Raw genomic sequence first — 72,089 nt, forward strand, 5'->3', positions numbered from 1 at the left:
AATGTATCAGACACCAAGACATGACCGAGTCTAGACCAGAACAAATGTATCAGACACCAGGACATGACCGAGTCTAGACCGAACCAATGTACCAGACACCAAGACATGACCGAGTCTAGACCGAACCAATGTACCAGACACCAGGACATGACCGAGTCTAGACCGAACCAATGTATCAGACACCAGGACATGACCGAGTCTAGACCCAGTACAAATGTATCAGACACCAAGACATGACTGAGTCTAGACCGAACCAATGTACCAGACACCAAGACATGACCGAGTCTAGACCGGGTACAAATGTATCAGACACCAAGACATGACCGAGTCTAGACCGAACCAATGTATCAGACACCAGGACATGACCGAGTCTAGACCGAACCAATGTATCAGACACCAGGACATGACCGAGTCTAGACCCAGTACAAATGTATCAGACATCAGGACATGACCGAGTCTAGACCGAACCAATGTACCAGACACCAGGACATGACCGAGTCTAGACTGAACCAATGTACCAGACACCAGGACATGACCGAGTCTAGACTGAACCAATGTACCAGACACCAGGACATGACCGAGTCTAGACCGAACCAATGTATCAGACACCAGGACATGACCGAGTCTAGACCCAGTACAAATGTATCAGACATCAGGACATGACCGAGTCTAGACCGAACCAATGTACCAGACACCAAGACATGACCGAGTCTAGACCGAACCAATGTATCAGACACCAGGACATGACCGAGTCTAGACCCAGTACAAATGTATCAGACATCAGGACATGACCGAGTCTAGACCGAACCAATGTATCAGACACCAGGACATGACCGAGTCTAGACCCAGTACAAATGTATCAGACACCAGGACATGACCGAGTCTAGACCGAGTACAAATGTATCAGACACCAAGACATGACCGAGTCTAGACCCAGTACAAATGTACCAGACACCAAGACATGACCGATTCTAGACCGAGTACAAATGTATCAGACACCAAGACATGACCGAGTCTAGACCGAGTACAAATGTATCAGACACCAAGACATGACCGAGTCTAGACCGAACCAATGTATCAGACACCAAGACATGACCGAGTCTAGACCGAACCAATGTATCAGACACCAAGACATGACCGAGTCTAGACCGAACCAATGTATCAGACACCAAGACATGACCGAGTCTAGACCCAGTACAAATGTACCAGACACCAGGACATGACCGAGTCTAGACCGAACCAATGTACCAGACACCAGGACATGACCGAGTCTAGACCAGAACCAATGTATCAGACACCAAGACATGACCGAGTCTAGACCGAACCAATGTATCAGACACCAGGACATGACCGAGTCTAGACCCAGTACAAATGTACCAGACACCAAGACATGACCGAGACGGTCAATATGTGGACTGGAGTACTACAACACTGCATGTCAGTGTTAGTCATTACCGTGGGAGGTACGTCTCTAGCCCACATGGTGAGAGTGTTCCAGTGGATGTCAGTGTTAGTCATTACCGTGGGAGGTACGTCTCTAGCCCACATGGTGAGAGTGTTCCAGTGGATGTCAGTGTTAGTCATTACCGTGGGAGGTACGTCTCTAGCCCACATGGTGAGAGTGTTCCAGTGGATGTCAGTGTTAGTCATTACCGTGGGAGGTACGTCTCTAGCCCACATGGTGAGAGTGTTCCAGTGGATGTCAGTGTTAGTCATTACCGTGGGAGGTACGTCTCTAGCCCACATGGTGAGAGTGTTCCAGTGGATGTCAGTGTTAGTCATTACCGTGGGAGGTACGTCTCTAGCCCACATGGTGAGAGTGTTCCAGTGGATGTCAGTGTTAGTCATTACCGTGGGAGGTACGTCTCTAGCCCACATGGTGAGAATGTTCCAGTGGATGTCAGTGTTAGTCATTACCGTGGGAGGTACGTCTCTAGCCCACATGGTGAGAGTGTTCCAGTGGATGTCAGTGTTAGTCATTACCGTGGGAGGTACGTCTCTAGCCCACATGGTGAGAGTGTTCCAGTGGATGTCAGTGTTAGTCATTACCGTGGGAGGTACGTCTCTAGCCCACATGGTGAGAGTGTTCCAGTGGATGTCAGTGTTAGTCATTACCGTGGGAGGTACGTCTCTAGCCCACATGGTGAGAGTGTTCCAGTGGATGTCAGTGTTAGTCATTACCGTGGGAGGTACGTCTCTAGCCCACATGGTGAGAGTGTTCCAGTGGATGTCAGTGTTAGTCATTACCGTGGGAGGTACGTCTCTAGCCCACATGGTGAGAGTGTTCCAGTGGATGTCAGTGTTAGTCATTACCGTGGGAGGTACGTCTCTAGCCCACATGGTGAGAGTGTTCCAGTGGATGTCAGTGTTAGTCATTACCGTGGGAGGTACGTCTCTAGCCCACATGGTGAGAGTGTTCCAGTGCATGTCAGTGTTAGTCATTACCGTGGGAGGTACGTCTCTAGCCCACATGGTGAGAGTGTTCCAGTGGATGTCAGTGTTAGTCATTACCGTGGGAGGTACGTCTCTAGCCCACATGGTGAGAGTGTTCCAGTGGATGTCGTGTAGGAAGGAGGAGCGGTGTTCTCCCAGCCCATAGATGTACTGACTGGACAGACTGCTGGACAGCTGGAGGAACTGGTCACAGTAAAACAGAGGCGCTACCGTGGTGTTGAGGCTGGGGGGGGGGGAAGACAGACGGACACAACATGAAGACAGACACACAAGCACAGACATTATGTTAAGTCAAAAGAAACTATCCCAATTTCCAGATTACTCCAACCAGACTACAGAGAGAGAGAGACAGAGAGAAACAGAGAAAGAAACAGAGAGAGAGACAGAGAGAGAAACAGAGAGAGAGAGAGAGACAGAGAGAGACAGAGAGAGAGAGACAGAGACAGAGAGAGAAACAGAGAGAGAGACAGAGAGAGACAGAGAGAGAGAGACAGAGAGAGAGAGACAGAGAGAGAGACAGAGACAGAGAGAAATAGAGAGAAACAGAGAGAGAGAGAGAGAGAGAGAGAGAGAGAGAGAGAGAGAGACAGAGAGAGAGACAGAGAGAGAGAGACAGAGAGAGACAGAGACAGAGAGAGACAGAGAGAGACAGAGAGAGAGAGACAGAGACAGAGACAGAGACAGAGAGAGACAGAGAGAGACAGAGAGAGACAGAGAGAGACAGAGAGAGACAGAGAGAGACAGAGAGAGACAGAGAGAGACAGAGAGAGACAGAGAGAGACAGAGAGAGACAGAGAGAGACAGAGAGAGACTACAGAGAGACTACAGACAGACAGAGAGTAACTCATGCGTACAGCACAGCTCCTGTGGAAGTTCTCTTAACGATGATGCCAAACGGCTCATTGGACAGCTCCACAGAGTAGGCGGGACTAGAGGCCTTCTCTGTGGCCTTGGGCACGGCGATTGGCACCGCGAACCGCGACTCAGACGGGTCGGTGATCTGAACATAACAAAAGAGAGATGAATGATATAACGGCCAAAGATCCCAGAGATCTGACACAGGGACTGAATTCATGAGTGTGAGCACTTCTGCCTATGTGTGTGTGTGTGAGCACTTCTGCCTATGTGTGTGTGCATTAATTTGTGTGTGTGTACGGTACATTCACGTGCGTCAGTATGTATGAATACATGTATTGATGTATGTGTGTGTGTGTGTGTGTGTGTGTGTGTATACAGTACATCCACGTGCGTCAGTATGTATGAATACATGCGTGTGTCCTCCCTGCCTCCTCACCCTGACTCGGAGCCTGTGGTCTGTCTCATAGAGGAGCTCCAGCTGTAGGGTCAGAATGTCTTTAGGGTAGTAGGTCTTCACCGTCTTCACCAGAGTTCCCGTCTGACCCAACTCTGTGGCGTTAACAGACACCAGGGAGTAGGAGGGGAACCCAGGAGGGTAGAAACACCAGGGAACACCATTCCTCCCCGGGGCAGAGGAGGAGGAGGAGGCAGGGATGAAGCAACAGTTCCTCGCCTCACACAACTCCCTGGTCACCACCACCCCTCTCTCTGGGTAGCAGTCAAACCTCCAGGCCTCTGGGACCACTCCACAAGCCTGGGGCTCTGGTAGGGCTCTACCCCCGTCTCCCCCACCCGTCCCTGGGGAGCCTCTGGGCGGCGGGGCCCTGTGGGGGACGCTGTTGGACGGGGCTTGGAGCCAGAAGATGGTCACCAGAAGCCAGAGGCCACAGACCAGGAGCAGCAGGGAGCCCAGGGAGATGAGGGCCGTGGTGGCAGAACAGGAGGGCCTCCGAGGCAGCAGGGGGCGCTCTGTCTCCTCTGGGTCCTTCACCTGCAATCAGAACGACAGTTACAGTTTCACTGCAATACTACTAAACAGTAGAGTAGAAGACAGTACAACACACTAGATGTAGCCTGGGTAAGAAAGTAAGCCCTGCACAAGCCTTGGCTTGCGCGAGTCAGAACGGCTCATAGGCTCCTGCCCCTATCTCCTGTTTCTGCAGCGTGAGGCAGCTTGATGTACAGTACACCCCCTAGACAGGACACAAGTCTGTTTCTGCAGCTTGATGTACAGTACACCCCCTAGACAGGACACAAGTCTGTTTCTGCAGCTTGATGTACAGTACACCCCCTAGACAGGACACAAGTCTGTTTCTGCAGCGTGAGGCAGCTTGATGTACAGTACACCCCCTAGACAGGACACAAGTCTGTTTCTGCAGCTTGATGTACAGTACACCCCCTAGACAGGACACAAGTCTGTTTCTGCAGCGTGAGGCAGCTTGATGTACAGTACACCCCCTAGACAGGACACAAGTCTGTTTCTGCAGCTTGATGTACAGTACACCCCCTAGACAGGACACAAGTCTGTTTCTGCAGCGTGAGGCAGCTTGATGTACAGTACACCCCCTAGACAGGACACAAGTCTGTTTCTGCAGCGTGAGGCAGCTTGATGTACAGTACACCCCCTAGACAGGACACAAGTCTGTTTCTGCAGCTTGATGTACAGTACACCCCCTAGACAGGACACAAGTCTGTTTCTGCAGCTTGATGTACAGTACACCCCCTAGACAGGACACAAGTCTGTTTCTGCAGCGTGATGTACAGTACACCCCCTAGACAGGACACAAGTCAGTCATCTGAGTGCCAGTCTGTTTCTGCTCTTTGCAGGGGTGCAAAGCAGTTAAGGTACTATATACATATACAGCACCAGTCAAAGGTTTGGACACAACAACTCATTCAAGAGTTTTCTTTCATTTTTACTATTTTCTACATCGTAGAATAATAGTGAAGACATCAAAACTATGAAATAACACATATGGAATCATGTAGTAAGCAACAAAAGTGTTCAACAAATCCAAATATATTTGAGATTCTTCAAAGTAGCCACCCTTTGCCTTGATGACAGCTTTGCAATCTCTTGGCATTCTCTCTGCCAGCTTCATGAGGTAGTCACCTGGAATGCATTTCAATTAACACGTGTGCCTTCTTAAAAGTACATTTGTGAAATTTCTTTCCTTCTTAATGCGTTTGAGTCAATCAGTTATGTTGTGACAAGGTAGGGGGGTATACAGAACATAGCCCTATTTGGTAAAATACCAAGTCCATATTATGGCAAAAACAGCTCAAATAAGGAAGGAGAAACAACAGTTCATCATTACTTTAAGACATGAAGGTCAGTCAATCTGGAGAATGTCAAGAACTTTGAAAGTTTCTTCAGGTGCAGTCGCAAAAACCATCACGCGCTATGATGAAACTGGCTCTCATGAGGACCGCCACAGGAAAGGAAGAACCAGAATTACCTCTGCTGCAGAGGATAAATTCATTCGATTTAACTGCACCTCAGATTGCAGCCAAATAAATGCTTCACAGAGTTCAAGTAACAGACATCTCAACATCAAATATATTTTGATTTGTTTAACACTTTTTTTGGTTACTACATGATTCCATGTGTGTTATTTCATAGTTTTGATGTCTTCACTATTATCCTACAATGTAGACAATAGTAGAAAAATAAAGAAAAACAATTGAATGAGTAGGTATGTCCAAACGTTTGACTGTTACTGTAGGTTGGGGTAAAAAGTGACTAGGTACTACATGACACTACATCACTATACATGACAGAGTCCCACTAGAGTGTTAGGTAGTTCTCACCTCCGCCATCTCCTGTACAGGAGCCTCCTCTGAAGCAGCAGCGTTGGAGAATTGGACATCCTCTGGACTCAGTCTCTTATAAGACACCATCTACACAGAGACCAGGACAAAGTAGACGGGTGAGGACACTACAGACACCCGTCACAGGTAGTAGCATGTCAAATCCATTGTTTGATTTACAGATATTGTAAAGACTTGTGTACACAAATCTCCAGTAAGGCCGACTAGCTAGTAGATTAGACTGTATCATATAGTTAGATAAGATTGCATTCATAGCTTCATAATTGGACAGTGCCGAATAGCTTTGTAGACTTCGAACCTGTAGATAGCGAAACACAGCCGTTGCTGTAAATGCCAAAGGTTAATTTAGCTGGCCACCTCGGCTGGGGATACTAGCTGAGTTCACTCAACTCCACGATATCGTATTACAGGGATTTAATAAACAAAAACTAGGCTGCGGAGGTAATAACGTTACCTAGACAACTAGCTAATAGTATCCCTCTAACTTAGCTTGCGTGCCGTTTACTAAAGTATCCACAATAAATGTGTTATTGATTTAACGTCCTCTGCCACATAGCACATGATGGCGAAGCTAGGACAAGGCATTGTGATGACAGTAACGTTAGCTTGTTAGCCCTGTAGCCAACATTAGCTTGTTTGTTTGCGTAGCTATCTAACGTTAGTTTGAATACCTGGAATAAGAGGTAAAAGCAAGCGACACCACGAAAGTTGCTTACCTCGACTGTTTGACTCGGAAGCGAGGGTGTTTCACAAATAATAATAATACACGTTCCCTCGATGTAGGTTTTCAAACTTGGCTAGCATGCCGTCGTCTCTCCTTCCATAAACAAGTTGTTGTTCTCTCAGGCTTCTGTTCTTCTTCGGTTAATTTAACGGCGGTCGGCATTCACCGTTAATGGTGTATTACCGCCACCTACTGTACTGGAGTGTGGGCCAGAGAAACGGAGAACTAAATCAAATCTGCAAGGAGGGGAAAGGAGGGGGATGAATGAGCCAATTGTAAACTGGGGATTATTAGGTGACCGTGATGGCTGTTTACCATTGAAACAAAATATTCAGTTATGTTCTGCTCAACAGGGTAGCTCTCCCTTAGGCACCAATGCATTAGCAGCTAGGTCTGGTCTGCGAAGTTCATTAACCATATATGGACCAGAAGAAGAAAATAATAGGCAGTGGGATGTCTTGCTTCCTCTTCCGTCTCTGCTGAGGTGCAGTGACCATGCAGAAAATGGCAGCCTAGCTTGTAGCGCTGTTTGAGTCAAATCAGAGACGGTTAGCGAGCTGAAACGTCATCAGTATTGGGGAATAATTCTAATGTTAAGTATGTGGCAGCATGCACATAAAATGTGTGATCCTCAATACACAACAAAGCTTTCTTAGTGTCCAACAAGCTTTCTCTGCCCTCAACCTTGTTCTGAACACCTCCAAAACAAAGCTTTCTTAGTGTCCAACAAGCTTTCTCTGCCCTCAACCTTGTTCTGAACACCTCCAAAACAAAGCTTTCTCTGCCCTCAACCTTGTTCTGAACACCTCCAAAACAAAGCTTTCTTAGTGTCCAACAAGCTTTCTCTACCCTCAACCTTGTTCTGAACACCTCCACAACAAAGCTTTCTCTGCCCTCAACCTTGTTCTGAACACCTCCAAAACAAAGCTTTCTCTGCCCTCAACCTTGTTCTGAACACCTCCACAACAAAGCTTTCTTAATGTCCAACAAGCTTTCTCTGCCCTCAACCTTGTTCTGAACACCTCCACAACAAAGCTTTCTTAGTGTCCAACAAGCTTTCTCTGCCCTCAACCTTGTTCTGAACACCTCCACAACAAAAGTAATGTGGTTTGGTAAGAAGAATTCCCCTCTCCCCACAGGTGTGATTACTACCTCTGAGGGTTTAGAGCTTGAGATAGTCACCTCATACAAGTACTTGGGAGTATGGCTAGACTTTACACTGTCTTTCTCTCACCACATATCAAAGCTGCAGGCTAAAGTTAAATCTAGACTTGGTTTCCTCTCGTAATCGCTCCTCTTTTACCCGAGCTGCCAAACTAACCCTGATTCAGATGTCCATCCTACCCATGCTAGATTACAGAGATGTAACTTATAGATCGGCAGGTAAGGGTGCTCTGGAGCGGCTAGATGTTCTTTACCATTCGGCCATAAGATTTGCCAGCAATGCTCCAGCAATGCTCCTCACTCCCCCCTTTCTGAGATACCTACTGCAGCCCTCATCCTCCACATACAACACCCGTTTTGCCAGTCTCATTCTGTTAAAGGTCCCCAAAGCACACACATCCCTGGGTCGCTCGTCTTTTTCAGTTCGCTGCAGCTAGCGACTGGAACAAGCTGCAAAAAACACTCAAACTGGACAGTTTTATCTCCATCTCTTCATTCAAAGACTCAATCATGGAAACTCTTACTGATTGTTGTGGCTGCAATGCGTGATGTATTGTTGTCTCTACCTTCTTGTCCGTTGTGCTGTTGTCGTGCCCAATAATGTTTGTACCATGTTTTGTGCTGCTACCATGTTGTGTTGCTACCATGTTGTTGTCATGTGGTGTTGCTACCATGCTATGTTGTTGTCTTAGGTCTTCTCTTTATGTAGTGTTGTGTTGTCTCTCTTGTCATGATGTGTGTTTTGTCCTATATTTTTATTTAATTTATTTTTAATCTCCGCAGGAGTCCTTTTGCCTTTTGGGTAGGCCGTCATTGTAAATAAGAATTTGTTCTTAACTGACTTGCCGAGTTAAATAAAGGTTCAATAAAGGTTCAATAAAACAATGTATAAATATATCCTATCAGATGTAATGACTTATTCAACTGTTTTCACCCACAAGTCTGGTAAAACAGGGTTTCAACTCGAGTTCGGGAAACCCTGAAGTAAAGGCCTCCTCTCTTCCATCCTCCCCGACTTTCCTCTGTACTTGGAATAGATGCTGCCCTGTTTCTCTATTCCACTACTCCTGCCATTGCTGTACCATTACTGCCCATATCAGTCCCTAAAGCCTCGGCATTGCTTATTGAAATGTCCACTTCGCCTCGGGGCTCGTTCAGCAACCACCTCGTTCCCCCCCACATGGGACTCAAGCACATCAACCACCTCATTCCCCTCCACCCCCACATGGGCTGGGACTCAAGCATGTCAACCACCTCATTCCCCTCCACATGGGCTGGGACTCAAGCACATCAACCACCTCATTCCCCTCCACCCCCCACATGGGCTGGGACTCAAGCACATCAACCACCTCATTCCCCTCCACCCCCCACATGGGCTGGGACTCAAGCACATCAACCACCTCGTTCCCCTCCACCCCCCACATGGGACTCAAGCACATCAACCACCTCGTTCCCCTCCACCCCCCACATGGGCTGGGACTCAAGCACATCAACCACCTCGTTCCCCTCCACCCCCCACATGGGCTGGGACTCAAGCACATCTCAGTTGTATACCCATTGGTCTCTCTTCCTAGAGCTGGCCGCCCAGCCAGAGTCCGGACTTGAACCCGATTGATCATCTCTGGAGAGACCTGAAAATAGCTGTGCAGCAACGCTCCCATTCCAACCTGACAGAGTTTGAGAGGATCTGCAGAGAAGAATGAGAGAAACTCCCCAAATACAGGTGTGCCAAGCTTGTAGCGTCATACCCCCAAGAAGACTCGAGGCTGTAAACGCTACCAAAGGTGAAAAAAGTACTGAGTAAAGGGTCTGAATTCTTATATAAATGTGATATTTCAGTTTTGTATTTTAATACATTTGCAAAAAAAACACAAAAAAAACTGTTTTTGCTTTGTCATTATGGGGTATTGTGATGTCATTATGGGGTATTGTGATGTCATTATGGGGAATTGTGATGTCATTATGGGGTATTGTGATGTCATTATGGGGTATTGTGATGTCATTATGGGGTATTGTGATGTCATTATGGGGTATTGTGTGCAGATTGTTGATGAATACTTTCCGAATGCGTCATTTTTTTTAAAGGTCCGGCTTTAAATGTACTCTTGAGAGTTGTAATAGTAGAATGCACAAGGTGCAATGTAGAAATTGGGTAGTTCATCATCAGTTCCTGTTGTCGTGTCAGTCATTACATACCTTAGAGAGATACTAATAACTGGTCAGTCATTACATACCTTAGAGAGATACTAATAACTGGTCAGTCATTACATACCTTAGAGAGATACTAATAACTGGTCAGTCATTACAGACCTTAGAGAGATACTAATAACTGGTCAGTCATTACATACCTTAGAGAGATACTAATAACTGGTCAGTCATTATATACCTTAGAGAGATACTAATAACTGGTCAGACATTACATACCTTAGAGAGATACTAATAACTGGTCAGTCATTACATACCTTAGAGAGATACTAATAACTGGTCAGAAAGGTCTGGGTCAACTAGACCGTGTCAGTCATTACATGCCTTAGAGAGATACTAATAACTGGTCAGAAATGTCTGGGTCAGCTAGACCGTGTCAGTCATTACATACCTTAGAGAGATACTAATAACTGGTCAGAAAGGTCTGGGTCAACTAGACCGGGTCAGTCATTACATGCCTTAGAGGGATACTAATAACTGGTCAGTCATTACATACCTTAGAGAGATACTAATAACTGGTCAGTCATTACAGACCTTAGAGAGATACTAATAACTGGTCAGTCATTACATACCTTAGAGAGATACTAATAACTGGTCAGAAAGGTCCGGGTCAACTAGACCGGGTCAGTCATTACATACCTTAGAGAGATACTAATAACTGGTCAGTCATTATATACCTTAGAGAGATACTAATAACTGGTCAGTCATTACATACCTTAGAGAGATACTAATAACTGGTCAGTCATTACATACCTTAGAGAGATACTAATAACTGGTCAGAAAGGTGCGGGTCAACTAGACCGTGTCAGTCATTACAGACCTTAGAGAGATACTAATAACTGGTCAGAAATGTCCGGGTCAACTAGCCCGTGCCAGTCATTACATACCTTAGAGAGATACTAATAACTGGTCAGAAAGGTCTGGGTCAACTAGACCGTGTCAGTCATTACATGCCTTAGAGAGATACTAATAACTGGTCAGAAAGGTGCGGGTCAACTAGACCGTGTCAGTCATTACATACCTTAGAGAGATACTAATAACTGGTCAGTCATTACAGACCTTAGAGAGATACTAATAACTGGTCAGTCATTACAGACCTTAGAGAGATACTAATAACTGGTCAGAAAGGTCCGGGTCAACTAGACCGGGTCAGTCATTACATACCTCAGAGAGATACTAATAACTGGTCAGTCATTATATACCTTAGAGAGATACTAATAACTGGTCAGTCATTACATACCTTAGAGAGATACTAATAACTGGTGAGTCATTACATACCTTAGAGAGATACTAATAACTGGTCAGTCATTACATACCTTAGAGAGATACTAATAACTGGTCAGAAAAGTCTGGGTCAACTAGACCGTGTCAGTCATTACATACCTTAGAGAGATACTAATAACTGGTCAGAAAAGTCTGGGTCAACTAGACCGTGTCAGTCATTACATACCTTAGAGAGATACTAATAACTGGTCAGTCATTACATACCTTAGAGAGATACTAATAACTGGTCAGTCATTACATACCTTAGAGAGATACTAATAACTGGTCAGTCATTACATACCTTAGAGAGATACTAATAACTGGTCAGAAAGGTCCGGGTCAACTAGACCGGGTCAGCATGGGATAGCTGGTTTCTAGCACATAGATATTGTTGTAATTTTTTTTGTCACTCCAATTAATACACTTTAGACAATACTATTATTACCAATAGACATGGTAAATGTATAGAATTGCAAGAAAATTAGCTTTAAAACAGCATCATTTTCTTTGCACCACGATGACAAAATGTGTAGAATATGCAGGAAATACACTTTAAACCTGCAAAATCGTCTCCACCAACAAGAGGCGTGTGAACGGTGTGTGTCATGAACAGTGCTTGTGCCCATAGAAATAGACCTGTATCTGAAGCTGTCTGGACAGTAGTGTGGCATGTCATACCTTTTCTGGCCAGACAGCATCAAATACATGGGCTACATATAGTTAGACAGAGGGGCGCTGTTTCGCTGGCTAGTTTCAGCAGAGAGGAAGAGGCGAAGAGAGAGGCCTCACCCGCCAAAAATCTGTCCTGAATAAGCCCAATGCGTTTCTATGTGCATAATATGCAGACCTAAACTTGTCGCCCGCGTTCCCGTATTTGGGACGACGATTCACAATGTTAGCACGGAGACATGAGCATCTCTTCGTTATTTACAGATCTCTGGTTTCAGCCATTTGCTAATTAGATAGGTAAATTGGATTCTGGCTTCCCCTAAAGTAAATGTATATTTAGTTAAAATATATATAATTATAATTACTCCTCCTGTCTAAATAAAATAATTCAAAATATATTACCAGAGAGTTTGACTCAGCCACAGAGGGTCATTACCAGAGAGCTTGACTCAGCCACAGAGGGTCATTACCAGAGAGCTTGACACAGCCACAGAGGGTCATTACCAGAGAGTTTGACTCAGCCACAGAGGGTCATTACCAGAGAGCTTGACTCAGCCACAGAGGGTCATTACCAGAGAGCTTGACTCAGCCACAGAGGGTCATTACCAGAGAGTTTGACTCAGCCACAGAGGGTCATTACCAGAGAGTTTGACTCAGCCACAGAGGGTCATTACCAGAGAGCTTGACTCAGCCACAGAGGGTCATTACCAGAGAGCTTGACTCAGCCACAGAGGGTCATTATCTTCTTCAAATAAATAGCTGTGGATTGTTTCAAATGACAAGTGTATAGGCATATGCTTATTGGGGAAGCCAGCAGTTTGGGCAGTGCACCTGGCAACAGGCCTGGCTGATTATTGACTTGTGTCTGTCAGTAAAAAGCATCTAAAATGTGTGAAGATAATGTGTCTTGAGTTTAACGTTGAGACAAGAAGAAGGGGAGGAGGGGTGTGGGGGTCTCTCTCCAGAATGGTTGTGTGGGGGTTGTGTGGGGGTCTCTCTCCAGAATGGTTGTGTGGGGGTCTCTCTCCAGAATGGTTGTGTGGGGGTCTCTCTCCAGAATGGTTGTGTGGGGGTTGTGTGGGGGTCTCTCTCCAGAATGGTTGTGTGGGGGTCTCTCTCCAGAATGGTTGTGTGGGGGTTGTGTGGGGGTCTCTCTCCAGAATGGTTGTGTGGGGGTCTCTCTCCAGAATGGTTGTGTGGGGGTCTCTCTCCAGAATGGTTGTGTGGGGGTCTCTCTCCAGAATGGTTGTGTGGGGGTTGTGTGGGGGTCTCTCTCCAGAATGGTTGTGTGGGGGTCTCTCTCCAGAATGGTTGTGTGGGGGTCTCTCTCCAGAATGGTTGTGTGGGGGTTGTGTGGGGGTCTCTCTCCAGAATGGTTGTGTGGGGGTCTCTCTCCAGAATGGTTGTGTGGGGGTTGTGTGGGGGTCTCTCTCCAGAATGGTTGTGTGGGGGTCTCTCTCCAGAATGGTTGTGTGGGGGTCTCTCTCCAGAATGGTTGTGTGGGGGTTGTGTGGGGGTCTCTCTCCAGAATGGTTGTGTGGGGGTCTCTCTCCAGAATGGTTGTGTGGGGGTCTCTCTCCAGAATGGTTGTGTGGGGGTCTCTCTCCAGAATGGTTGTGTGGGGGTTGTGTGGGGGTTTCTCTCCAGAATGGTTGTGTGGGGGTTGTGTGGGGGTCTCTCTCCAGAATGGTTGTGTGGGGGTTGTGTGGGGGTCTCTCTCCAGAATGGTTGTGTGGGGGTTGTGTGGGGGTTTCTCTCCAGAATGGTTGTGTGGGGGTTGTGTGGGGGTCTCTCTCCAGAATGGTTGTGTGGGGGTTGTGTGGGGGTCGTGTGGGGGTCTCTCTCCAGAATGGTTGTGTGGGGGTTGTGTGGGGGTCTCTCTCCAGAATGCTCTCAGCTCTCCAGACAATTCTTCCACATATATTATTTAATTGTGCAAATTGTTCACCCTTTGATTGTTTATTTTAATAAATTCCCCGTTACATATGTAACCAGTAGGCATAGTAAATGTTAATCTCTGTCTTTTGGTTACTTAGATTTCTGTATTACAGTCATTTACTCTTCTCAGAGTGGAAACTTTCTTTGCAGATTTCACAACCTGCTACACTTGTGAGAAACAACTTTCTTTATTTCATACCCATCATTTAGGAGTTTAGTCAAGGTTTGAATTGTCTGTTGTTTGGAGTGCTCCATGTGAGGTTTTTCTGTCCTGAGACCTATTTTTATATATATTTAATTAGTCAGTTAAGAACAAATTCTTATTTACAATGACAGCCTCCCCCGGCCAAACTCGGACAACGCTGGGCCAATTGTGTACTACCTGACAGGACTCCCAATCATGTGATGCAGCCTGGATTCAAACCGGGGACTGCAGTGACGCCTCAAGCACTGAGATGCAGTGCCTTAGACCACTGCGCCACTCGGGCGATACAACATTACACTTCACTAGCGACAGCTCAAGTCAAGACAGATAGAAAGGGAGGCAGACATGCAGAGTAGATGCAGAGTAGAGAGATCAATGTGACTGAAAGTACCTGAATATATCAGGACATTCTGTTGTTATCTGGGGGCTTTGGGCCTCTATGTATTTTACTCAGGTGATGATAGAAGTTATAGTCCTACTGCTGCATTGGCCTACAGAGGCCATCTAAGAGTTCCACGCGCTCATTTCTTTCGCCACCAATTGATCACGGTGTAATCTGTGTGTCCATTTGGCAAAGGCTGGTGCTCTTGCGTTAGTTGAATTTTTAACAATAATTTAGAGAAAACTTTATTATTGAAGTGGAATTGTTACACAAAAATTATCATATGTGACACTGAACAAAAATATAAACGAAACGTGTAACAATTTCAAAGAGGATCAGGAAACCAGTATCTGGTGTGACCACCATTTACCCCAATGCATCGTCAGCCTCCGCATAGAGTTGATCAGGCTGTTGATTGGTGGCCTGTGGAATGTTGTCCCACTCCTCTTAAAATGGCTGTGCGAAGTTGCTGGATATATCAGCAGGAACTGGAACACGCTGTCGTATATGTCGATCCAGAGCATTCCAAACATGCTCAATGGGTGACATGACTGGTGAGTATGCAGGCCATGGATGAACGGACATTTTCAGCTTCCAGGAATTGTGTACAGATCCTTGCGACATGGGGCCATGTATTATCATGCTGAAACATGAGGTGATGGCAGCGGATCCACATACGACTGCCTGGTACAGTTAAAACAGGGATTCATCCGTGAAGAGCTTCTTCACTTCTCCAGCGTGCCAGTGGCATCGAAGGTGAGCATTTGCCCACTGAAGTCGGTTACGACTGCAGTCAGGTCAAGACCCTGGTGAGGACGACGAGCACGCAGATGAGCTTTCCTGAGACAGTTTCTGACAGTTTGTCCAGAAGTTATTCAGTTGTGCAAACCCACAGTTTCATCAGCTGTCCAGGTGGCTGGTCTCAGACGATCCAGAAGGTGAAGAAACCGGATGTGGAGGTCCTGGGCATGCCGTGGTTACAAGTGGTCTGTGGTTCTGAATGTACTGCCAAATTCTCTAAAACAACATTATGATAGAGAAATGTTAAATTCTCTGTCAATAGCTCTGGTGGACATTCCTGCAGTCAGCATGCCAATTGCACGCTGCCTCAAAACTTGAGACATCTCTGGCATTGTGTTGTGCGAACAAACTGCACATTTTAGGGTGGCCTTTTATTTGCCCCCAGCACAAGGTGCACCTGTGTAATGACCATGCTGTTTAATCAGCTTCTTGATATGCCACACCTGTCAGGTGGATGGATTATCTTGGCAAATGAGAAATGCTCACTAACAGGAATGTAAACAAATTTGTGCTAAATAAGCGTATGGAACATTTCAGAGATCTAATTTCAGCTCATGAAAGATGGGACAAACATTTTACATTTATATTTTTGTCCAGTATAGGTAGAATTTTTTATTTATTTTACCTTTATTTAATTAGGCAAGTCAGTTAACCTCTAACACCTCCCAAACCCGGATCCGGGATCCCCCCCATCAAAAAAGCTGACTAGCATAGCCTAGCCTAAAGCCACAGGGATATCATATAATAAAATGTTCATGAAATCACAAGTCCAAGACACCAAATGAAAGATACACATCTTGTGAATCCAGCCATCATTTCTGATTTTTAAAATGTTTTACAAGGAAGACACAATATGTAAATCTATTAGCTAACCACGTTAGCAAAAGACACCACTTTTTTACTCCACCATTTTTTTACTCCATCAGTAGCTATCACAAATTCGACCAAATAAAGATATAAATAGCCACTAACCAAGAAACAACTTCATCAGATGACAGTCTGATAACATATTTATTGTATAGCATATGTTTTGTTAGAAAAATGTGCATATTTCAGGTATAAATCATAGTTTACCATTGCAGCCACCATCACAACTCTCACCAAAGTGACTAGAATAACTACAGAGACCATCGTGTATTACCTAATTACTCATCATAAAACATTTCTTAAAAATACACAGCGTACAGCAGATGAAAGACACAGATCTTGTGAATCCAGCCAATATTTCAGATTTTCTAAGTGTTTTACAGCGAAAACACAATATAGCGTTATATTAGCTTACCACAATAGCAAACATCACAACAGCATTGATTCAAGGCAAAAATAGCGATAACGTATAAACCACCAAAATATATAAATTTTTTCACTAACCTTCTCAGAATTCTTCAGATGACAGTCTGAATTACACAATGCATATAGAGTTTGTTCAAAAATGTGCATATTTAGCGGCACAAATCGTGGTTATACAATGTGATTAGTGGCCAAAACTTCAAGCAATCTGTCCGGCGCCATCTTGGAGAGGCACCTAATCTAATCGAAAACTATTCATAAACTTGACTAAAAAATACAGATTGGACAGCAAATGAAAGATAAATTAGTTCTTAATGCAATCGCTGTGTTAGATTTTTAAAATTAACGTTACTGCGCAATACAGCGTGCGCTAAAGCGAGACCGCACCATAATTCATGGCGGAATTATTATTTGACATTTGTCAACATAAGTACGAATTAACAGCATAAAGACTGCTTACTATTTGCTGAGCTTCCATCAGAATCTTGGGCAAGGTGTCCTTTCTCCAGAACAATCGTCTTTTGGTTGAAAGATGTCCTCTTGTCCTGTCGAAATAGCCGCTAATGTTAGCCACCCACTGGAGAGGTGTCCAACTCGTGAAAGCGCATCACAAAGAAATCCAGGAAAATCGCAATAAACTGATATAAACTGCTATAAGTCGGTTTAAATTAACTACCTTATGATGTCTTTAACAACTATAACGAATAAAAACATGACCGGAGATACAGAACTGCTAAAACGAACGCTTTGCAGGAGGCCATTGTGATGTCCCTGATGCGCCAAGCGCCCCGTTGAAAAGAACGGTACTTCCGTTCCACGGTCTTATATAGGGCCCCAGATTGCGCAATCCACTCCATTCAAATTCTCCCCGCTTACTGACATCTAGAGGAAGGCGTATGCAGTGCATGTAGCCCGATGGCTTACATGGGGACTTATAAACTGACCTCAGAACAGGGACCTCGATTTCTGAAATCTCACTCCCTGACAGGAAATGTGCTGCAGAATGAGTTCTGTTTCACTCAGAGAAATAATTCAAACGGTTTTAGAAACTAGAGAGTGTTTTCTATCCAATAGTAATAATAATATGCATATTGTACGAGCAAGAATTGAGTACGAGGCAGTTTAATTTGGGAACGAATTTATACAAAGTCGAAATGGCGCCCCCCTAGTGTCAAGAAATTAATTAAGAACAAATTCTTATTTTCAATGACAGCCTAGGAACAGTGGTTAACTGCCTTGTTCAGGGGTAGAACAACAGATTTTTCCCTTGTCAGCTCGGGGATTCGATCTTGCAACCTTTCTGTTACTAGTCCAACGCTCTAACCACTAGGCTACCTGTCGCCCTGATAGGATAAATGACAAGACTCCTCAAACCTGAAACTTACGAGCTGCAGCCTAGTGTCAATGTAGGTCAGCCTAGTGTGTTCTGTCTAGGTCAGCCTAGTGTGTCCTGTCTAGGTCAGCCTAGTGTGATCTGTCTAGGTCAGCCTAGTGTGTTCTGTCTAGGTCAGCCTAGTGTGATCTGTCTAGGTCAGCCTAGTGTGTTCTGTCTAGGTCAGCCTAGTGTGATCTGTCTAGGCCAGCCTAGTGTGTTCTGTCTAGGTCAGCCTAGTGTGTTCTGTCTAGGTCAGCCTAGTGTGTTCTGTCTAGGTCAGCCTAGTGTGTTCTGTCTAGGTCAGCCTAGTGTGATCTGTCTAGGTCAGCCTAGTGTGATCTGTCTAGGTCAGCCTAGTGTGTTCTGTCTAGGTCAGCCTAGTGTGTTCGGTCTAGGCCAGCCTAGTGTGTTCTGTCTAGACCAGCCTAGTGTGTTCTGTCTAGACCAGCCTAGTGTGATCTGTCTAGGTCAGCCTAGTGTGATCTGTCTAGGTCAGCCTAGTGTGATCTGTCTAGGTCAGCCTAGTGTGTTCTGTTTAGGTCAGCCTAGTGTGTTCTGTCTAGGTCAGCCTAGTGTGTTCTGTCTAGGTCAGCCTAGTGTGTTCGGTCTAGGCCAGCCTAGTGTGTTCTGTCTAGGTCAGCCTAGTGTGATCTGTCTAGGTCAGCCTAGTGTGATCTGTCTAGGTCAGCCTAGTGTGTTCTGTCTAGGTCAGCCTATTGTGTTCTGTCTAGGTCAGCCTAGTGTGTTCTGTCTAGGTCAGCCTAGTGTGATCTGTCTAGGTCAGCCTAGTGTGTTCTGTCTAGGTCAGCCTAGTGTGTTCGGTCTAGGCCAGCCTAGTGTGTTCTGTCTAGGTCAGCCTAGTGTGTTCTGTCTAGACCAGCCTAGTGTGTTCTGTCTAGACCAGCCTAGTGTGATCTGTCTAGGTCAGCCTAGTGTGTCCTGTCTAGGTCAGCCTAGTGTGTCCTGTCTAGGTCAGCCTAGTGTGTCCTGTCTAGGTCAGCCTAGTGTGATCTGTCTAGGTCAGCCTAGTGTGATCTGTCTAGGTCAGCCTAGTGTGTTCTGTCTAGGTCAGCCTAATGTGTTCTGTCTAGGTCAGCCTAGTGTGTTCTGTCTAGGTCAGCCTAGTGTGATCTGTCTAGGTCAGCCTAATGTGTCCTGTCTAGGTCAGCCTAGTGTGTCCTGTCTAGGTCAGCCTAGTGTGTTCTGTCTAGGTCAGCCTAGTGTGTTCTGTCTAGGTCAGCCTAGTGTGTTCTGTCTAGGTCAGCCTAGTGTGTTCTGTCTAGGTCAGCCTAGTGTGTCCTGTCTAGACCAGCCTAGTGTGTCCTGTCTAGGTCAGCCTAGTGTGTTCGGTCTAGGTCAGCCTAGTGTGATCTGTCTAGGTCAGCCTAGTGTGTTCGGTCTAGGTCAGCCTAGTGTGTTCTGTCTAGGCCAGCCTAGTGTGTTCGGTCTAGGTCAGCCTAGTGTGTCCTGTCTAGGCCAGCCTAGTGTGTTCTGTCTAGGTCAGCCTAGTGTGATCTGTCTAGGTCAGCCTATTGTGTCCTGTCTAGGTCAGCCTAGTGTGATCTGTCTAGATCAGCCTAGTGTGTTCTGTCTAGGTCAGCCTAGTGTGATCTGTCTAGGTCAGCCTAGTGTGTTCTGTCTAGGTCAGCCTAGTGTGATCTGTCTAGGTCAGCCTAGTGTGTTCTGTCTAGTTCAGCCTAGTGTGTTCTGTCTAGGTCAGCCTAGTGTGTTCTGTCTAGGTCATTCTAGTGTGTTCTGTCTAGGTCAGCCTAGTGTGTCCTGTCTAGGTCAGCCTAGTGTGTCCTGTCTAGGTCAGCCTAGTGTGATCTGTCTAGGTCAGCCTAGTGTGATCTGTCTAGGTCAGCCTAGTGTGATCTGTCTAGGTCAGCCTAGTGTTAATGTGTTCTGTCCAGGTCAGCCTAGTGACAATGTGTTCTGACCAGGTCAGCCTAGTATAACCAGCCTAGTGTCAATGTGTTCTGTCCAGGTCAGCCTAGTGACAATGTGTTCTGACCAGGTCAGCCTAGTATAACCAGCCTAGTGTCAATGTGTTCTGTACAGGTCAGCCTAGTATAACCAGCCTAGTGTCAATGTGTTCTATCCAGGTCAGCCTAGTATAACCAGCCTAGTGTCAATGTGTTCTATCCAGGTCAGCCTAGTATAACCAGCCTAGTGTCAATATGTTCTATCCAGGTCAGCCTAGTATAACCAGCCTAGTGTCAATGTGTTCTATCCAGGTCAGCCTAGTATAACCAGCCTAGTGTCAATATGTTCTGTCCAGGTCAGCCTAGTATAACCAGCCTAGTGTCAATGTGTTCTATCCAGGTCAGCCTAGTATAACCAGCCTAGTGTCGATATGTTCTGTCCAGGTCAGCCTAGTATAACCAGCCTAGTGTCAATGTGTTCTATCCAGGTCAGCCTAGTATAACCAGCCTAGTGTCAATATGTTCCGTCCAGGTCAGCCTAGTATAACCAGCCTAGTGTCAATGTGTTCTGTCCAGGTCAGCCTAGTATAACCAGCCTAGTGTCAATGTGTTCTATCCAGGTCAGCCTAGTATAACCAGCCTAGTGTCAATATGTTCCGTCCAGGTCAGCCTAGTATAACCAGCCTAGTGTCAATGTGTTCTGTCCAGGTCAGCCTAGTATAACCAGCCTAGTGTCAATGTGTTCTATCCAGGTCAGCCTAGTATAACCAGCCTAGTGTCAATATGTTCTGTCCAGGTCAGCCTAGTATAACCAGCCTAGTGTCAATGTGTTCTGTCCAGGTCAGCCTAGTATAACCAGCCTAGTGTCAAAGTGTTCTATCCAGGTCAGCCTAGTGTCAATGTGTTCTTTCCAGGTCAGCCTAGTATAACCAGCCTAGTGTCAATGTGTTCTGTCCAGGTCAGCCTAGTATAACCAGCCTAGTGTCAATGTGTTCTATCCAGGTCAGCCTAGTATAACCAGCCTAGTGTCAATATGTTCTGTCCAGGTCAGCCTAGTATAACCAGCCTAGTGTCAATGTGTTCTGTCCAGGTCAGCCTAGTGACAATGTGTTCTGACCAGGTCAGCCTAGTATAACCAGCCTAGTGTCAATGTGTTCTGTACAGGTCAGCCTAGTATAACCAGCCTAGTGTCAATGTGTTCTATCCAGGTCAGCCTAGTATAACCAGCCTAGTGTCAATGTGTTCTATCCAGGTCAGCCTAGTATAACCAGCCTAGTGTCAATATGTTCTATCCAGGTCAGCCTAGTATAACCAGCCTAGTGTCAATGTGTTCTATCCAGGTCAGCCTAGTATAACCAGCCTAGTGTCAATATGTTCTGTCCAGGTCAGCCTAGTATAACCAGCCTAGTGTCAATGTGTTCTATCCAGGTCAGCCTAGTATAACCAGCCTAGTGTCGATATGTTCTGTCCAGGTCAGCCTAGTATAACCAGCCTAGTGTCAATGTGTTCTATCCAGGTCAGCCTAGTATAACCAGCCTAGTGTCAATATGTTCCGTCCAGGTCAGCCTAGTATAACCAGCCTAGTGTCAATGTGTTCTGTCCAGGTCAGCCTAGTATAACCAGCCTAGTGTCAATGTGTTCTATCCAGGTCAGCCTAGTATAACCAGCCTAGTGTCAATATGTTCCGTCCAGGTCAGCCTAGTATAACCAGCCTAGTGTCAATGTGTTCTGTCCAGGTCAGCCTAGTATAACCAGCCCTAGTGTCAATGTGTTCTATCCAGGTCAGCCTAGTATAACCAGCCTAGTGTCAATATGTTCTGTCCAGGTCAGCCTAGTATAACCAGCCTAGTGTCAATGTGTTCTGTCCAGGTCAGCCTAGTATAACCAGCCTAGTGTCAAAGTGTTCTATCCAGGTCAGCCTAGTGTCAATGTGTTCTTTCCAGGTCAGCCTAGTATAACCAGCCTAGTGTCAATGTGTTCTGTCCAGGTCAGCCTAGTATAACCAGCCTAGTGTCAATGTGTTCTATCCAGGTCAGCCTAGTATAACCAGCCTAGTGTCAATATGTTCTGTCCAGGTCAGCCTAGTATAACCAGCCTAGTGTCAATGTGTTCTGTCCAGGTCAGCCTAGTGACAATGTGTTCTGACCAGGTCAGCCTAGTATAACCAGCCTAGTGTCAATGTGTTCTGTCCAGGTCAGCCTAGTATAACCAGCCTAGTGTCAATATGTTCTGTCCAGGTCAGCCTAGTATAAACAGCCTAGTGTCAATGTGTTCTATCCAGGTCAGCCTAGTATAACCAGCCTAGTGTCAATATGTTCCGTCCAGGTCAGCCTAGTATAACCAGCCTAGTGTCAATGTGTTCTGTCCAGGTCAGCCTAGTATAACCAGCCTAGTGTCAATATGTTCCGTCCAGGTCAGCCTAGTATAACCAGCCTAGTGTCAATGTGTTCTGACCAGGTCAGCCTAGTATAACCAGCCTAGTGTCAATATGTTCTGTCCAGGTCAGCCTAGTATAACCAGCCTAGTGTCAATGTGTTCTGACCAGGTTAACTTAGTGGGAACCTGAAGGCCCCCAGCCTCTCCAAGTTTGTCCCATAAAACCTCAAGCCTGCCTCATCTCCCACCGTTCCTCCTGGTACAGAACACTGTCTGAGTTCTCTACAGAGAACCTGAATCCCCACATTAATGCCCAACGCTCTACCTCCTCAATGGGCTTCCTGTACCTTCCTGGCTGTGTATGATACCCCTCTTCCATAAGGCCCCATCACCTGCAAATAGAGACCTTCCAATATCCCGCCGTACCTGAGAGTAAACATCATTAACGATGATTGAGAACAGAAGAGGACTAATCACACCCCCCTGCGGTGTACCATGATCCACTATGTAGCTGCTCGATAGAGACTTCCCCACCCCTGACCTTTATCCACTTGTTCTTCCTTCTACCTACAAAAGATCAAGCTCGATTAGCAACCCCTCCTTTCAGATCATATCATACGTCTTCTCCACATCCAACAAGACAGAGACTTTCAGATCGTACGTCTTCTCCACATCAAACAAGACAGAGACTTTCAGATCGTACGTCTTCTCCACATCCAACAAGACAGAGACTTTCAGATCATACGTCTTCTCCACATCAAACAAGACAGAGACTTTCATATCATACGTCTTCTCCACATCAAACAAGACAGAGACTTTCAGATCGTACGTCTTCTCCACATCCAACAAGACAGAGACTTTCAGATCATACGTCTTCTCCACATCAAACAAGACAGAGACTTTCATATCATACGTCTTCTCCACATCAAACAAGACAGACACAATCTTCTCCTTCTTCACCTGGGCCTTCCTGACCTCTGCTTCTAGGCAGACCACTCGGTTCCATAGCTCCCCTTCAATTCTGTGGCGATACTAACCCCTTACTCTCCAGGAAGTTGGTTAGCCTCTCTGTAATCAACCTTAAACACGATGATTAGGGCTATTGGCCTTGATGTCCTCGTTGGGTCCTCCCCTGGCTTCTGGATCGGCACCACTACTCCCTCCCTCAGTACAGACTCCATTACGTTATCCAGCGCCTCATCACTGAAATGGGCCAACATATGGCACAGCTCATCCTGCTCAGGTGAAATGGGCCAACATGACATAGCACAGCTCATCCTGCTCAGGTGAAATGGGCCAACATGACATGGCACAGCTCATCCTGCTCAGGTGAAATGGGCCAACATGACATGGCACAGCTCATCCTGCTCAGGTGAAATGGGCCAACATGACATGGCACAGCTCATCCTGCTCAGGTGAAATTGACCCGAGAGACAACTGGCTTGTCTGATGCCTCTTCTCATACCTTGAAGGTATTTCAGACGGTTGCTAGGTGACCTTGGTACTGAAGACTGGCTGTTTGTTATGATTGTGTTTTGGCTTTTCATGTATTGTTGTGTATAATGTTTATTTTAAATGCGTAGTTGAATGTGTTGATGTGTATTGTGGTGCTATTTTCCCATCTGGGAAAGAGACCTTGGTCTCAGCTTTGACTCCCTGTCAAAATAAAGGTACAACAAAATAAACCCAGCCTTGCCTATTGCCCTCTTCATCTCTGCCATAGTAGGGTGCTCTCCTCTCGTTCTCTCTCTCCTTCTGACAGAGGAGAAACGCTTTAGCCATCGTCTCTGCTTCCTCATCTGTTACTGCCATATTCTCCCACTCGTCAACACGGGATCCTATCCCTTCTGACCCCACACTTCTCACCCTTCCAATGCTCGCCTTGTGTATACGGTATGAAAGTGATCTGTCGTTTTCCAGGAAGTAGCCTTGTAGTCTATTCACTTTCGTAGGAGTTTTGAATGGTTTTCATTATAAAAAACATCATCAAATGCATCTGGGAGAAGTACATTCATCCACAAACAAGAATATAATCTGAATGCAGATTGGCTGACAGCCTTGGTATATTAAAGCAACAAGGCCCGAGGGGGTGTGGTATATGGCCAATATACTACCAAGTTTAGAATCTTTCACAAATTTGATGATAGAATTGTCAAAGCCCATTCAAAAAAAGGTTAGGTGAGGACAGGACCCCGGAAGCATGACGCAGGACGACGCCACCTGCACATGGCATTACCAGACTGATTACCTCTGTAGCGAATCAGAATGCAAGCTCACGAGACTTCTGGGATGGTTGTAACCAGGCTACATCCTCTCCACTAAAACCAGAAACCACATATGTTGAGAGGTGTTGCAATAGTGTAAATGTCATCGACAACACGTGCTGACTCTGGACAATGAAAGGACTAGCACATTCACTATCTTTACTTTTATTTCCATTGTTCACGTAACATGATTATGACATCACGTAACATGATTATGACATCACGTAACATGATTATGACATACAATCCATATCAATATTCCACAAACACCTCATTCTGAAATGATTGTCCACACACACACACTTCTTTCAGCAATATCCTACTCTGAACAATCTCGACTTTCTAAAATAACATCGTTTACTAAGATGATGAACATTGATATTAAAAGACAAGTTTTGTAAGTGTTAAGAACAGGGAAGAAGAGCTATTCTATGGACTACAAACCTACTATTTGGACTGTTGCATAATTAGCATATTATCACATGAATTAACCTTAATAAAATAGAAAGAACATGGATCACTTTATTAAAATGTTTATAGATACCACCAGCTAGTTTGCTCATGTCATTTCTTACGTTGGATTGACTGATTGTGTATTAGTATGTTGTTTATCCGCTTTATACTGTTCAGTCTGCTGTCTTTACCTTTTCATGCTTTTTTTATAGTTTAAATGTATTTGATACAAATTGGCTTAAATCTTGAAACCATTAACCTTTCACAAAAACATTGCTCACTTAAAATAAAATACAATTCTTGGAAACATGCATCAGTGTGCAGATATATTTTTTACATTATGAAGTCATCATTGTTCATCCCAGTCTAAACCGGCACCTCGTTAGGAGACCAACGGTCATCAGGCGGCACTCTCAATCATCACGATTATCCACCCTACTAGCATCCACTAACTGTAGAGGCTCCTCCTCCTCCTCCTCTTCACCCTACTAGCATCCACTAACTGTAGAGGCTCCTCCTCCTCCTCCTCCTCTTCACCCTACTAGCATCCACTAACTGTAGAGGCTCCTCCTCCTCCTCTTCTTCACCCTACTAGCATCCACTAACTGCGGAGGCAGCCTCCACTTCTTCATCATCATCAATACTCATGGAATTCTCTTCACATCTTTAGTCAGATTCTCTTCAGTGTTTGTGTTCTGATGGATCTTCTTGTGTCGTCCCAGCTTCATAGAACTGGTGAAGGTCTTACCACATTCAGCACAGCTGTACGGTCTCTCTCCTGTATGAGATCTGTTGTGTATCGTGAGTTCAGAAGCTTTTCTGAAGGTTTTCTCGCAGACAGAGCAGGAGAAAGGTCTCTCTCCCGAGTGCGTCCGTAGGTGTTCTTTCAGGCGCCCTGCTTGAGAGAAACAATTCCCACACACAAAGCAGCAGTGGGGTTTTTCTCCTGTGTGTAACTGCTGGTGTCTTTTCAAGGCTGAGGAGAAGCTGAACCGCTTGTCACAGTGGGGGCAGGGGTACGGTTTCTCTCCAGTGTGTACTTTCTGGTGGTCTTGCAGATGTCTTTTCTGAGTGAACTGCTTCTCGCACACTAAGCAACTGAAGGGCTTCTCTCCTGTGTGGATCCTCATGTGTAGCTTGAATGCGGACAACTTCTGGCAATCTCTCCTACATATGTTACAGGTATAAGGACTCTCCCCCAAGTGGACTTTGCTGTGCGTTTTGAGGTACGACGCAGTAGTGAAGCGCTTCCCACACTCAGAGCAGCAGTGTGGTTTCTCTCCCGAGTGCGTCGGGTAGTGTTCCTTCAAACGTGACAGTTGAACGAAACCTTTCCCACACACTGTGCAAGTGTGAGGTTTCTCTTCTCTGTGTAACTTCTTGTGTCTATTCAGAGCTATGGTGGAACCGAACATCTTGTCGCAGTCTGAGCAACCATAAGGTTTTTCAACTGAATGTACACTCTCGTGTCTTCGCAGATGTCCTTTGTGGTTGAACTGCTTCCCACACACAGAGCAGCTGTACCTCAGAGCTGTATTGTGGTTCACCTGGTATTGTTCAGTTTCTCCTGATGTTGACGGACTCTCCTCTTCCTCAGAACTCAGAGGATTGAGACGAGGAGGATCCAAGTCCAATCCAACTTCTTCTCCATCAGAATTGATCAGAACACCAAATTCCTCCTCCTCATCTTCCTCCTCCAGTCCTTCGTTTTTAGTATTCATCTCAGGTGTTTGGTTGTGGTTGTCACACTCAACAGGTGGTGGTAGTCCAGGTGGTAGATGGGTCTTCTGATGTTTCCATAGGTTGTGGGAACTGGTGAAGCTCTGGCCACATTCAGCGCAGCTGTAAGGTTTCTCACCTGTGTGATCTCTGTGGTGTACTTTAAGGTCTGCTGGTCTTGCAAAATTCTTCCTGCATACAGAGCAGGAGTAAGGTTTCTCTCCTGTGTGCGTCCGGAAATGTTGCTTCAAACGTGATGATTGGGTAAAACTCTTCCCACACACAGAGCAGGGGTAAGGTTTCTCTCCAGTGTGTGTCAGCAGGTGTATTTTCATGGCTCCCAAATGGGCGAACTTCATCCCACAGGTTGGGCAGTGGTAAGGTTTCTCTCCAGTGTGTGTTTTCAGATGTGCTTTCAGGTGTCCCTTCTCACGGAATTGGTTTCCACACAAAGTACAGGGGTAAGGCTTCTCTCCTGTGTGAATTCTCATGTGTTTTTGTAGCGCCGATAATTTTTGGCAGTCTTTTCCACACACTGAACAGCAGTGAGAGCTCTTAGCGGTGTGGTTCTCCTGGTGATGTTCAGGTACTCCTGATGTAGAGGGACTCTCTTCAATGTCAGAACTCTGACTGGGATTATATCCTGTGTGAAAATGTTTTGAATGGGTTAAACAAAGCAGCAGACAAGTCAAGAGAAAATTCCCAGGTTTTCCTGAAATCCTGGCTGGGGCATTCCGGATTTCCTGTTTATTCCCTCCTGATTCCGGGAATCTTCCAACCAGGATTTCTGAAAAACCTGGGCATTTTGGGAAAGTTAAATGAATTCAAACTCATCTCAACTTACCAAGAAGAGAAGGATCCCAGTCCATTTCTTCTCCATCAGAATTAATCAACCCAACAACTTCCTCCTCCTCTTCTTCCTCCTCCTCCTCTTCCTCCGCCTCTTCTTCTTCATCCTCCAGTTCTTCAGTTTTAATCTTCAGTCCAAGTGTTCGGTCCTCCTCTTTAACATTAACAGTCATCCCAGCTGTTTGAGTGGAGGCTTCACTTTGGCTCTGGTCAGAAGGCAGGGACTCTGTTGGTTTGTGCCCAGCCTGGTGAGAAAATAAACATGTATTTAGGATGGAGAAAAACAATTAAAATAGTTCAAATTGCCTTAAAATTAAATTTTTGGTCCACCAGCCACAAAAAAAATTTACCAGCTAAAATATTTATTTTCTGCTTAAATGACACCAACAAAACACAAAATAAACAGATGTATATGCTTCGTAATATTTCAAAAACAATACGTGTATTACTTAGTTCAACCACTTTTTTGAGACCCCTTTTAAGGGCGGGTGGTTACCGTGGTAACGGGACTCAAGTCATGTTTGTGCTTGTGAGATCAGTGCTACCTTCTCTTCCCTAGCAGTTGAAACTCAAAACATTGAAAAACCAACCTAGCTTTGTGAACAAAACCATGTCAACAGCCAAGAAACACAAGGACAAAGTGACACTTCAGTAGACTTTTCTTTTCAAGTAAAATTAGACCAACTTTTATACCTGTGCGCAGCGCTTCTAAAAATGAATATTTTACTCAGCTCTTCAGGTGCGCACAGCCCCCAGCAAGGCAGCGATGCAGCACGAGGTGGGAGGGGCTTTAGGAGTCGCAGTTCTTGGACTTTGTGCAATTTATTTTCCAGTTAAGAAACAAAATGGCAGAAATAGTTTGAAAACAGCTACTGCAGCATTTCCTTTGCTATAAATGTGATCATACCCGACTATAAATGTGATCATACCCGACTATAAATGTGATCATACCCGACTATAAATGTGATCATACCCGACTATAAATGTGATCATACCCGACTATAAATGTGATCATACCCGACTATAAATGTGATCATACCCGACTATAAATGTGATCATACCCGACTATAAATGTGATCATACCCGACTATAAATGTGATCATACCCGACTATAAATGTGATCATACCCGACTATAAATGTGATCATACCCGACTATAAATGTGATCATACCCGACTATAAATGTGATCATACACGACTATAAATGTGATCATACCCGACTATAAATGTGATCATACCCGACTATAAATGTGATCATACCCGACTATAAATGTGATCATACCCGACTATAAATGTGATCATACCCGACTATAAATGTGATCATACCCGACTATAAATGTGATCATACCCGACTATAAATGTGATCATACCTGACTATAAATGTGATCATACCTGACTAAACATGTGATCATACCTGACTAAACATGTGATCATACCTGACTAAACATGTGATCATACCTGACTAAACATGTGATCATACCTGACTATAAATGTGATCATACCTGACTATAAATGTGATCATACCTGACTAAACATGTGATCATACCTGACTAAACATGTGATCATACCTGACTAAACATGTGATCATACCTGACTAAACATGTGATCATACCTGACTATAAATGTGATCATACCTGACTATAAATGTGATCATACTTGACTATTTTTATTCACAAATCTTAGTGAATTGCTGGCACTGTGGAGCCCTGACCACCCGTCAACGTGGTGAAAAATCCACCCGCATTTGGCAGATTGTTTAGTCTCACTGTCTAGGGAGTCGGGCATAGTCAATGAGACTCAAAGGTGACGACTCACAGAAGACAGCATGGTGCAAACAGACTGGCTTTTATTAAGAAAAAGGCTAATTAAATCTTGGCTCTTCCAGAGCTCTACAGGGTCACACTTTAAAGTTGAGTTCACAAAATGATCAAGTCAACAGGACTAGCCACAAGCTGCAGGACAGGACTAGCCACAAGCTGCAGGACAGGACTAGCCAAACCTCAAGTGACGTGCTCTTCAGAACGCTCTTTCCCCATAGTGAGAGCTGCAGACCTTGAAGTCTATAGGGAGTCCATTAGAGGGCTGCCACACCCTCGTTAAGGGAACCACGCTGAGCTGGTATCTAGGCTTGGCCCTGCTGCACCACAGTCATGACTAAAATGCATGTACAATGGAGAATCTCCCAATGGACAATTTTTGTAAATGTTTTATTTTACCTTTATTTAACTTTTTAGGGATAGGGGGCAGCATTTTCACTTTGGATGAATAGCGTGCCCAGAGTGAACTGCCTCCTACTCTGTCCCAGATGCTAATATTCACCTATTGAAATCCCAGTGGGATATGGATCTGTTTGCACTTCCTACAGCTTCCACTAGATGTCAACAGTCTGTAGAACGTTAAATGAAGCTTCTACTGTGATGTTGAGCCGGATGGGAGCTGTTTGAGTCAGTGGTCTGGCAGAGAGCCAGGTCCTGGTCACGCGCATTCCACATGATATCGACTTGCGTTCCATTACTTCTATAGACACAAAGGAATTCTCCGGTTGGAACGTTATTGAATATTTATGATTACAACATCCTAAAGATTGATTCTATACTTAGTTTGACAAGTTTATTCGACCTGTAATGTAACTTTTTGAAGTTTTTGTCCGGACTTCGCCTGGACCTGGCGCAAGCGTTTGGATATGTGTACTAAACGTGCTAACAAAAGTAGCTTCTTGGACATAAGAAATGGACATTATCGAACAAAACAACAAATTATTGTGGAACTAGGATTCCTGGGAGTGCATTCTGATGAAGATCAAAGGTAAGGGAATATTTATGATGTAATTTCGTATTTCTGTTGACTCCAACCAACATGGCGGAGAAATTTTGTTTCTATCTGAGCGCCATCTCAGATTATTGCATGGTTTGCTTTTTCCGTAATTTAAAAAAAAAATCTGACACAGCGGTTGCATTAAGAACAAGTGTATCTTTAATTTGATGAAAGATACATGTTTTACATATAAGTTTATGATGAGCATTTATGTTATTTGACGTGGCTCTCTGCAATTTCTCAGGATATTTTGGAGGCATTTCTGAACATGGCACCAATGTAAACTAAGATTTTTGGATATAAATATGAACTTTATCGAACAAAACATATATGTATTGTGTAACATGAAGTCCTATGAGTGTCATCTGATGAAGATCATCAAAGGTTAGTTTATTTTATCTCTATTTCTGCTTTTTGTGACTCCTATCTTTGGCTGGGAAATGGCTGTGTTTTTTGGACTTAGCGGTGATCTAACATAATCATATGTGTTTTCGCTATAAAGCATTTTTTTTTTTAAATGGGACACGATGGGTAGGTTAACAAGATGTGTATCTTTCATTTGCTGTATTGGACTTGTTAATGTGTGAAAGTTACATATTTCAAAAAAATATTTTTGAACTTCCCGCGCTGCCTTTTCAGCGGAATGTTGTCGAGGGGTTCCGCTAGCGGAACGTGTGTCCTAGAAAGGTTAACTAGGCAAGTCAGTTAAGAACAAATTCTTACTTCTTAATTCTTACAAATTCTTACAACGACAGCCTACCGGGGAACAGTGGGTTAACTCCCTTGTTCAGGTATAGAACGACAGATTTTTACCTTGTCCGCTCGGGGATTCGATCCAGCAAACTTTTGGTTACTGGCCCAACGCTCTAACTACTAGACTAATGCTTAGTCCAGGGCCAGTCTTAATCTGTGTCTGGGATATGGGCCTATAGAATTAAAGGTGAAAGATTGGCCCTATATGAAGGACAAAAGTTTAGCTTTATTGAGAGGACAACTGCACCCTTGGACAAATGTTTGGTTGATAGGATAATAATTTCCACCGACCTTGACCAGTATATTCTGGAAGACAGTAGCATCTTGTGGCAGTAGAATCCCACTCCCAGTAGCCTGATTAAGGCTCACAGCACCACAGATCCCTGAAGAGTTACGCTGGTGTCTCAGTAGGTTCTCAGAGAGCGAGAACCTCATTCCACACCCGGAGCACTGGTACGGTTTCTCTCCAGTGTGAACTCTCTGGTGTTTCAGTAGCTTTGACTCGATGGTGAAACTCTTCCCACATTCGGTGCATTGGTACAGATTCTCCCCAGTGTGGATTCTCTGATGTTCCTTCAGCTTGGTTGAAGTGGAGAAGCTCTGCTCACAATGGAAACATTTGTAGAAGTTGACTCCAGTGTGTGATTGGGCATGTATCTTCAAGGACACCAGTTGAGCAAATCCCTTACTACATTCTCCACATTGGTACGGTGTTTCTCCAGTGTGGAGTCGTTCATGCTTCACCAGTGTCCCAGATAGAGCAAAGCGCTTGGGGCAGTAGGAGCAGCAGTAAGGTCTCTCGCCGGTGTGCACTCTCTCGTGGTTCTTCAGCTTGGCAGCAGTGGAGAAAGTCTTTTCACAGTGAGCGCAGAGGAAAGGTTTCTCCCCTGTGTGTGTCTGCTGGTGAGATTTCAGGTGCGCCAACTGAGAAAAACTCTTCCCGCACTCGGGGCAGCTATAAGGTTTCTCACCCGAGTGCAACAACTGGTGTCTCTTCAAGTCTCCCATGTGAGTAAACCTGCTCCCGCAGTCAGAGCAGGGGTACGGTTTCTCTCCACTGTGCACTTTCTGGTGCGTCTTGAGGTTTGCGGCTTGGGAGAAGCCCTTCCCACACACCATACACTCGTAAGGCTTCTCTCCTGTGTGTGTTCTCTGGTGTAGCATTAGTTTATAGGAGCTGGATAGTTCTTTTCCACACGTTGAACAGATGTGAGGGCCCAGAGCTTTGTTGTTCTCCTGGTGTTGGTCAGGTTCTGCTAATGTAGAGGGACTCTCCTCACTGTCAGAGCAATGGTCAGGTCTCTCTGCTGTGGTAAAGAGGTGGTATGGATAAGTAAACACCTTAAATATGTGAAGATTTGAGATTCTGCCAATAATATAGATGTTTCTTCATTTGGGTAATTGGAAATAAACAATTTATTTAAAATTCTTAAAATAATGTAAACTTGAATGTGTAGGCTAACCCATACCTTACTAAATTAACCTTTGAACTCACCAAAAGCAGGATCTTCCTCCTCTTCTTTTACTTTGACATCCAGTACTAGATTGAGACCAGCCTCCTCTACAGCTGTGGGTTCAACCTGGTCGTTTTGGTCAACACAAGCCTAGGATTAATAATCAGACAACTCATTCAATATAATATTCAACAGCAGCATTAATCTTAGTTATATTGTTGTAAGGGCCTTAACCTCTCTTGGGTATGGGGCAGTATTTTCACCTCCGGATGAAAAGCGTGCCCAAATTAAACGGCCTGTTACTCAGGCCCAGAAGCTAGGATATGCATATAATTAGTAGATTTGGATAGAAAACACTCTAAAGTTTCTAAAACTGTTAAAATAATGTCTGTGAGTATAACAGAACTGATATGGCAGGTGAAAACCAGAGGAAAATCCAACCAGGAAGTACTATTATTTTGAAAAGCTGTTTTTCAATTGAAAGCCTATCCACCATACAAAGACTTAGGACCCAGTTCACGATCTCTGTGGCTTCCTCTACATCTGGCCGGTCTTTAGGCATTGTTTCAGGCTTTTACTCTGAAAAATGAGGGAGATACAGCACTTTCAAATGAGTGGACAGTGGAAATTTCCAGACATGAGCCAAGCGCGTGATTCGGCAGCGCGCCTTTCTTGTTTCTCCTTTTCGATTGACGAAGCTTTTGTCCGGTTGAAATATTATTGATTATTTATGACAAAACAACCTGAGGATTGATTTTAAACATCGTTTGACATGTTTCTACAAACTTTTATTGTACTTTTTTGTGACTTTTCGTCTGGACTTAGTGCCTTTGGATTACTGATCTAAACGCACCAACAAAACTGAGGTTTTTGGACATAAAGAGGGACATTATCGAACAAAACAAACATTTATTGTCTAACATGGAGACCTGGGAGTGCCACCAGATGAAGATCATCAAAGGTAAGTGATTAATTTTAACGCTATTTCTGACTTTTGTGACACCTCTCCTTGGTTGTAAAATGTCTGTATGGTTTTCTGCGGGTAGGCGCTGACCTAACATAATTGCATGGTGTGCTTTTGCCGTAAAGCCTTTTTGAAATCTGACACAGCGGCTGGAATAACAAGACGTTTATCTTTAATCCTATGTATAAAACTTGTATTTTTCATTAAATGTTTATGATGAGTAATTCTGTAATTTGATGTGGCTCTGAAATTTCACCAGATGTTTGTTTGAGACAATGGTTACATAACGCGCCAATTTCAACTGAGGTTTTTGGACATACAGATTAACTTTATCGAACAAAACACACATTTATTGTGTAACATGAAGTCCTGTGAGTGCCATCTGATGAAGATCAAAGGTTAGTGATTAATTTAATCGCTATTTCTGACTTTTGTGAGCCCTCTCCTTGGCTGGAAAATGGCTGTATGGTTTTCTGTGACTAGGCGCTGACCTAACATAATCGTTTGTTGTGCTTTCGCCGTAAAGCACTTTTTGAAATCGGACACTGTGGTTGGATTTATAAGAAGTTTATCTTATCTTTAAAATGGTGTATAATACTTGTATGTTTGTGGAATTTTAATTATGGAATTTTAATTATGGGATTTCTGTTGTTTTGAATTTGGCGCCCTGCAATTTCACTTGCTGTTGTCGAGGTGGGACGCTACCAACACACTGGTGCCAGACAGGTTAATGACTGGTTTGAGGGTGCAAAATTCCAGTAACTTTCTTAAAAATTCCCAGGTTTTCCAGAAATACAGGTTGGAAGATTCCTGGAATCAGAAGAAAATAAGCAGGAAATCTGTAATCCAGCAACACGGACTTCTAGAAAAACCTTTTTAAGAAAGAAAATAAATGCAAAATTGCACTGGATGCACCATAGAAACCTACCTTATTGGTACCATCCACAGAGGTCACCTCCTGCTGCTGTGACCTACTCTGTATACCTTCATGGATACGACGACGGTGACTAGTTCTATTCGCTGACGAGGAGAAACTCTTCCCGCAGTCGGAGCACTGGAATGGTTTCTCTCCGGTGTGAACCCTCTGGTGTCTTTTAAGGAGTGACGAAGATGAGAACCTCTTCTCGCACTGAGAGCAGTGGTACGGTTTCTCTCCGGTGTGCTGGCGCATGTGTATCTTTAAGGTCCATGGCTGAGTGAATTCCTTCCCACATTCTGAGCAGCTGTACGGCTTGGCGGTACTATTCGCTTCGCTAATATGGGATTGCTCATGTCTTGTTAAAGAGCTTGGGAAAACAAAGGTCTTTTTGCAGGTGGAACACTGGTAAGGTCTCTCCCCAGTGTGCATCCTCTGGTGCATCTTGAGCTCTGCTGCAGAGTTGCAGCCCCTCTCACACTCAGAGCATGGGAAAGGTTTCTTCATGCTGAGTCTCTGCTTCTCTCCGGCGTGTGTCATCATGTGGACCTTCAAGTGCCACATACGTGAGAAACTCTTCCCACACACAGAGCAGTGGCAAGGTTTCTCTCCGGTGTGTGTCCGATGGTGTAGTTTTAACTCTCCTTGGCTGACAAACCTCTTCCAACAGTCCTTTTCCGGGCAGGTGTATGGTTTCTCTCCTGTGTGCAACCTCTCATGTGTTTTGAGGGTCCCTGTATCACTGAATCGCTTCCCGCACACAGAGCAAGGATATGGTTTCTCTCCTGTGTGTGTTCTCAGATGTCTCTGTAGTTTTGATGGGTGAGGAAACTCTTTCCCACACTCCGGGCAGCGGTAAAAAGTCTTCTTAGCAGTGTGACTCTCCTGGTGTTGTTCAGCTACTCCTGATGCCTCATCACTAGAGCTGGGGTTAGGACTCTCTCCTGTTACAACAGTAAGGATAAAACAAGTTATGGTGCGTCCCAGATGCTACCCTATTTCCTATATAGTGCACTACTTTTGACCTGGACCCTGGTCAAGGGTAGTGCACTATACAGGAACTAGGGTATCATAATCTACTGTAACGTTCTATGTTCATGTATTAAACAAATAAATAATCTCTTCGAGGGGCATTAAAGTATCGTCAGTGGGACTGAAAGTATTGTCCATCTGTAGGTAGGAGGCTGTGGGTAGGCGGCTGTGGGTAGGGGGTGTGGGTAGGGTGATGTGGGTAGGGTGGTGTGGGTAGGGTGGTGTGGGTAGGGTGATGTGGGTAGGAGGCTGTGGGTAGGGTGATGTGGGTAGGAGGCTGTGGGTAGGGGGGTGTGGGTAGGAGAATGTGGGTAGGGTGATGTGGGTAGGAGGCTGTGTGTAGGGGGGTGTGGGTAGGAGGCTGTGGGTAGGGTGGTGTGGGTAGGGTGATGTGGGTAGGAGGCTGTGTGTAGGGGGGTGTGGGTAGGAGGCTGTGGGTAGGGTGATGTGGGTAGGAGGCTGTGGGTAGGGTGGTGTGGGTAGGGTGATGTGGGTAGAAGGCTGTGGGTAGGGTGGTGTGGGTAGGGTGATGTGGGTAGGAAGCTGTGGGTAGGGTAATGTGGAGAGGAGGCTGTGGGTAGGGTGATGTGGGTAGGGTGATGTGGGTAGGAGGCTGTGTGTAGGGGGGTGTGGGTAGGAGGCTGTGGGTAGGGTGATGTGGGTAGGAGGCTGTGTGTAGGGTGGTGTGGGTAGGAGGCTGTGTGTAGGGTGATGTGGGTAGGAGGCTGTGGGTAGGGTGATGTGGGTAGGGTGATGTGGGTAGGAGGCTGTGTGTAGGGGGGTGTGGGTAGGTGGCTGTGGGTAGGGTGGTGTGGGTAGGGTGGTGTGGGTAGGAGTCTGTGGGTAGGAGGCTGTGGGTAGGGTGATGTGGGTAGGGGGCTGTAGGTAGGAGGCTGTGGGTAGGGTGATGTGGGTAGGAGGCTGTGGGTAGGGGGGTGTGGGTAGGAGGCTGTGGGTAGGAGGCTGTGGGTAGGGGGGTGTGGGTAGGAGGCTGTGTGTAGGGGGGTGTGGGTAGGAGGCTGTGTGTAGGGGGTTGTGGGTAGGAGGCTGTGGGTAGGGTGATGTGGGTAGGGTGATGTGGGTAGGAGGCTGTGGGTAGGGGAGTGTGGGTAGGAGGCTGTGGGTAGGGTGATGTGGGTAGGAGGCTGTGGGTAGGGGAGTGTGGGTAGGAGGCTGTGGGTAGGGGGGTGTGGGTAGGAGGCTGTGGGTAGGAGGTTGTTTGTAGGGGGCTGTGGGTAGGAGACAAGGAGACATGTCGATGAAAGTTGGCATCACGTTGATTTAAAATCGCCCCGGCAACAAGGAAAGCAGGTCCGGGACCAGGCTAATTAATTGCCACATGGGACAATAAAGCTGGAATCCTTAATGGTGAAACTAACACGTCCCTTTAATATTACAAGAAAGACGTTACTGTAAACGACCAACACTGTTCTTTCCCCCCTCAGACATCATTACAACACTGTTCGTTCCCCCTCAGACATCATTACAACACTGTCCTTTCCCCCTCAGACATCATTACAACACTGTTCTTTCCCCCTCAGACATCACTACAACACTGTTCTTTCCCCCTCAGACATCATTACAACACTGTTCTTTCCCCCTCAGACATCATTACAACACTGTTCTTTCCCCCTCAGACATCATTACAACACTGTTCTTTCCCCTCAGACATCATTACAACACTGTTCTTTACCCCTCAGACATCATTACAACACTGTTCTTTCCCCCTCAGACATCATTACAACACTGTTCTTTCCCCCTCAGACATCACTACAACACTGTTCTTTCCCCCTCAGACATCATTACAACACTGTTCTTTCCCCCCTCAGACATCATTACAACACTGTTCTTTCCCCCTCAGACATCATTACAACACTGTTCTTTCCCCCTCAGACATCATTACAACACTGTTCTTTCCCCCTCAGACATCATTACAACACTGTTCTTTCCCCCTCAGACATCATTACAACACTGTTCTTTCCCCCCCAGACATCATTACAACACTGTTCTTTCCCCCTCAGACATCATTACAACACTGTTCTTTCCCCCTCAGACATCATTACAACACTGTTCTTTCCTCCTCAGACATCATTACAACACTGTTCTTTCCCCCTCAGACATCATTACAACACTGTTCTTTCCCCCTCAGACATCATTACAACACTGTTCTTTCCCCCTCAGACATCATTACAACACTGTTCTTTCCCCTCTCAGACATCATTACAACACTGTTCTTTCCCCTCAGACATCATTACAACACTGTTCTTTCCCCTCAGACATCATTACAACACTGTTCTTTCCCCCCTCAGACATCATTACAACACTGTTCTTTCCTCCTCAGACATCATTACAACACTGTTCTTTCCCCTCAGACATCATTACAACACTGTTCTTTCCCCCCTCAGACATCATTACAACACTGTTCTTTCCCCCTCAGACATCATTACAACACTGTTCTTTCCCCCTCAGACATCATTACAACACTGTTCTTTCCCCCTCAGACATCATTACAACACTGTTCTTTCCTCCTCAGACATCATTACAACACTGTTCTTTCCCCCTCAGACATCATTACATGGGTGACAGAACAGCAGATACGGCAACAACAAAAAATACCCCGCTGCTCACATCTGTTTCATCTACAAAACATAAAAAATAACAAAGAGTCTGTGGCAAACAGTGGATCTGTTTCCTCTAACGAGGATTCCATCTTTAAAGACTCATCAAATTGAACTGCCCTTTTGAGAGAACCATTTTCTAGTGAACATTTTCAGTCGGCTACTTACCTGTATAATTAAAACTCCACTCCTCTAAATCTTCTTCCTCCACCTCCTCCTCCTCCTCTTTGACTACGATGTTAAATCTAGGTATTTCACTGAAGCCGTCAAGGCCTCCAGGGTAACCCTGCCCCTGTGGTGTGTAGTCCCGGTCACCGTGGTTACCGTCAGGACCTAGTGACGGTGTTGGTTGGGGTTCAGTGGAGCAGGATGGCGATGGCCCACCAAAGTCCTGGAATACAGAATCAAATCAAATTGTATTTAAAGCGCATTTTTAAAAAACGCAACACTTTGGACCAGGTCTCTCTTGGAAAAGAGATGTTATCTCAATGAGAAAAAACCTGTATGAATAAAGGTAAAATAAATAAACTTTATAGTAAAACAAACAGTCAGTGCCACTTGTCAGTTAAAAAACGACATCATTTAAGAACCACCTTCTTCTGACACATTAGCCTGCTGTGGGTTTACAAGCCTGTCTGAAAGGGATTCTACGGTGACCCTTGACCCTATTCACACACATTAGCCTGCTGTGGGTTTACAAGCCTGTCTGAAAGGGATTCTACGGTGACCCTTGACCCTATTCACACACATTAGCCTGCTGTGGGTTTACAAGCCTGTCTGAAAGGGATTCTATGGTGACCCTTGACCCTATTCACACACATTAGCCTGCTGTGGGTTTACAAGCCTGTCTGAAAGGGATTCTACGGTGACCCTTGACCCTATTCACACACATTAGCCTGCTGTGGGTTTACAAGCCTGTCTGAAATGGATTCTACGGTGACCCTTGACCCTATTCACACACATTAGCCTGCTGTGGGTTTACAAGTACAAGCCTGTCTGAAAGATATTCTACGGTGACCCTTGACCCTATTCACACACATTAGCCTGCTGTGGGTTTACAAGTACAAGCCTGTCTGAAAGATATTCTACGGCGACCCTTGACCCTATTCACACACATTAGCCTGCTGTGGGTTTACAAGTACAAGCCTGTCTGAAAGATATTTTACGGTGACCCTTGACCCTATTCACACACATTAGCCTGCTGTGGGTTTACAAGCCTGTCTGAAAGGGATTCTAAGGTGACCCTTGACCCTATTCACACACATTAGTCTGCTGTGGGTTTACAAGCCTGTCTGAAAGGGATTCTACGGTGACCCTTGACCCTATTCACACACATTAGCCTGCTGTGGGTTTACAAGTACAAGCCTGTCTGAAAGGGATTCTACGGTGACCCTTGACCCTATTCACGCACATTAGCCTGCTGTGGGTTTACAAGCCTGTCTGAAAGGGATTCTACGGTGACCCTTGACCCTATTCACACACATTAGCCTGCTGTGGGTTTACAAGCCTGTCTGAAAGGGATTCTACGGTGACCCTTGACCCTATTCACGCACATTAGCCTGCTGTGGGTTTACAAGCCTGTCTGAAAGGGATTCTACGGTGACCCTTGACCCTATTCACACACATTAGCCTGCTGTGGGTTTACAAGCCTGTCTGAAAGGGATTCTACGGTGACCCTGGACCCTATTCACACATATTAGCCTGCTGTGGGTTTACAAGTACAAGCCTGTCTGAAAGGGATTCTACGGTGACCCTTGACCCTATTCACACACATTAGCCTGCTGTGGGTTTACAAGTACAAGCCTGTCTGAAAGATATTCTACGGTGACCCTTGACCCTATTCACACACATTAGCCTGCTGTGGGTTTACAAGTACAAGCCTTGTTTTGTTTTGTGTGAAAACATGGTCGGAAGGCAGTGACGGCGCTTGGGGGATTTTTCAGCCTTCTACGAGGACCAAATCTGAAGTGTGGTCGTATTTTGGGTTTTACAAGAGTGCCGAGGGAAACGTAATCTAAGATGGTCTGCAGAACATGCAACAAGGCACATGGTTTTCTGCAACTACTGACCCCTGGACCAGTGAAAGCGGGGTGGTCAACCCTACATCAGCTTCACTATCCATTACCTCACCCCAGACTGGCAACTGGAATCAAACTGCCTGGAAACACAGTTCTTCCCAGAAGATCACTCGGCTCACAAAATCAGAGTTTTTTGAGAATATGCTGGAAGAGTGGGGGGGGGGGGGTCAACAAGAAAGACCTGGTCTGCATTACCACAGACAACGCAACCAACATGATCAAGGCTTTTGAAGAGTTCCCAGATTTGTGGCTTGGGTGCTTTGGCCATCATTTGAACCTGCCCATCTCAAAGGCTCTGCAAATTCAGAGAGTTGACACAGCAGTCAAGGCCTGCCGTCATCTGGTCCAAGGCTTCTCACGGAGCTGGTAGAAGGAGAGAACTGAGAGAAAAGCAAGCTGCCCTCAACATGCACACAGAAGGCTCTGATCCATGATGTGGTGACCCGATGGGGATCTACACACAAGATGCTTGAGTGTTTCCTCAGCCAACAGCAGTCAGTCTGTGAGACACTGGCTGGAGAAAGAGGAACAAGGCATGTGATGCCCCAAAGATGCCGACATAAGTGTCATGGAGCAACTGTGCCAGCTTCCTGAACCTCTGAGAGTGTCTCCCCTCGCAGATCACGACTTAAACCGGACAAAGTAAATATGCTGACAGTTTTACATTTCAATCTCAAGTGAACAAAGATGCCAACATACAGGATGTTAGACTAGCAGCACCTTGTTTCTTTATGAAGGAGAGAACATACATACAGGATGTTAGGCCAGCAGCACCTTGTTTCTGTATGAAGGAGAGAACATACATACAGGATGTTAGACCAGCAGCACCTTGTTTCTTTATGAAGGAGAGAACATACATACAGGATGTTAGACCAGCAGCACCTTGTTTCTTTATGAAGGAGAGAACATACATACAGGATGTTAGGCCAGCAGCACCTTGTTTCTTTATGAAGGACAGAACATACATACAGGATGTTAGGCCAGCAGCACCTTGTTTCTTTATGAAGGAGAGAACAGACATACAGGATGTTAGACCAGCAGCACCTTGTTTCTGTATGAAGGAGAGAACATACATACAGGATGTTAGACCAGCAGCACCTTGTTTCTGTATGAAGGAGAGAACATACATACAGGATGTTAGACCAGCAGCACCTTGTTTCTTTATGAAGGAGAGAACAGACATACAGGATGTTAGGCCAGCAGCACCTTGTTTCTTTATGAAGGAGAGAACAGACATACAGGATGTTAGACCAGCAGCACCTTGTTTCTTTATGAAGGAGAGAACATACATACAGGATGTTAGACTAGCAGCACCTTGTTTCTTTATGAAGGAGAGAACATACATACAGGATGTTAGACCAGCAGCACCTTGTTTCTTTATGAAGGAGAGAACATACATACAGGATGTTAGGCCAGCAGCACCTTGTTTCTTTATGAAGGAGAGAACATACATACAGGATGTTAGACCAGCAGCACCTTGTTTCTTTATGAAGGAGAGAACATACATACAGGATGTTAGGCCAGCAGCACCTTGTTTCTTTATGAAGGAGAGAACATACATACAGGATGTTAGACCAGCAGCACCTTGTTTCTGTATGAAGGAGAGAACATACATACAGGATGTTAGGCCAGCAGCACCTTGTTTCTTTATGAAGGAGAGAACATACATACAGGATGTTAGGCCAGCAGCACCTTGTTTCTTTATGAAGGAGAGAACAGACATACAGGATGTTAGACCAGCAGCACCTTGTTTCTTTATGAAGGAGAGAACATACATACAGGATGTTAGACCAGCAGCACCTTGTTTCTTTATGAAGGAGAGAACATACATACAGGATGTTAGGCCAGCAGCACCTTGTTTCTTTATGAAGGAGAGAACATACATACAGGATGTTAGACCAGCAGCACCTTGTTTCTTTATGAAGGAGAGAACATACATACAGGATGTTAGGCCAGCAGCACCTTGTTTCTTTATGAAGGAGAGAACATACATACAGGATGTTAGGCCAGCAGCACCTTGTTTCTTTATGAAGGAGAGAACAGACATACAGGATGTTAGACCAGCAGCACCTTGTTTCTTTATGAAGGAGAGAACATACATACAGGATGTTAGACCAGCAGCACCTTGTTTCTTTATGAAGGAGAGAACAGACATACAGGATGTTAGGCCAGCAGCACCTTGTTTCTTTATGAAGGAGAGAACATACATACAGGATGTTAGGCCAGCAGCACCTTGTTTCTTTATGAAGGAGAGAACGGACATACAGGATGTTAGGCCAGCAGCACCTTGTTTCTTTATGAAGGAGAGAACATACATACAGGATGTTAGGCCAGCAGCACCTTGTTTCTTTATGAAGGAGAGAACGGACATACAGGATGTTAGACCAGCAGCACCTTGTTTCTGTATGAAGGAGAGAACAGACATACAGGATGTTAGGCCAGCAGCACCTTGTTTCTTTATGAAGGAGAGAACAGACATACAGGATGTTAGGCCAGCAGCACCTTGTTTATTTATGAAGGAGAGAACGGACATACAGGATGTTAGGCCAGCAGCACCTGGTTTCTTTATGAAGGAGAGAACAGACATACAGGATGTTAGGCCAGCAGCACCTTGTTTCTTTATGAAGGAGAGAACATACATACAGGATGTTAGGCCAGCAGCACCTTGTTTCTTTATGAAGGAGAGAACATACATACAGGATGTTAGACCAGCAGCACCTTGTTTCTTTATGAAGGAGAGAACATACATACAGGATGTTAGACTAGCAGCACCTTGTTTCTTTATGAAGGAGAGAACATACATACAGGATGTTAGGCCAGCAGCACCTTGTTTCTTTATGAAGGAGAGAACATACATACAGGATGTTAGACTAGCAGCACCTTGTTTCTTTATGAAGGAGAGAACATACATACAGGATGTTAGGCCAGCAGCACCTTGTTTCTTTATGAAGGAGAGAACATACATACAGGATGTTAGACCAGCAGCACCTTGTTTCTGTATGAAGGAGAGAACATACATACAGGATGTTAGGCCAGCAGCACCTTGTTTCTTTATGAAGGAGAGAACATACATACAGGATGTTAGGCCAGCAGCACCTTGTTTCTTTATGAAGGAGAGAACAGACATACAGGATGTTAGACCAGCAGCACCTTGTTTCTTTATGAAGGAGAGAACATACATACAGGATGTTAGACCAGCAGCACCTTGTTTCTTTATGAAGGAGAGAACATACATACAGGATGTTAGGCCAGCAGCACCTTGTTTCTTTATGAAGGAGAGAACATACATACAGGATGTTAGACCAGCAGCACCTTGTTTCTTTATGAAGGAGAGAACATACATACAGGATGTTAGGCCAGCAGCACCTTGTTTCTTTATGAAGGAGAGAACATACATACAGGATGTTAGGCCAGCAGCACCTTGTTTCTTTATGAAGGAGAGAACAGACATACAGGATGTTAGACCAGCAGCACCTTGTTTCTTTATGAAGGAGAGAACATACATACAGGATGTTAGACCAGCAGCACCTTGTTTCTTTATGAAGGAGAGAACAGACATACAGGATGTTAGGCCAGCAGCACCTTGTTTCTTTATGAAGGAGAGAACATACATACAGGATGTTAGGCCAGCAGCACCTTGTTTCTTTATGAAGGAGAGAACGGACATACAGGATGTTAGGCCAGCAGCACCTTGTTTCTTTATGAAGGAGAGAACATACATACAGGATGTTAGGCCAGCAGCACCTTGTTTCTTTATGAAGGAGAGAACGGACATACAGGATGTTAGACCAGCAGCACCTTGTTTCTGTATGAAGGAGAGAACAGACATACAGGATGTTAGGCCAGCAGCACCTTGTTTCTTTATGAAGGAGAGAACAGACATACAGGATGTTAGGCCAGCAGCACCTTGTTTATTTATGAAGGAGAGAACGGACATACAGGATGTTAGGCCAGCAGCACCTGGTTTCTTTATGAAGGAGAGAACAGACATACAGGATGTTAGGCCAGCAGCACCTTGTTTCTTTATGAAGGAGAGAACATACATACAGGATGTTAGGCCAGCAGCACCTTGTTTCTTTATGAAGGAGAGAACAGACATACAGGATGTTAGACCAGCAGCACCTTGTTTCTTTATGAAGGAGAGAACATACATACAGGATGTTAGACTAGCAGCACCTTGTTTCTTTATGAAGGAGAGAACATACATACAGGATGTTAGGCCAGCAGCACCTTGTTTCTTTATGAAGGAGAGAACATACATACAGGATGTTAGACTAGCAGCACCTTGTTTCTTTATGAAGGAGAGAACATACATACAGGATGTTAGGCCAGCAGCACCTTGTTTCTTTATGAAGGAGAGAACATACATACAGGATGTTAGACCAGCAGCACCTTGTTTCTTTATGAAGGAGAGAACGGACATACAATCAGTGTTGTTCATTTGACTTGTTTACATATGGTTGTATTGTTCTTACATGCACATTGGATGTGTTTACATATGGTTGTATTGTTCTTACATGCACATTGGATTTGTTTACATATGATTGTATTGTTCTTACATGCACATTGGATTTGTTTACATATGGTTGTATTGTTCTTACATGCACATTGGATTTGTTTACATATGGTTGTATTGTTCTTACATGCACATTGGATTTGTTTACATATGGTTGTATTGTTCTTACATGCACATTGGATTTGTTTACATATGGTTGTATTGTTCTTACATGCACATTGGATGTGTTTACATATGGTTGTATTGTTCTTACATGCACATTGGATTTGTTTACATATGGTTGTATTGTTCTTACATGCACATTGGATGTGTTTACATATGGTTGTATTGTTCTTACATGCACATTGGATTTGTTTACATATGGTTGTATTGTTCTTACATGCACATTGGATTTGTTTACATTACATTTACATTTACATTACATATGGTTGTATTGTTCTTACATGCACATTGGATTTGTTTACATATGGTTGTATTGTTCTTACATGCACATTGGATTTGTTTACATATGGTTGTATTGTTCTTACATGCACATTGGATTTGTTTACATATGGTTGTATTGTTCTTACATGCACATTGGATTTGTTTACATATGGTTGTATTGTTCTTACATGCACATTGCTTTACTTGTGTTACTTTTATATGGACATTTGATTTGCTTACTTAAGGTTGCGTTCATTAAAACCTGCATTAAACTGAAATTGCAACCGTCTTTCTATGGCTTATTTGAGAAATGGCGATATTTCCGAGGGGATTTCATTTTAATATAGCCGGAAGTACACCAAACATCAGACTACGATCTCCTCGGCAAAAACGTACATTTTAAAACAGATTTCGTGAGTCATTTTAGGTTAATTTTGACTATTTTGAGTAAGTGTATACTGGCTACTGCGTCTCAAAATGGACAAACAGTACTATTGCTGCTTTTATTTCTCGTATTTCAAGCGAAGGTCTTTTAAAAAAGGGAGTATGCGAGTCGTTTGGTTCGCATTAGCCGAGCTAGGCGCTAGCCGAATCGAAGCATGCTGACGCCTTAAGCCGCCTCAATTTTTGCAGACAAGGTGATCATACCTCTCTAGGAACTGATCCGTCGTCAGTATTGTGGAATAATTCTAATGATAAATTAAGATTTGAATGGGAAAAAGCTGATCCGCTAGCAGCGCTGCCTTTCCATCCTATCAGTATCAACACATGCCTCAACGACGCACTCAGCTAGCGTTCGCTCTGCTTGGGGTTTAGGGGAAACGCACGTGACACCTCCGGCCATTAGGATCGATGCATCATTAAAAACACTCGTAAGACAGGGGTGTGGCCAAGTAGCCACGCAAAACGAGAATCGTAACGATATGGGCAATTATGATATTATATTTTTTTGCAATTATCCGTGCTTTCATGTCAATTAGTCAGGTGCGAGGTGCTACGGGCTCTAAATCAGTGGTTCTGAAACGGTTGGTTTATTTAGGAAGTGGTAATAGTAGAATGCACAAGGTGAAATGTAGAAATTGGGTTTGTTCATCATCAGTTCCTAGGCCGTCATTGTAAATAAGAATGTGTTCTTAACTGACTTGCCTAGTTAAATAAAGGTTCAATTAAAGTACATTTTTATATATTTTTTAATTCATCAGTTCCTCTTAGTCATTGCAGATCTTAGATATTTATAACTGGTCTGTAATGTCCAGATCAACTAGCCCGTGTCAGCTAACGTTTTTTAGCTTGGTTTATTTTAGCCCATAGATTTTGTTTAATGTTTGAGTCACTCAGATAACACATCAATAAACATTAGACATTGGCAAGAATGTATAGAATTGCAAGAAAATGTGCTTCAAAATTACTACATTTTCTCTGCACCCCACGACAAAATGTGTAGAACTGCAGGGAATAAGTTTTAAACCTGCAAAACAAGAGGGGTGTGAACAGTTTGTGTCATGAACAGTGCTTGGCCAATAGAAATAGACTTGGGAGAACAGAAGGGCGGGCTGTTGGTCCTGCTGCTCTGATTGGATAAAGTGAAGCGGTATTTCTCATTCCACTCAATTCCTAATTTCACCCGGTCTTTTCGTCACAATGTTTGGGTCTTGTCATTCCGATTGCTCCTGCCTCCTGTTAGCCTGCTACTATGATACATCAACAGGCGAGTAAACGTGCTATGACGCTATCAATGTGCATATCTAAGAAGCGGGGCGAGGGTAGGGAAAACTCTGACTGAGTGACAGCTAATTTACTAAGGACACAGATACACCCCCCCCCTCCGCGCGCTGCTCCTAATCTGCAGCTTTTTTGGGTCGATAAATGTGCAGGGAGATTTTGCCAACATTTTCATAGCAATATTAAAACACATCCGTTTTGCCCCCGATCACGAGTATCATCTGTTAATCAACTGTCAATTTACGGATACGATTACAAAGTATTGCCATGTCGGCTCACTCCTCTCATAAGATGACGTTCCCTGAGTGTTACACTACGAAGCAAGCTAGATCTACTCAGGCTGTTATAAAGCTAGCCAGCTTCATCCGTATTACGACGGTGGATATTGCTCGTCCGCCTGCCGCAAACTCCAGCAGGCTTGTAACTGTGCCTGCATGTTGCACGTCTTAATATAGATACAGCTACTACAGCGAATGTAGAGCTACAGGTAACTGCCAGAATAAAGGAAACACATATAAAGGTGTCTTAATGTTGATACAGCTACTACAGCGAATGTAGAGCTACAGGTAACTGCCAGAATAAAGGAAACACCAATATAAAGGTGTCTTAATATAGATACAGCTACTACAGCGAATGTAGAGCTACAGGTAACTGCCAGAATAAAGGAAACACCAATATAAGGTGTCTTAATATAGATACAGCTACTACAGCGAATGTAGAGCTACAGGTAACTGCCAGAATAAAGGAAACACCAATATAAAGGTGTCTTAATATAGATACAGCTACTACAGCGAATGTATATATGAGAAAACACCAACATGAAGTGTCTTAATAGGGCGCTGGGCCACCACGAGCCATCAGAACAGCTTCACTGCACCTTGGCGTAGATTCTACAAGTGTCTGGAACTCTATTGGAGGGATGCGACACCCTTCTTCCACAAGAAATTCCATCATTTGGTATTTTGTTGATGGTGATGGGTGGTGGGAAAACACTGTCTCAGGTGCTGCTCCAGAATCTCCCATAAGAGTTCAATTGGGTTTACATCGTGGTCACCGAGACGGCCATGGCATGTGGTTTACATCGTGGTCACTGAGACAGCCATGGCATGTGGTTTACACCGTGGTCACTGAGACGGTCATGGCATGTGGTTTACATCGTGGTGACCGAGACGGCCATGGCATGTGGTTTACACCGTGGTCACTGAGACGGTCATGGCATGTGGTTTACATCGTGGTCACTGAGACGGCCCATGGCATGTGGTTTACATCGTGGTGACAGACGGCCATGGCATGTGGTTTACATCGTGGTGACAGACAGCCATGGCATGTGGTTTACATCGTGGTCACTGAGACAGTCATGGCATGTGGTTTACATCGTGGTCACTGAGACGGCCATGGCATGTGGTTTACATCGTGGTGACAGACAGCCATGGCATGTGGTTTACATCGTGGTGACAGACGGCCATGGCATGTGGTTTACATCGTGGTCACCGAGACGGCCATGGCGTGTGGTTTACATCGTGGTGACAGACAACCATGGCATGTGGTTTACATCGTGGTGACTGAGACAGCCATGGCATGTGGTTTATATCGTGGTGACTGCGACGGCCATGGCATGTGGTTTACATCGTGGTCACTGAGACGGCCATGGCATGTGGTTTACATCGTGGTGACAGACGGCTATGGCATATGGTTTACATCGTGGTGACAGACAGCCATGGCGTGTGGTTTACATCGTGGTCACTGAGACGGCCATGGCATGTGGTTTACATCGTGGTCACTGAGACGGCCATTGCATGTGGTTTACATCGTGGTCACTGAGACGGCCATGGCATGTGGTTTACATCGTGGTGACAGACGGCCATGGCATGTGGTTTACATCATGGTCACTGAGACGGCCATGGCATGTGGTTTACATCGTGGTCACCGAGACGGCCATGGCGTGTGGTTTACATCGTGGTGACAGACAGCCATGGCATGTGGTTTACATCGTGGTCACTGAGACGGCCATGGCATGTGGTTTACATTGTGGTCACTGAGACGGCCATGGCATGTGGTTTACATCGTGGTGACCGAGACAGCCATGGCATGTGGTTTACATCGTGGTCACTGAGACAACCATGGCATGTGGTTTACATCGTGGTGACAGACGGCCATGGCATGTGGTTTACATCGTGGTCACCGAGACGGCCATGGCATGTGGTTTACATCGTGGTGACAGACGGCCATGGCATGTGGTTTACATCGTGGTCACTGAGACAGCCATGGCATGTGGTTTACATCGTGGTGACAGCCATGGCATGTGGTTTACATCGTGGTCACAGACAGCCATGGCATGTGGTTTACATCGTGGTCACAGACAGCCATGGCATGTGGTTTACATCGTGGTCACAGACGGTCATGGCATGTGGTTTACATCGTGGTGACAGACAGCCATGGCATGTGGTTTACATCGTGGTGACAGACGGCCATGGCATGTGGTTTACATCGTGGTCACTGAGACGGCCATGGCATGTGGTTTACATCGTGGTGACAGACAGCCATAGCATGTGGTTTACATCGTGGTGACAGACAGTCATGGCATGTGGTTTACATCGTGGTGACAGACGGCCATGGCATGTGGTTTACATCGTGGTGACAGACAGCCATGGCATGTGGTTTACATCGTGGTGACAGACAGCCATGGCATGTGGTTTACATCGTGGTGACAGACAGCCATGGCATGTGGTTTACAACGTGGTCACTGAGACGGCCATGGCATGTGGTTTACATTGTGGTGACAGACAGCCATGGCATGTGGTTTACATCGTGGTGACAGACAGCCATGGCATGTGGTTTACATCGTGGTCACTGAGACAGCCATGGCATGTGGTTTACATCGTGGTGACAGACAGCCATGGCATGTGGTTTACATCGTGGTGACAGACGGCCATGGCATGTGGTTTACATCGTGGTCACTGAGACGGCCATGGCATGTGGTTTATATCGTGGTCACTGAGACGGCCATGGCATGTGGTTTACATCGTGGTCACTGAGACGGCCATGGCATGTGGTTTACATCGTGGTCACTGAGACGGCCATGGCATGTGGTTTACATCGTGGTCACTGAGACGGCCATGGCATGTGGTTTACATCGTGGTCACTGAGACGGCCATGGCATGTGGTTTACATCGTTTTCATGCTCATCAAACCACTTTATTAGGATCTCTTTTAGTCCTCATTTGGACTAATCTCCAAGAGTCCTTAAACATTAAAATACAATTTATAAACCAATCCCACGTCCACATACAGCACACAGTTCCAAACAGCAGACGTAATACACTGCCATATTGACCAGATAAATACCCTCTGGACAGACAGGTTCCCTCATCTACCACAGTCCTGCACAACCTTCACATGTTATATTTAAGTGGTTCTAAAATATTGTATGAATTTATATGTTTAAAAAGGTTTCTGGTTTGCTCAGATAAATTATTCAATTTCTGAATCTAAATGTTGTTTTTCCCGTTTCTCTTTTCTGCCGGGATAAGATAAGATGGTGGACAATCTATTCGAAGTATTGATTTAATGTCTGTCTCTTATCAACTCAATACTGTTATGAATGGAGTTGGGCCGTTTTAAATGGTGTAACATTGTGAAATAAAATAAGCAATGTTTTTTTCTCTTCTCTCAATTATCTTGTTGATTGATGACCCCCCGAGAGCATTGTGAATGACAACCCGAGAGCATTGTGAATGACCCCCCGAGAGCATTGTGAATGACAACCCGAGAGCATTGTGAATGACAACCCGAGAGCATTGTGAATGACCACCCGAGAGCATTGTGAATGACCACCCCGAGAGCATTGTGAATGACCACCCGAGAGCATTGTGAATGACCACCCGAGAGCATTGTGAATGACAACCCGAGAGCATTGTGAATGACAACCCGAGGGCATTGTGAATGACCACCCGAGAGCATTGTGAATGACCCCCCGAGAGCATTGTGAATGACCCCCCGAGAGCAATGTGAATGACCACCCGAGAGCATTGTGAATGACCACCCGAGAGCATTGTGAATGACCACCCGAGAGCATTGTGAATGACAACCCGAGAGCATTGTGAATGACAACCCGAGGGCATTGTGAATGACAACCCGAGGGCATTGTGAATGACAACCCGAGGGCATTGTGAATGACAACCCGAGAGCATTGTGAATGACCACCCGAGAGCATTGTGAATGACAACCCGAGAGCATTGTGAATGACCACCCGAGAGCATTGTGAATGACAACCCGAGAGCATTGTGAATGACCACCCGAGAGCATTGTGAATGACAACCCGAGAGCATTGTGAATGACCACCCGAGAGCATTGTGAATGACCACCCGAAGAATCACACATCTCCACCTGAAAAACAATCCTTGCTGCTTTGTGCTGTCCAATCTGCAGCCTCATCAGGTCACTTGATGATGCATTTCATTCAGTAGCCACACGCGCACCGTGGATGGGGGGGACATTGTCATTGTCAGGGGTTAGCGTTAACCTTCAGAAAACTGCCTTTTAAAAATGCAGACCTAAAACAATAGGTGTTTTAAACCATTTAACCTGTGTTTTAAAGGCAGCAGTGTTTTTTTTGCTTCAATAGAGTGATCAGGTGCAACTACAGTTTTTAATCACACAAAATAAATGAATGCAAAACATCCTGCAGAAAGTAGAGTCATTTATAGCAGATGACAACAGAAGTGCTATTTGGCTTGCAGCCACATTCAGTAAAATAGCTTTCATTAGAAAGAGCAATGTATTTCTTGTAAAGATGATGCACGGCCACAGAAAGAATGAAGCCAGCTACATGTCCTAACGTTTTGCTTGAAGTTAATCTGGCATTGTAACTCGCTACCGGAGAGACACGTGACGTCACAGGCGAGAAGTATACATTAGTCAGAGTGAAGTCAACTGATCGAATGCACAATGCCCCTGTTAGCCAGCCTGACAGCTTAGTGGAGTCTGCCACTAGCACAGTCAGTGTAGTCAGATCAGCTATCCTCATTGAGACGGTGTCTGTGCCTCGATCTAGGTTGGGAAAAACTAAACATCGCGGTGTTCACCTTAGAAATCTCACTGGAATAAAGACCTCCATTCCTGTCATTATTTAAAGAGATCGTGATATCTCACATCTCAAAATAGGCTACTTAATGTTAGATCCCTCAATTCCAAGGCAGTTATAGTCAATTAACTAATCATTGATCATAATCTTGATGTGATTGGCCTGAAACATGGCTGCCTGGTATACAAAAAATACCCGAGCCCTGAAGCAAGCTTCCAGAAAATTGGAACGAAATGGCCCTACACCAAACTGGAAGTCTTCCGATTAGCTTGGAAAGACTGTACTGTATCGAAGAGCCCTCACTGCTTGTCGATCAGCCTATCGATCACATTCTTTTGGAAAGATTGGAAGCACAAATTGGTCTCCACGGAAAAATTCTGGCCTGGTTTAGAGCTTATCTGTCGGAAAGATAGTTTGTCTCTGTGGATGGTTTGTCCTCTGACAAATCAACTGTAAATGTTGGTGTTCCTCAAGGTTCGGTTTTAGGACCACTATTGTTTTCACTATATATTTTACCTCTTGGTGATGTCATTCGGAAACATAATGTTAACTTTCACTGCTATGCAGACGACACACAGCTGTACATTTTGATGAAACATGGTGAAGAACCAAAATTGCTCTCCCTGGAAGCCTGTGTTTCAGACATAAGTCGATGGCGGCAAATGGTTTACTTTTAAACGTGAACAAAACAGAGATGCTAGTTCTCTGTCCCAAGAAACAAAGAAATCTTCTGTTGGATCTGACAATTAATCTTGATGGTTGTACAGTCGTCTCAAATAAAACTGAAGGACCTCGGCGTTACTCTGGACCCTGATCTCTCTTTTGACGAACATATCAAGACTGTTTCAAGGACAGCTTTTTTCCATCTACGTAACACTGCAAAAATCAGAAACGTTCTGTCCAAAAATGATGCAGGAAAATGTATCCATGCTTTTGTCACTTCTAGATTAGACTACTGCAATGCTCTACTTTCTGGCTACCCGGATAAAGCACGAAATGAACTTCAGTTAGTGCTAAACACGGCTGCAAGAATATTGACTAGAACCCAAAAGTTTGATCATAATACTCTAGTGCTAGCCTCTCTACACTGGCTTCCTGGTAAGGCAAGGGCTGATTACAAGGTTTTACTGTTAACCTACAAAGCATTACATCGGCTTGCTCCTACCTATCTTTCTGACTTGGTCCTGCCGTACATACGTACACGTACGCTACGGTCACAAGCCTCATTATTGTCCCTAGAATTTATATTTCTTATTGTCCCTAGAACAGCTGGAGGCAGGGCTTTCTCCTATAGAGCTCCATTTTTATGGAATGGTCTGCCTACCCATGTGAGAGACGCAGACTCGGTCTCAACCTTTAAGTCTTTACTGAAGACTCATCTCTTCAGTAGGTCCTATGATTGAGTGTAGTCTGGCCCAGGGGTGTGAAGGTGAACGGAAAGGCACTGGAGCCACGAACCGCCCTTGCCGTCTCTGCCTGGCCAGTTCCCCTCTCTTCACTGGGATTCTCTGCCTCTAACCCTATTACGGGGGCTGAGTCACTGGTGCTCTTCCATGTTATCCCTAGGAGGGGTGCGTCACTTGAGTGGGTTGAGTCACTGACGTGATCTTCCTGTCCGGGTTGGCGCCCCCTCTGGTTTGTTTCCCGTGGGGGAGATCTTTGTGGGCTATACTCTGCCTTGTCTCAGGGTAGTAAATTGGTGGTTTGAAGATATCCCTCTAGTGGTGTGGGGGCTGTGCTTTGGCAAAGTGGGCGGGGTTATATCCTGCCTGGTTGGCCCTGTCCGGGGGGTATCGTCGAACAGGGCCACAGTGTCTCCCGACACCTCCTGTCTCAGCCTACAGTATTTATGCTGTAATAGTCTACGTGCTAGGGTCAGTCTGGTGTAATTCTCCTGTCTTATCCGGTGTCCTGTGTGAATTTAAGCACGCTCCCTCTAATTCTCTCTGAATTTCTTCTCTCGGAGGACCTGAGCCCTAGGACCATGCCTCAGGACTACCTGGCCTGGTGACTTCTCTCCACGTTTCTTCCGTGGTTCCTGCTGTTCTAGGGAGTTGTTCCTAGCCACCGTGCTTCTACATCTGCATTGCTTGCTGTTTGGGGTTTTAGGCTGGGTTTCTGTACAGCACTTCGTGACATCATCGGCTGGTGTAAAAAGGGCTTTATAAATACATTTGATTGATTTTACAATATGAAAGTAGTCAACTGTGTGGGACTTCCTATGGTTTAAAGAAGGATCACATAATTCCATCCAGGTAGGCAGGAGGGACCTGCCAATGAATTATACTCATGAGCAAACATACCATAACAGCAGGCCAAACGTGGCTTTATAACTGTTTAAATAACACACAGTACGCACCCTTTCAGTTTGTTTACCAACTCATACAAGTAGTAGTAAATTGGACTACTTCAAAATGGAGATGGCCTCAATGGTGCTGCCCGTGCGCTCAGAGACACCTTAATGAGACAGATACAACGCTGCCATCTTTAGACATCTCTATACTCCTACCAACACAATCAGAGACCGGTTAGATCTGGTTCAGGGCATCGGAGCTGAATTCCAAAAAGCCCGGTCTCTGCTCAACTCCGTTGGTGGAGTTCATCAGAAACTTCCTTCACCATGGAGTTGAGTTTAGTAACCTAGTTAGGTCAGGGAGAGATCTGTAGACCAACCAACAGCAATAACAAGGCATTCCACTAGTACTGAGCAATTCACCAAAATGTATGTTATTCTTCATTTTTTAAACAACTAATTGACCAACGTTTAATTTCTTTCTGTGAGCTCAATGGGCACATTGCAGTTTCTCTAGAGATACACCAGATCCAGCCTGAACTGTGAGATGTAGTAGGGAGTTGAAGTTTCCAACAAGCGAATATTCCACATAATTACGTTTTATGCGCTAAACTAACTACAATGACCATAATCTATTGTGCATCTATTTGTCTGGTCTGTGTTTCTTTTATGCCTGCTACAGCATGATTTGAGAGGTATCGCTACCTGAAAATACATGATCTAAGTGATTGATAGTTGCATGGGGAGGCAGGTAGCCTTGTTGTTAGAGCTTTGGGCCAGTAACCGAAAGGTTGCTGAATGGAATCCCTGAGCTGACAAGGGGAAAAAAATCTGTCTTTCTGCCCCTGACATGGTGGATGTTGATTAAGGCAGCCCCCCAGTACCTCTCTGATTCAGATGGTTTGGGTTAAATGTAGAAGACACATTTCAGTTAAGGCATTCAGTTGTACAACTGACTAGGTATCCCCTTTCCCTATTCAGCAGTCATTAAAGTATGCCTTATTTACTTTAAATTAATACAAAAGTGATTGTCAGGCAGCAGCTCTGATGAGATGACTTGGCATGAAATGAAAGTCATAAAATAAAACAAATGTAATATATATTAACTGAAATATTTTATTAGAGTAAATTAAGGGTTAATAGGTGAAACGCTGTAATTGGCATTCACTACCATCATGGGACTTTTATTAATAGTTGCTGTGCTGAGCGTGCATTCAACCCCAATAATCGAAAACGAAAAGTTTTTATTTTTCTGAATCTAACAGACCTCAAAAATAACTAATCGCTCAGCACAGGGGGGATTGGTCGTGTTCGTGTGTAAGCCAAGGATATGTCGGGAGAAGAGTGGAGAATGCTAAAGGCTAGCTACTATTCTGCCGAAGTGTACTTGGTTTACACAAGATCAATCCCCGCTACTGATAGCTAACGCTAGCTATCTCCATCCAACCACTAATATTGTGCTAACACCAATCCGATGCTTGTTTTAAATCTGGGAGTGTACACTTTGGGAAAAGGGTGGAGAAACGGGACGCAACTAGCTAGCTAGCTAGAGAACGTTTCGTTTGCTAGCAACCAAAGTCATGGTTCTCACCTCATCCATCTTGAATCCTTCAGGAATGGTTGAAGCAGCTAGCTAAATGCTGTAGCGGAAAATGAATTTCTGAAATCGTCCACGTCCTTCCTCTGAAATTAAATGTTCACCACGAGGTCACGTTAGCTAGTTAGCTAGCGAATTAAATAGCCTCGCTACTAGTAGCACTTGCCATTACAATTTGACAAAGGTTAGTTAGCTAGGCTAACGGCAGCCAGGAAGCTAGCTAACTGCTTTGCTAAACCCGATTACAAAACTATAAAAATAGTAGTTGGAAATATTGCCTGCTCCGTGTTTACAGTTCGAGTTTGGCAACGTCACAGCATATTTTTCAACCGTATCATTGTGATATTTGACGAATTTTCCACAAAATTACGTGGACAGCTAATCCAGACTGCTGGCTAGCTACATCAGTGTCTTTCTGCTTCCGGTCGAACTTCCGGTTAGGATTATCTTCTACTGTGGACTCTGCTATACCGCCACCACCAGTTCAGGAGCACATTGCAGTGGTGTTTTACAAAATGTATACTTTAATTTCTTAATCCAAATAATGTTATTTTAATAATACTGAGTTGACTGTTATTGATATTTCATATGCAGAGCTCCTGAGGCATCACCTCAATGGATAATACACAGAGTGGAAGAGGAGAAGTCCAGTGGCTACATGACTCAGGCTGCTTCCCCGACTTGCCCTCTACAAGATTATCAGCAGATTCCATCACCGTCATCTACCATCCTCTGACCACTCCCTCCGCTCAAACCATGAACTGACCCTCTCCTCTTCCGAGGATACAGCGTTCAAAGACTTGGTCTCTATTCGTCGACCTGTCATGATATATTGCTTGTCGTTTTTGTTGTTGTTGTTTTTGAAGCGTTTTGGTATTCTATGAAAAACCCTATAGAAGTTTAATAAATTATTATTAGTAGTGTATTGTACATAATGACATCACAATACCCCATAATGACGTCAAAATACCCCATAATGACAAAGTGAAAACAGGTTCTTAGAATTTTTGCAAATGTATTAAAAAAAAACCACAGAAATACCTTATTTACATAAGTATTCAGACCCTTTGCTATGAGACCCGAAATTGAGCTCAGGTGTATCCTGTTTCAATTGAAAATCCTTGATATGTTTGTACAATTTGATTGGGGTCCACTTGTGGTAAATTCAGTTGATTGGACATGATTTGGAAAGGCACACACCTGTCTATATAAGGTCCCACAGTTGACAGTTCATGTCAGAGCAAAAACCAAGCCATGAGGTCGAAGGAATTGTCCTTGGAGCTCCGAGACAGGATTGTGTCGAGGCACAGATCTGGGGAAGGGTACCAAAATTTTTTGCAGTTTTGAAGGCCTCCCGGGTGGCGCAGTGGTCTAGGGCACTGCATCGCAGTGCTAGCTGCGCCACCAGAGTCTCTGGGTTCACGCCCAGGCTCTGTCGCAGCCGGCCGCAACCGGGAGGTCCGTGGGGCGACGCACAATTGGCATAGCGTCGTCCGGGTTAGGGAGGGTTTGGCCGGTAGGGATATCCTTGTCTCAGTATGTAAATGTAATAAAATGTATGCACTCTACTGTAAGTCGCTCTGGATAAGAGCGTCTGCTAAATGACTAAAATGTAAATGTAATAAAATGTATGCACTCTACTGTAAGTCGCTCTGGATAAGAGCGTCTGCTAAATGACTAAAATGTAAATGTAAATGTATTGTAAATCCTAGTAATATACTTCTGACGAGGGGTAGCCAACCCTTCTCACGCATCGCTATTGGAGAAAAGCAACGAGTAGTAACAACATTTACAACATGTAGATCACAAATTCTTACTCTTAATACAATCAATTAATGGTCTTAATTTTTCGGTTCCGCTTCCTGGACCATGAAACACATTTTCTGAAGCCTGTTTGGTGGGTGGGCCTTAGAATTTACTTCCATGAAATTTGACCATTGGAATTTACTTTCTGGATTGAAATCGCTATGAAAGCGACGGCAAAGATTATGGATATACTGACAGGACATGTCTCTCATTTGGGAGTCGTTGTCCACAAAATCGGCACGGCGGGCTGTCAAGCTTCGGTCTATCCTTTCTTTGGATTGGTGGATACATCTCATCTCATTATTGTAATCCAGTTTTGAATATTCAATGAGGGTTGTTGACGTCAACCGCCGTTATACAATGGGGAGAGATGCTATGCCCCATTCATGAATATGCATAGCCATCATGAGACAACGCGGATTTAAAGTGTTTTTTTCTTAAAGATGCGGGGATGTCACGTGTCCTACTTATATAAGTACACTCGTAACAACTTAAGCTTTACGAAACGTCTATTAGATCAAATAAACCTCAGGTAGCAAATCATTTTTTGTTGTTGAACAAATCCGACACTCTCTTTGACCTCCATACAAAACTCCTTGCTTGGTGGGCGGAACAACGCCACCTGCTGGAGGGAGAAAGATTTTCCGCCGAGTTGGACACTCCCTTCTTCCTTTTCCTCTGGTGATGGCCACTTCCACGTTACTTCTGGGTCGTGTCCCATAATCTCTTGAATGGGCTTCAAGATTATATGATCAAATTCATGAAAACGCAGTCATTTAAGATATATACATTTGCTCATAACCGTAGCCTTTTATCAAAAATATTTGACGCTCAGAAACGAACACCCATCTCCTAAAGTTAAAACATTTGAACTACAACTCCTGCAGCCTTGTTACCATGCTGGAGCGTGGTAACAAGATCATGCTGGGTTTTCTCACTGAACCTTTCCAGCCAGTAGTTTTTTGTAGACCTGCAAACCAGACTGTATATAATAAGGACGAAGCCATCAGTGGCGTCACCCCATTGTTTCCTATGTGAAGTCTCAGTGGCGTCACCCCATTGTTTCCTATGTGAAGTCTCAGTGGCGTCACCCCATTGTTTCCTATGTGAAGTCTGTGGCGTCACCCCATTGTTTCCTATGTGAAGTCTCAGTGGCGTCACCCCATTGTTTCCTATGTGAAGTCTCAGTGGCGTCACCCCATTGTTTCCTATGTGAAGTCTCAGTGGCGTCACCCCATTGTTTCCTATGTGAAGTCTCAGTGGCGTCACCCCATTGTTTCCTATGTGAAGTCTGTGGCGTCACCCCATTGTTTCCTATGTGAAGTCTCAGTGGCGTCACCCCATTGTTTCCTATGTGAAGTCTCAGTGGCGTCACCCCATTGTTTCCTATGTGAAGTCTCAGTGGCGTCACCCCATTGTTTCCTATGTGAAGTCTCAGTGGCAGCACCCCATTGTTTCCTATGTGAAGTCTCAGTGGCGTCACCCCATTGTTTCCTATGTGAAGTCTCAGTGGCAGCACCCCATTGTTTCCTATGTGAAGTCTCAGTGGAGCATTTGAAGATCAGGAAGTGTCATTTCAGCATGTCGCCATCTTGCTACATGGAGGTTTTGGAAACATGGGCATGCAGTTTGAGCTACTCCAGGAAGTGAAACATCACATGCAGTTTGAGCTACTCCAGGAAGTGAAACATCACATGCAGTTTGAGCTACTCCAGGAAGTGAAACATCACATGCAGTTTGAGCTACTCCAGCAAGTGAAACATCACATGCAGTTTGAGCTACTCCAGCAAGTAAAACATCACATGCAGTTTGAGCTACTCCAGGAAGTAAAACATCACATGCAGCTTGAGCTACTCCAGGAAGTGAAACATTACAAACATCACATGCAGTTTGAGCTACTCCAGGAAGTGAAACATCACATGCAGTTTGAGCTACTCCAGCAAGTGAAACATCACATGCAGCTTGAGCTACTCCAGGAAGTAAAACATCACATGCAGCTTGAGCTACTCCAGGAAGTAAAACATCACATGCAGTTTGAGCTACTCCAGGAAGTGAAACATCACATGCAGTTTGAGCTACTCCAGGAATTGATACATCACATGCAGTTTGAGCTACTCCAGGAAGTGAAACATCAGATGCAGTTTGAGCTACTCCAGGAAGGAAAACATCACATGCAGTTTGAGCTACTCCAGGAATTAAAACATCACATGCAGTTTGAGCTACTCCAGGAAGTGAAACATCACATGCAGTTTGAGCTACTCCAGGAAGTAAAACATCACATGCAGTTTGAGCTACTCCAGGAAGTAAAACATCACATGCAGTTTGAGCTACTCCAGGAAGTGAAGTTGCAGCCTCAGTGCTGCTCCCTTCCATTGAGTATCTCAAGTTGAAGGCCGACTGGGTCACTGCAGGCTGCAAATTATCCTTATAACTTCTAATGTGTGTGATTTTAAAATAATCGGTTCAAGGACATACGTTGTTTGGGGGCAGCAGGTAGCCTAGTGGTTAGAGCGTTGGACTAGTAACCAAAAGGTTGCAAGATCTAATCCCTGAGCTGACAAGGTAAAAATCTGTTGTTATGCCCCTGAACAAGGCCGTTAACCCATTGTTCCTAGGCCGTCATTGAAAATAAGAATTTGTTCTTAACTGACTTGCCTTGTTAAAGGTAAAATAAAAAACACTTCTGGTGAAATAGAAGCAAGTATTGGTCACATTGTGTACTGAAAAAATAATGATATTGACCATGAAGTTTGCCATACTCCCATTGATTATAATGGGGGAATCCAACTTTCTGAAAACATTCCCTCAGTACCCTTGATATCCTAAATGAGAGAAGGCAGCTTGTTCTCCCCTGCTGCAAACTCTCGAAAGATAGATATATACAGCTGTTGGGAGTTGTAGTTTATGTGTGTAGTTCTAATGAAACGTAACTTTTCGGCTTCGTGCTCCTTCTTGGGAATCAAATAAGTTGAAAACCGATATGGTAAGTACATTCATATGAAAACACATACATTTTACTATGCAGTACCAGTCAAAAGTTTGGACACATCTACTCATTCAAGAGTTTCTTTCTATTTTCTACATTGTAGAATTTGTGAAGACATCAAAACTATGAAATAACACATATGGAATCATGTAGTAATCAAAAAAGTGTTAAATAAATCAAAATGTATTTTTTATTTTTCAAAGTAGCCATCCTTTGCCTTGATGACAGCTTTGCACACTCTTGGCATTCTCTCAACCAGCTTCACAGTGCAGTGGTGTGGTGTAAAGCAGTGGTGTAAAGTACTTAAGTAAAAATACTTTAAAGTACTACCTATACATTTTCCCTGACACCCTAAAGTACTCGTTACATTTTGAATGCTTAGCAGGACAGGGAAATGGTCTAATTCACACACTTATCAAGAGAACATGCCTGGTCATCCATACTGCCTCTGATCTGGCTGACTCACTAAACACACGTTCCGTTTGTAAATTATGTCTGAGTGTTGGAGCGTGCCCCTGGCCATCTGTAAATAAAACAAAAAAACAAGAAAATTGTCCCATCTGGTTTGCTTAATACCAAGAAGTTTAAATTATTTATACTTCTACTTTTGATACTTAAGTATATTTAAAATCAAATACTTTTAGACTTTTATTCAAGTAGTATTTTACTGGTTGACTTTCACTTGAGTCATTTTCTATTAAGGTATTGTTACTTTTACTCAAGTATGACAATTGGGTACTTTTTCCACCACTGGTCACCTGGAATGCATTTCATTTAGTAATACAGGAAATTACCACGACAACACTCTTGGCATTCTCTCAACCAGCTTCATTAGGTAGTCACCTAGAATGCATTTCAAGTAACAGGTGTTCCTTGTTCAAAGTAAATTTGTGGAATTTCTTTCCTTCTTAATGTGTTTGAGCCCATCAGTTGTGTTGTGACAAGGTAGGGGTGGTATACAGAAGATAGCCCTATTTGGTAAAAGACCAAGTCCATATTATGGCAAGAACAGCTCAAAATAGCAAAGAGAAACAACAGTCAATCATTACTTTAAGACACGAAGATCAGTCAATCCGTAAAATGTAAATAACTTTGAAAAGTTTCTTCAAATGCAGTCGCAAAAACCATCAAGCGCTATGATGAAACTGGCTCTCATTTGTTTTTCAACAGGACAATGACCCAAAACACTCCTCCAGCCTGTGTAAAGGCTATTTGATCAAGAAGGAGAGTGATGGAGTGCTGCATCAGATGACCTGGCCTCCACAATCACCTGACCTCAACCCAATTGAGATGGTTAGGGATGAGTTGGACCACAGAGTGAAGGAAAAGCAGCCAACAAGTGCTCAGCATATGTGGGAACTCCTTCAAGACTGTTGGGAAAAAAGCATTACTCATGAAGCTGGTTGAGAGAATGCCAAGAGTGTGCAAAGCTGTCATCAAGGCAAAGGGTGGCTACTTTGAAGAATCTCAAATATATTTTTGTTGAAATATTGATTTGTTAAACACTTTTGGTTACTACATGATACCATGTGCTATTTCATAGTGTTGATGTCTTCACTATTATTCTACAATGTAGAAAACAGTACAAAATAATGAAAAACCCTTGAATGAGTAGGTGTGTCCAAACTTTTGCCTGGTACTATATATCTTAAATTAATTTGAAGATGACAATTTGGAGCCCATTAGCCTACAAAACCAGAACCCAGAAGTTAAAATGACACGTCACTTTCATAGGGTATCGAAATTGACCCCAACCCTGCTGTGCCATCTCTATTATCCTCTCCTCCATACCAGGTAACTAAGGTGTATCTTTAACACACCTGAGGCAACTCTGTCAATGACATTTGCTTACTGTGTATCGCAAATGAAAGGACCAATCAAAGTCATTATTTACTTGGCTCTTTATGTTTCTACACAACACTACAGATAACACGTTCATAATATTTAGCCGTCTTTGTTGAGTATAAACATCTAAATAAACGAGTGCTTCTTGTAAACGTACACCAGCGTTCTTCCAGGAAGCACAGTGCATTCAGAAAGTACTCAGACCCCTTGACTTTTTACACATTCTGTTACGTTACAACCTTTTTCTAAAATGGATTAAATAAAAAAATCCTCATCAATCTCCACACAATAACAACACAACAACACTATACCCCATAACGACACTATACCCCACAACGACAAAGCTGAAACAGGTTTTTAGACACGCTGGCAATTTTTTTGTTGGCAAAAAAAACAAAACAGAAATATCTTATTTAAATAAGTATTCAGACCCTTTGATCATCCTTGAGATGTATTTACAACTTGATTGGAGTCCACCTGGGGTAAATTCAATTGACTGGACATGATTTGTAAAGGCACACACCTGTCTGTATAAAAGGTCCCACAGTTGACAGTGCATGTCAGAGCAAAAACCAAGCCATGAGGTCGAACAAATTATCCGTAGAGCTCCGAGACAGGATTGTGTTGAGGCACAGATCTGGGGAAGGGTACCAAAACATTTCTGAAGCATTGAAGGACCCCAAGAACACAGTGGCCTCCATGATTCTTAAATGGAAGAAGTTTGGAACCACCAAGACTCTTCCTTGTGCTGGCCGCCCGGGCCAAACTGAGCAATCGGTGTTGAAGGGCCTTGAAGGGCCTCAAGGAGATGACCAAGAACCAGATGGTCACTCTGACAGAGCTCCAGAGTTCCTCTGTGGAGATGGGCAAACCTTCCAGATGGACAACCATCTTTGCAGCACTCCACCAATCAGGCCTTTATGGTAGAGTGGCCAGACGGAAGCCACTCCTCAGTAAAAGGCACACGACAGCCCGCTTGGAGTTTGCCCAAAGGCACCTAAAGGACTCAGACCATGAGAAACCATATTCTCTGGTCTGATGAAACCAAGATTGAATTATTTGGCTTGAATGCCAAGCATCACATCTGGAGGAAACCGGGCACCATACCTACGGTGAAGCATGGTGGTGGCAGCATCATGCAGTGGGGATGTTTTTCAGCGGCAGGGACTGAAAGTCTAGTCAGGATTGAGGGAAAGAAGAACAGAGAGATCCTTGATGAAAACTTACTCCAGAGCGCTCAGACCGGGGCAAAGGTTCACCTTCCAACAGGACAACGACCATAAGCACACAGCCAAGACAACGCAGGAGTGACTTCGGGACACATCTCTGAATGTCCTTGAGTGGCCCAGCCAGAGCTCGGAATTGAACACGATTGATCATCTCTGGAGAGAACTTCAAATAGCTGTGCAGCAACGCTCCCATTCCAACCTGACAGAGCTTGAGAGGATCTGCAGAGAAGAATGGCAGAAACTCTGTAAATACAGGCGTGTCATACCCAAGAAGACTCGAGGCTGTAATCGCTGCCAAAGGTGCTTCAACAAAGTACTGAGTACAGGGTCTGAATGCTTACAGCTGAAGTCGGAAGTTTACATACACTTAGGTTGGAGTCATTAAAACTAGTTTTTTAACCACTCCACAAATTTCTTGTTAACAAACTATAGTTTTGGCAAGTCAGTTAGGACATCTACTTTGTGCATGACAAGTAATTTTTCCAACAATTGTTTACAGACAGATTATTTCACTTATAATTCACTGTATTACAATTCCAATGGGTCAGAAGTTTACATACACTAAGTTGACTGTGCCTTTAAACAGCTTGGAAAATTCCAGAAAATGTCATGGCTTTAGAAGCTTCTGATAGGCTAATTGACATCATTTGAGTCAATTGGAGGTGTACCTGTGGATGTATTTAAAGGCCTACCTTCAAACTCAGTGCCTCTTTGCTTGACATCATGGGAAAATCAAAAGAAATCAGCCAAGAAATCAGCCAAGAAAGTGAGAAATTTCCAAATGCCTTAAGGTACCACGTTCATCTGTACAAACAATAGTACGCAAGTATAAACACCATGGGACCAAGCAGCCATCATACCGCTCAGGAAGGAGATGCGTTCTGTCTCCTAGAGATGAACATAGTTTGGTGCGAAAAATAACAAATCAATCCCAGAACAACAGCAAATGACCTTGTGAAGATGCTGGAGGAGTAAAACGAGTCCTATATCGACATAACCTGAAAGGCCGCTGCGCACGGAAGAAGCCACTGCTCCAAAACCGCCATAAAAAAGCCAGACTACGGTTTGCAATTGCACATGGGGACAAAGATTGTACTTTTTGGAGAACTGTCCTCTGGTCTGATGAAACAAAAATAGAACTGTTTGGCCATAATAACCATCGTTATGTTTGGCGGTAAAAGGGGGAAGCTTGCAAGCCAAAGAACACCATCCCAACCGTGAAGCACGGGGATGGCAGCATCATGTTGTGGGGTTGCTTTGCTGCAGGAGGGACTGGTGCACTTCACAAAATAGATGGCATCATGAGGACGGAAAATTATGTGGATATATTGAAGCAACATCTCAAGACCTCAGTCAGGAAGTTATAGCTTGGTTGCAAATGGGTCTTCCAAATGGACAATGACCCCAAACATACTTCCAAAGTTGTGGCAAAATGGCTTCAGGACAACAAAGTCAAGGTATTGGAGTGGCCATCACAAAGCCCTGACCTCAATCCGATAGAAAATATGTGGGCAGAACTGAAAAAGCGTGTGCGAGCAAGGAGGCCTAGGAGGAATGGGCCAAAATTCACCCAACTTATTGTGGGAAGCTTGTCGAAGACTACTCGAAACGTTTGACCCAAGTTAAACAATTTAAAGGCAATGCTACCAAATACTAATTGAGTGTATGTAAACTTCTGACCCACTGTGATGAAAGAAATAAAAGCTGAAGTAAATCATTCTCTCTACTATTATTCTGACATTTCACATTCTTAAAATAAAGTGGTGATCCTAACTGACCTAAGACAGGGAATTTTTACTAGGATTAAATGTCAGGAATTGTGAAAAATTTAGTTTAAATGTATTTGGCTAAGGTGTATGTGAACTTCCGACTTCAACTGTATGTAAATGTGACATTTCCGGGGAAAAAAGCCCCGTTTTTGCTTTGTCATTGCGGGTTATTGTGTGAATGTTGATGAGGGGGAAAAAACTATTTAATCAATTTTAAAATGAGGCTGTAACGTAACAAAATGTGCAAAAAGTCAAGGGGTCTGAATCCTTTCCGAAGGCACTGTATATATTTTACTTCAAGATGTTTAGGGTTAGTTCTTGTTTCCCCCCTTCCACCGTGCTACCGTTGACATAAGAGGATGCCTCCTCCTCTTCATCTATGATACTATTGGAGTCTTCAGTCTTGACCCCGCCAGCCTGGTCCTCAGGAAGTGAGATGTGGCGTCTCTTCTTGTGTCTCCCAAGACTCTGAGAAGTGGTAAATCTCTGGCCACATTCGACAAGGCTGTAAGTTCTCTCTACTGTATATGTTAAGGTCTGATGATCTTGTCAAACCCTTCCCACAGACAGAACAGGGGTAAGGTTTCTCCCCATGCGTCTCCTTTGTGTGTCCAAAAGTGTAGCTTCATGAGGTCTGCTCGTCTAAAACTCTTCCCACAAACAAAACAGCTGTGCGGTTTCTCTCCAGTGTGCATTGTCATGTGTCTTTTCAGATCAAATAACCGTTGCCAGTCTTTCCCACACACAGAGCAACTGTATCTCTGAGCTTTGAGATTCCCCTAGGTTTCTTTAGGTTCTCCTGATGTAGAGGCTCTCCCCTCCGAAATCCCGTCTGTGTGAATGAGAAAACATAGGTTAAAAGGTCCAGTGCAATCAAAAATGTGATTTCCTGTCTTTTATACACATTTCCACACTATGAGGTTGGAAAAATACTGTGAAATTATGATAATAATACAATTCTTGCTTGAGAATTTGCTCTTATCTACGAAGATATGTTTATTTTAATTGAAAACAATCACAGCAGGGTACTTAATAAAATACAATTTCATATGGAGTTAAAAATAGTGGCATTGGATTTTTAAATAAAAGAGCGATGTTCATTCAAAGTCAATATTGTATTAATGTTATTCATGGCTGTTCTGCTTCCACTTACCGAGACGATGAAGATCCCAACCAACCGCTTCTCCATCTGAATTAATCAGACCACCAACTTCCTCTTCTTCTCCCTCCCTCTCTCCTTCAATTGGAACAGGGTTTTGAAACTCAACAGGTGGTAAACCAGCATGAGTTTTCTGATGTCTCTGAAGTTTTTGAGAACTAATGAAGCTCTGGCCGCATTTAGTACAGCTGTAAGGTTTCTCTCCTGTATGATATCTGTGGTGGACTTTAAGGCTTGCTGATCTTGCAAAACTCTTTTTGCAGACAGAGCAGGAGAAAGGTTTCTCTCCAGTGTGTGTCCGGAAATGCTCCTTCAAGTAACGTGCTTCAGAAAAACTCTTCCCACACACAGAACAGGAGTGGGATTTCCCTTCTATGTGTAACAGTCCGTGTTTACGCAGGGATGAAGCACATCCAAACTTCTTGTCACAATCAGGGCAAGGATGTCGTTTCTCCCCAGTGTGCACTGACCGGTGGTCTTCAAGATACGCCTTCTCGCTGAAACTCTTCCCACACACAGAGCAACTATAAGGTCTCTTTCCTGTGTGAGTCTTCTCATGCTTCAGGAGTTGTTTAGACAAGGCAAAGCTTAGCTCACACACAGAACAGTGGTGGGGTTTCCCTGCATGTTGCAGAGAGTGGTCCTTTAACTGATCTGGACGGCTGAAACTCTTTCCACAGACAGAGCAGGAGTGGGGTTTTTCTCCTGAGTGCATCAGGAAGTGTTCCTTCATGCGTGATTGTAAGCTAAAACCCTTCCCACACACAGAGCAGGAGTAAGGTTTCTCTTCTATGTGTAACCACTGGTGCCTTTTCAAGGCTGAGGCGAAACCAAACCTCTTGTCACATTTGGAGCAGACGTAAGGTTTCTCTCCAGTGTGCACTGTCTGGTGGTCTTGGAGATGTCTTTTTACACGGAACTGCTTTCCACACACAGAGCAAGGGTATGGCTTTTCTCCTGTGTGTATTCTCATATGTATTAGCAGTTTTGATAACTTTTTGCAGTCTTGTCCGCACACTGAACAGCAGTGAATTTTCTTAGCTGTGTGATTCCCCTGGTGTTGTTCAGGTAGTTCTGATGTAGAGGGACTCCCTTCACTGTCAGTGCAGTGGTCATGTCTCTCTGCTGTGGGATAAGATGGCATGGATAAACTATGCAAACATTTGGAACTGTAACAAAAAATATTTTTTCTCCTTTGAATAACTGAAAGTAATACAAAGATGTATAAAAAATGTTTTGCAATTCAACCCCTTACAGAATAAGTCCCTTTTAAACTTACCAAAAGCAGGATCCTTTTCCTCCTCTTTCACTTTGATAACCAGTGCTGATGTAAAACCACACTCTTCTACAGCTACAGACACTGGACTCTCTCCTGTGTGTGTTCTCTGGTGTTTGGTAAGATTTGACGATGAAGAGAAACTTTCCCCGCACACGGAGCAACTGTACAGCTTCTCTCCTGTGTGCAACGTCTGGTGTTTTTTCAGGTTTCCATTCTCACTGAATTGCTTCCCACAGACAGAGCAGGAGTACGGTTTTTCTCCTGTGTGAGTTCTCATATGTGTTTGTAGTTTTGATAACTTGTGACAGTTTTTTCCACACACTGAACAGCAATGAATCTTCTTAGCTGTGTGATTCCCCTGGTGTTGTTCAGGTAGTCCTGATGTAGAGGGACTCCCTTCGCTCTCAGAGCAGTGGTCAGGTCTCTCTGCTGTGGTAAAGACATAAGTATGGATTAACTCAAATTAGTCAACACCCTAAGTCAAAATGTTTGTTCCTGACTAAACAGAAAATAATAAATATTGTAAAATTATACGGTCCATACTTTTCCCGAAAATGCTACATGTTAGCTTTTCCCATGAGATAACCTGGCACAGTTAGCCCTAAGCTAACCACCAGAGGGATATTTTAAACTTCCAAATCAAGGTTGCTCCACTTAAAATCAAATACAATGTTATTGGTCGTGTACACACAGTATTCTGCCGTTGTTATAGCAGGTGCAGCTAAATGCTTATGTTTCTAGCTCCAACAGTGCAGTATTACCTAACAATACAAAACAATACATACAAATCCCACCAAAATGTATCAGAACAGTCCGGAATATATATAGAATGGTGTGTATAGACAGTATATACAGTATATGAATAGAAAAGGTGTGTACAGCAGTAGTTATATAGGATGGTGTGTATAGACAGTAGTTATATAGGATGGTGTGTATAGACAGTATGGACAGTAGTTATATAGGATGGTGTGTATAGACAGTATGGACAGTATATGAATAGGAAAGGTGTGTACAGCAGTAGTTATATAGGACAAACTACTGACTAGAATACAGTATATACATATGAAGTGGGTAAAACAGGATGTAAACATAATTAAAGTGACCAGTGTTCAATGACTATGTACATAGGGCAGCAGTCTAAGGTGCAGAATACAGGGTGGTAGCCAGCTAGTAACAGTGACTATGTACATAGGGCAGCAGTCTAAGGTGCAGAATATAATACAGGGTGGTAGCCAGCTAGTAACAGTGACTATGTACATAGGGCAGCAGTCTAAGGTGCAGAATAGAATACAGGGTGGTAGCCAGCTAGTAACAGTGACTAAGTTCAGGGCACGGTACTGGGCGGAGGCTAATAGTGGTGACTATTTAATGGTCTGATAGAAGCTGTTTTTCAATCTCTCTGTTCCAGCTTTGATGCACCTGTACCGTCTCCCCCTTCTAGATGGTAGCAGGGTGAACAGGCTGTGGCTCGGGTGGCTATAGTCCTTGATGATCTTCTTGGCCTTCCTGTGACACCGGGGGCTGTAGATGTCCTGGAGGGCAGTGTGCTCCCGGTGATGCGTTGGGCTGAACGCACCACCCTATGGAAAGCCCTGCGGTTGCGGACGGTGCAATTGCCGTAACAGGCGGTGATACAGCCCGACAGGATGCTCTCAATGGTGCATCTGTAGAAGTTTGAGGGTCTTCGGGAGCCAAGACAAATTTCTTGAGCCTCCCGGGAGGTTGAAGAGGCGCTGCTATGCCTTCTTCACCACACGGCCTGTGTGACTGGATCATTTCAGGTTGTCAGTGATGTGACGCTTCTCACCATCTTCACTTCTCTGCCGTCTCCAGGATCCGCTCCTTCATTTTGTTGACGTTGAGGGAGAGGTTATTTTCCTGGCACCACTCCACCAGGGCCCTCACCTGGTAGGCTGTCTCGTTGTTGTTGGTAATCAGGCGATCCCAACACAACAGGCTGAAATTTCAGGCGGCAGTTTCAAACAGCTCTTACACAAAAAAGGGTATTATCATAATTTTTACATTTTCACAGTATGATTCCATCCTCAGCGTGGAAATACAGGACCAGTCAAAGGTTTGGAAAACTACTCATTCAAGGGTTTTTCTTTATTTTTTACTAATTTCTACATTGTAGAAAAATAGTGAAGACATCAAAACTATGAAATAACACATGTGGAATCATGTAGTAACCAAAAAAGTGTTAAACAAATCAAATTATATTTTCTATTTTAGATTCTTCAATTTTCTGTTTGAGATTCTTCAAAGTAGCCACCCTTTGCCTTGATGACAGCTTTGCACACTCTTGGCATTCTCTCAACCAGCTTCGTGAGGTAGTCACCTGGAATGCATTTCAATTAACAGGTGTGCCTTGTTAAACGTGAATTTGTGGAATTTCTTTCCTTCTTAATGCATTTGAGCCAATCAGTTGTTATGACAAGGTAGGGGTGGTATTCAGAAGATAGCCCTATTTGGTAAAAGCAAGTCTATATTATTTAAAGAAAAGCTCAAATAAGCAAAGAGAAACAACAATCCATCATTACTTTAAGACATGAAGGTTAGTCAATTCAGAAATATTCAAGAACTTTGAAAGTTTCTTCAAGGACAGTGGCAAAAACCATCAAGCGCTATGATAAAACTGGTTCTCATGAGGACCGCCACAGGAAAGGAAGACCCAGAGTTACCTCTGCTGCAGAGGATACGTTCATTAGAGTTACCAGCCTCAGATATTGCAGCTCAAATAAATGCTTCAGAGTTCAAGTAACAGACACATCTCAACATCAACTGTTCAGAGGAAGACAGCGTGAATCAGACCTTCATGGTCGAATTGCTGCAAAGAAACCACTACTAAAGGACACCAATAAGAAGAGACTTGCTTGGGGCAAGAAACACAAACAATAGACATTAGACCGGTGGAAATCTGTCCTTTGGTATGGAGTCCAAATTTGAGATTTTTGGTTCCAACCTCTGTGACTTTGTCAGGCGTGGAGTAGGTGAACGGATGATCTCCGCATGTGTGTTTCCCACTGTGAAGCATGGAGGTGGTGGTGTGATGGTCCTTTGCTGGTGACACTGTCAGGGATTTATTTAGAATTCAAGGCACACTTAACCAGCATGGCTACCACAGCATTCTGCAGTGATACGCCATCCCATCTGGTTTGTGGTTAGAGGGACTATCATTTGTTTTTCAACAGGACAATGACCCAACACACCTCCAGGCTGTGTAAGGCCTATTTTACCAATTTTATACAGGACCAGTGCTCAGCATATGTGGGAAGACTGTTGGACAAGCATGCCAAGGGTGTGCAAAGCTGTCATCAAGGCAAAGGGTGGCTACTTTGAAGATTCTCAAATATAAAATAAATGTTTTGGTTCCTACATGATTCCATATGTGTTATTTCATAGTTTTGATGTCTTCACTATTATTCTATAATGTAGAAAATAGTGAATGTAAAGAAAAACCCTTGAATGAGTAGGTGTGTCCAAACTTTTGACTGGTACTATATCTATAAAGCACAATATGTATAAAAATAAAATATTGGCTGATGTTGAATTTGTTACAGGAAATAATCACGCTGTCAGCTGGTTGTGTTAGCATAGGGCTAGGTTTTCTCATGTTGTCAGCTGGTCGTGTTAGCATAGGGCTACGTTTTCTCATGCTGTCAGCTGGTCGTGTTAGCATAGGGCTACGTTTTCTCATGCAGTCAGCTGGTCGTGTTAGCATAGGGCTACGTTTTCTCATGTTGTCAGCTGGTCGTGTTAGCATAGGGCTACGTTTTCTCACGCTGTCAGCTGGTCGTGTTAGCATAGGGCTACGTTTTCTCACCCTGTCAGCTGGTCGTGTTAGCATAGGGCTACGTTTTCTCACCCTGTCAGCTGGTCGTGTTAGCATAGGGCTACGTTTTCTCACCCTGTCAGCTGGTCGTGTTAGCATAGGGCTACGTTTTCTCACCCTGTCAGCTGGTCGTGTTAGCATAGGGCTACGTTTTCTCACCCTGTCAGCTGGTCGTG

The 72,089-nt window shown here is 44.3% G+C and overlaps 3 protein-coding genes across 4 annotated transcripts in view; all 3 read right to left on the minus strand.

The window, feature by feature from the left end:
* Positions 1-6,995, minus strand: part of LOC120039550 (lysosomal alpha-glucosidase-like) — a 24,946-nt gene extending 17,951 nt beyond the window's left edge. The window contains exons 1-5 of the mRNA XM_038984961.1: positions 6,861-6,995; positions 6,124-6,213; positions 3,749-4,303; positions 3,309-3,454; positions 1,456-2,677 (exon numbers count right to left, since the gene is read on the minus strand). Of these exons, the coding sequence (XP_038840889.1) occupies positions 1,456-2,677; positions 3,309-3,454; positions 3,749-4,303; positions 6,124-6,213 (2,013 nt within the window). The 5' untranslated portion in view covers positions 6,861-6,995. The remainder of the gene's footprint in view (positions 1-1,455; positions 2,678-3,308; positions 3,455-3,748; positions 4,304-6,123; positions 6,214-6,860) is intronic.
* Positions 6,996-24,882: 17,887 nt separating this feature from the next.
* On the minus strand, positions 24,883-56,412 carry LOC120039556 (zinc finger protein 721-like). Of its 2 annotated transcripts, none has more exons than XM_038984969.1 (7): positions 56,003-56,412; positions 38,465-38,687; positions 34,659-35,590; positions 32,808-32,892; positions 31,604-32,619; positions 27,742-27,991; positions 24,883-27,540 (listed from the first exon to the last, which is right to left on the minus strand). In XM_038984969.1, exons 1-7 carry the CDS (start codon positions 56,009-56,011, stop codon positions 25,823-25,825), a joined length of 4,233 nt encoding a protein of 1,410 aa, XP_038840897.1. In that variant the 5' UTR covers positions 56,012-56,412; the 3' UTR covers positions 24,883-25,822. The 2 variants fall into 2 exon arrangements, with proteins under 2 accessions (XP_038840897.1, XP_038840896.1); XM_038984968.1 differs by having other exon boundaries at positions 32,808-32,916.
* Positions 56,413-65,890: 9,478 nt separating this feature from the next.
* Positions 65,891-72,089, minus strand: part of LOC120039557 (zinc finger protein OZF-like) — a 6,645-nt gene continuing 446 nt past the window's right edge. The window contains exons 2-4 of the mRNA XM_038984970.1: positions 68,082-68,510; positions 66,797-67,927; positions 65,891-66,475 (exon numbers count right to left, since the gene is read on the minus strand). Of these exons, the coding sequence (XP_038840898.1) occupies positions 66,423-66,475; positions 66,797-67,927; positions 68,082-68,358 (1,461 nt within the window). The 5' untranslated portion in view covers positions 68,359-68,510 and the 3' untranslated portion in view covers positions 65,891-66,422. The remainder of the gene's footprint in view (positions 66,476-66,796; positions 67,928-68,081; positions 68,511-72,089) is intronic.

The sequence above is a fragment of the Salvelinus namaycush genome, unplaced genomic scaffold (genome assembly GCF_016432855.1).
Source record: "Salvelinus namaycush isolate Seneca unplaced genomic scaffold, SaNama_1.0 Scaffold28, whole genome shotgun sequence".
NCBI lineage: Eukaryota > Metazoa > Chordata > Actinopteri > Salmoniformes > Salmonidae > Salvelinus > Salvelinus namaycush.

Bases quoted from the DNA above. Each gene is read 5' to 3' on its own strand.
- LOC120039556 (XM_038984968.1), bottom strand. The intron at 32,917-34,658 runs GTAGGTTTCTAT...TATTAATCCTAG, and splicing joins CTGTGGATGGTACCAATAAG to GCTTGTGTTGACCAAAACGA. The intron at 27,541-27,741 runs GTAAGTTGAGAT...ATTTTCACACAG, and splicing joins CTGGGATCCTTCTCTTCTTG to GATATAATCCCAGTCAGAGT.